Raw genomic sequence first — 72089 nt, forward strand, 5'->3', positions numbered from 1 at the left:
GGAGTTAACCGGCAATCTGCTGCTGGTGTTGAAAGTGCATATTTCAGTCAGCATGTCAGAATTTTTTAATGAAACAGAAAAGTAAGATAGTTGAGAACTCATTTAAAATGTATTCTAATGTTGCTTTCTACAGCACTAACCATAATTTCTATGGCAGAATGAACCCCCTCATGTTATTACTTTCTAAATTAAATTATTTAAGCTTCAGTTGTGCCTTTTGTCATAAGTAAGACTGTTAGCTCTCTAGTTGTTCTTTAGAACACTCTGGGAGGCTACAGAAGAACACAGGGGAATCAACTGACATGCTGCTTGTGATGGAAGTACATGTTTTGCTGAGAATGGCTGGCATTCTTCTCACATGGCTGAGAAAGCTAGTGTGAATTTACAAAAACTGTAGAGGAGGATTCTGCCAAAGTGATGTTTGAGTCATAGAACACCACACAGGAACGAGCCTATGGGGTAGGTATGACATATTGGGATTTGAGAATATTAGGGAGAACACAGAGAGCCTGTTTTGACAGGAGGTTGGTTATTCTGCTGTTCCTCACTGAGTGTGTGTCGAAAGAACTACTACTTGATAAATAAAAAAGATTTACACATGTATGTGTGTGGAGTGTCCTTACAGAAGTGTTGACAACTCCCAACACACACAAACCCATGTGTGCAGCCATTCATAGCAGAACACGAACAACGTTCGAACATTGCCTCAAGGGAATCGTGTGTCCTGCACATGCCAATGAATTAACAGTAGGAAGCGCAAGTACTGAGGCTATTTCTTACAATTCTTAAACTCGTTGAAAAATTTATTGCAAAATGTACTTACAAAACTGCAATGTTCCAACCTTCTTCATATAACGGCTTTACGCATTATCACTGGAATGCAACACTGAGCGTGGATATATACGCCATTCAGCTCTGAGCATGACACACGTCACGTCGCACATGAGGGATGCTGCATGCTGCCATATTTTGTCAATCTCAAAAGTAATTGCTACAGCCACTCCCCGGAAGCACTCGATGGTGGGTTAAAGTGTTTGCCGCTACCAGGACTAGTGTATGAATAATATTGGTGATTTAGCACTTTCAAATGCCACACGTTGATGTATGCGGGTGGATTGCGGGGGTGAATGATGAGTTCTGCATGTGTGCTTATTTGTTCTCTGCTCCATTGCATGTCTCTGACATTGACTGATGCTGATGACTGGTAGCTATAAAATTTCACTACTCTGCTAATAACAGATGCCTAAATGTATGCTTTTCATTCTGCTGGAACTTTCATCAGGCATATACTGTCAACTATAAGCGTTATATTTGACGAACAAACATTCGTTTCTTCACCAATAATTTTTATGACAATAGGTTCTCTACCCTAATGCAGGTTTCTCCCATTGACTGATGCTCATAGGGATCACTGACAAAACATCGACGGACCAAATATCGAGGTACCAAAATGTCGACACAAAAATATCGAAGTCAAGAATATCGACATCCTATCTACATCATGGTAAGTACAAAAATATCGAGAGAAAAAATATTGATGTCAAAAATATCATAAAAAATATAGTTTTTTTTAAATGTTAAAAAGAGAATGTAAAATAAAGTAAATGATACATATAATTAAAAGAAACATAGTTAAAAATATTAAAACATGTTTAAAAGTAACTAATACATATAGGTGCCGATCCTGTAAAACCTGGGTACGAACCGTTGTACGGAGCGTTTTCTCCATCCTACTCGTACCCGGGAAATCCACCTTACAAACCCACAAGTACGATTCATACAGAAATACCGTTTCCGTACGAATACTAAAATATACCCACAATTCCGATCCGGGACACCGCGTACGTGACGTCCGGACGGAGTCAGGCAGCATTTTACGAACCAGCAAGTACGATTCGTGCCTACGTCACTCCGCACGTAGCATTTTTTATGGGAGCCAAAAACTGCTGGGAAATTGAGGAGGACGTGAGGAAGGAGCACCTGTATGCGACGGACAGCCATGGACCCCATCCTACGTGTCATCCTGGCCCTCATAGCCTACGACCTGGTGCACAGGAACCAACTCAGACGCCACAGAAGGTCAGAACAACACCCAGGGGCAAAGGTGGGGGGCAGGGGCAGGAAACATAACCCCCACCCAAGGCAAAATGTATACATGCCCTGTACATACCGTACCTCCAGGGACTGGTCACTCCGGGGGGGGCGTGTCCACCAAGGCCTGCGTCCCACCACAACGGAAGTGGACGTGGACGCGTCCCGTCACCACAACAATTGTGGTACGCACCGTACCCATGCCTTAAGAGCTTGGGTACGGGTCGTACCACACCTACCCCTATGTCACCCCAACCTTGGGGGTACGGCCGGTACCCAGGACTTAAGAGCGTGGGTACGGGTCGTACCATGCCTACCCCTACGTGACCCCAACAATGGTGGTATGGCCCGTACCCACGTTCTGTAGGCCTGGATACGGGCCGTACCCCTACGGCACCCCAACAATGGTGGTATGGCCCGTACCCATGCTCTTCAGGCCTGGGTACGGGCCGTACCACCATTCTTGTGGTGACGCAGAGGTACGCGTGGTGCGACCGTACCCACACTCTGAAGGCCTAGGTACGGGCCGTACCCCTACGTCACCCCAACATTGTGCAGTTTTTTTTATAACAAACTTTATTGAACTGTTGGCATGAGAAAACAACCCAGCAGAGCAGAACATCCATCCCAGTCCATTGGGGCCAAGCATTTCATCCCAGAAGACAATAAGACAGAACAATTCTATTATATTCCATAATTACAAATTATAAATTATAAGGTCCCACACCCTTCCACCAATCCCGAATAGTCCCACAAGGCCCACCAAATCTTCTCATGTTTACGTAGACAGACCCCAGCTCTGTAGGTCAGGTCCTCCATCCTGATGCTCCTGTCTATCACACTACGTCACTCTGAGAGTGTGGGCGGTTGTTTATGTGACCAGTGGCGGGCAATGTCTGCAATGGCCCTTTTGGCCAGAACTGTAGCCAGGCGGTCTGGAGTGCTTTCCGCTTGCTTCATCCCAATATCATCAAGGGTCCCCAGAGCGGCCACCCTGGGGGTCAAGTCAAGAGGGCACTTGAGGACATCAGCAAGCTCATGTCCGATAAATCGCCAATATGGTGCAATTACAGTGCAGGACCACAATAAATGAAAGAAGTCGGCGCCTGGAGAAGCACAATGATGAGAGCTGGGAAATGGCAGGCTGCCTGCGTGCCAAAACCTGCAGGGAGTGCAAAATGTAGTGTGGAGGTAGTACAGTTGTATGATGTGCAGCTGTGAGGAAATGGCTAGGGTGCATGGGGCCATCCGGGCATCTCTCCAGTCTGCATCGGTTAGGGTGCCTACCCACCGCTCCCACTTGAGTTCAACGCAGGAGAACCCATGTGCCATATTAAGGGTCAAGAATTTGTAAATTTGGGAGATCCCATCTTTCTCCATTGGGCCCAGTAGGAGCTTGTCCTCTAAGAAGTCTGACAGATCCTGTATAAGGGGGAGAGGTGAATGGCCAGGGCATGCTGCAGTTGGAGGTATTTATTGAATTGTGTATTGGATAAGGAGAACATTTATTGCAGATACTGAAAGGGTTTAATCTCCGAACTCTGGCACGCATCCCGTCCCTGTCCCACTTGGCAAACCCCTTCAGTCGGGCAGCCTGACAGAGCCATGTACCTCTCCAGAGAGGCGTCAGCGAGATGGGTCTCCCATACCAATCTATCATCCAAGATGCCTTCTTTTCTGTCTGGAGGACCAATCTGGTTAGAGGGGGAGGTGCTTCGGGATCAGTCCAACATAAAGCACATAAAAGATGCGAGAGCTCGGCTTCGTATGCTGAGTCTCCCCGTTAAGCCAATTGTTGATCACCAATAGTTGGGTGCCCTAATAGTATAACTTAATATCAGCTCTGCCCAGCCCCCTATTGTCGGCTGAATGACAGCATTTATCAAAAGATATGTGGGGGCAATTATTCTTCCACAGAAAGGAAGGAAGGGCCATAGTCAAACTGTGGAACAAGGCAAGTGCAAGGAGAAGGGAAAAATGTTGTAAGGCATACAAGAAGTGGGGGAGGATCTTCACAACCATGTCTAAAGAAAGGTACGCGGCCGACATTAAAGTGAAAGTGAAGCATAGGCGCTTTTACCCCCCAAAAATCTGTTTGTGAACTAGACAAAGAGATACATTTTTTTTGTCAAAGCCCCCATGCCATGGATTCACTTTAATGTCTTACACGCCCCTTTCTTCAGAAGCCGCTTGTATAAAGAAAGGGGCGTGGCCTTCATGAATATGAATGTGCTGCTTGGGCGCTAGTAAAAAAACTAATATTTGCAATGCAATACGTTTCACATTTGCGAGAGTTTAAGCTATTGCATTGCCATCAGCTTAAACTCTCGTTAATGTGTGCCCTATTGCATTGCAAACGCTTGTTTTGTAAATGTTTTGCCGAGTCTGGGTAGCTTCAAAACCACAGCCTCCTGCAAGGTGGAACCGCTAATTGTTTTATTTTAGTTTATAGTCCTAGGAAATCCTCCCAGGTATTTTCTCTCTTACAAGTGGGGAGTCGTTAAAACCCAATGAGTTTGGGGAAGCCTGATCAACTCAGTAAGGTTTGGATCCACGTACTCTTATCATTTGTTTCTTTTCTTTTTATGCAGCACCATCAATTATGAAGAAGGACAGAAGGGAACAGACGTTCAGGACGGTCCTCAAAAACTGTGTTACATTTTTACACAGATATTTCACTGGATAGGGAAGAAGAGTTTTTGTTAAAAACTCAAAAATAAATCAATTTTAAGCATATGGGTATTGTAAGATGCTGCTATGTTTCCGCAGTTTATCTTTCCGAGATTGCTTTAACTTTTCTGCTGCTTTTAATGGATTATCCTGAGTTGTGTATGCACAGCTGTGTGTTGAGTGTGCTTACTGCAAGAGGGAGAGAAATTTAAAGGTTGGTGATTACTCTAAATGTAAACATATTCTTGCATGTTTCCCCCATTAAAACTGTGATTATTTTTCCTGTTTTTTATCATATTTTACCACCAGATTTATTGTTTATTTTATTAATAAATTCCCCATCCAAAAATATCCGACCTACAACTCAAAGTTGCCTGGGTTTGATACAGGGCCGACTTTAGCGCTGTTGGCGCCTGGTGCAACAATAATTTTTGGCGCCCCCACACCACAAGACCGCCTTCTCCAATTCTCTTACTTCCACAGGGCAAAAGTGCCCCTCATCTCGCGAACGATAAATTATTGCTAAACACAGCGCCCCCGCCTGAGGACATCACCTACGCCACAGGCCAGTGCCCAGTGCGGCCACACCGGTCGCAGGGCCCTTAAGCCGGCCCTCATTAGATATCCTTCCTTGTTTCCCCTCTTGAATGTGACATACACAGAATTTGAGACAACTAAAAGAAAGACATTAGCTCAAAAAAATAAAGGAGATAAAACAGAGCTAAACATAGAAGATGTCCTTTTCCAGAGAATGCTTCACAAAAAATATTCCACCTACTCCAGAAAGAGCCCAGTGAACATGACCAAACAACATGACTCAAAGCACACCTATTGCAGACAAGAAACATATTACTCCGTGCCTCAACCCTGGCTTCAGAAGCGACTGCCAAGACCTACTTCGGTTGGAGAGTGGGCTATCTCCCCACCTACATGAGTACGTAAGATTACGCCCTCTGTCAACCGTCTCACAGTTACTGACAATTAGAGCCTAAACTTTACAAGAATTTTTGTGTGGAGTGCACCTGCCAATTTGTTCCACATTCAGCCAAGAAGGATATCCCTCAGAGGCTGTAAGCAAATCTTGATTTATGTATACCAGCACTCACTTACTTCCCAACAAACTAGGATTCAGTTCCAAAAGCTAAAGTAGTGTTTTTTTTCCCCATAATGACATTTTCTTCTGAAAGGCCACAAGCAGGATGCTGCCCCGCCAGTCCACCAAGCAGACCACTACCAATGACTGCGTCGCCATCTATATCCACAGATTTCACACAGCACCACTACATTACACTCTTTACTTTGATGTAGACATATCAGTCCACACCTCGAAATGCAGCCAAGCAGAGCCGCCACAAAACACTTGTCAGGACATTGCAACATGGATATTTCTTCACTTGATTATTTCTCATCACGTACTTGTCTTTGTTTTACCAGGGAGTCAGTAGCACCTTTTTTTCACAATCAGCAACTGTTGTTGGAAGAATAGAACCTCATAATCTTCAGCTGTAATGGAGTATTTATTCCAACACCTAGTTGTCAGGTGGAATATCAAAGATATTGAAGTAAAAGCCTCACTCACATAATAGTGACATGCTTCATCATAGGCAAATACTCCACACCCAGAGTAGATGGTACTCTCTGGGCGGACTCAACCAAAGATATAATGGGAGTGCTTAGATAAATGAGTAACTGGTTAAGCAGGGAACCAGGTTGAAATTAAAAATACCTACGAGAATACCCCTGTTTAATCCTTTATTCTAGGGTACTCTTGGTATCGTTAAAAACTGTATGTTGGGGTTATTTTGAACCTAATTTTATTCAAATATACCCTCAATTGTATGCCAACATGTTTCGGCCCATATAGGTAGCCCAGTCGGGTCTGGGGGCCTTCGTCAGGGCGATATATTTCTGTTCTGTATCTTTTATGTCCCTGCCGTGTATCAGTGCATGTGCTACATGCAACCCAGAAGTGAGGCCTAATGCACTCACCTGTACGTATTAGTACTCCAACTCCAGTAGATTTTCTATTAGAGATATCAAAAAGAGACAGTAAAACATCTACACTTTATAAACATTTATAAGTTTCGGAATTGCTACTGTGCCTATATAGTGCTCTTATTTGCTACAATAAAGGTGGAGTGTAGGTGCACCACCTGACTACGTGCTCACTATTTAGGGCTTAGTGGACTAAATCGCTCAATCCATCAAGGGTGCCAATTCACTGAAATCCAATCACCGCACTATGTGCTCTCTAAAAAGATTATTGGACTCTAGATGTAGGTGCCAAAACCGTTTTGTTGTTAAAGACAACATACGTCGCGATCTGTATTGTCTCAAGAAATACGCTCAACATGATGTTATAGGTTCATTCATTAGGATTCGTTACGTGCTGTGCTATATAGTGCTTACTCGAACATCTCTAAACACGATCTATTCAATAATCTGTTTTTAGAAAAAAGGGAGAAATAATTCCGACCATGATGCTTTATAAAGCATAGTCAAATTGATTCTCACCTACTCGTAGATGCCTACTAGCACCATGCAGCTCTCATGTGTAGGGGTGATGTCCTGTAGTCAAACACTGAATTAAATAAACAGTATTAGTCACCTACTATCTGATTTGTTAGGAGACTCATGACGACTTTATTGGTTATATATCTAACATTCAAGTTGTCAACATGCATGGAGAATAATATCTCTATTTTTTATCGATGTGTGCCTGCCCCATTACTCATGATGGTACTCCCCAGCACACGTAACACTCCTTCGCTCCAACAACCTTCCCAAGTGTGCTTTGAATTTTGCCGTATGTTGAATTAGCTCTCAGTGCAGTTTCTATTTAAAAAAAAATATATATATATACCCTGGAGCCGCGAGTCTGCTAAGGAATTGTTCAGCTGCTCTTATCCGCCACCCGATCGTTACTGTGTTCCGATCGCGCGGACGACGGGCATCTTTTCCTCCCCCTGCATCTATCGAGGCATAAACATCTATGCTATCTTCCATGTGTCCAGTGCAGTTATATCACAGAACACCGTGATGGGCAAGACTCTCTCCCCACTTACTTCGTCAAAGAAATCACCCTCTGTTCCACCTCTCGGGACACATCGTCTGCCGTCGGAGAGGTTTGTAGGTACTGTTTCCCTTAAGTAGAGCGTTTTTCTATCGTTAATTAGTTGCTCTATCCAATCCCGGGTGTTCTCTATGGTTAGGTAGGGGGATGCTGGGGTGTTTAGTGACGTGTGTCTAGTGACTGCACAGGATTTCTGGGTAGTGTAGTTCTCTTGTGTCGCGTGTTAGGTGTTCCGTTGTGTCAGCGTATGGCTGATTCTTTTTTATTTTAATGTGTGCAACTTTATTGTGTCGCAAGATTTGTGAGTGCCCCGTGGTAATTACGGAACATCATGTCTTTATCTCCTGCATGTAAGCAAATTCGTGGTGAGTTTAATTGCAGCAAGAGCTAGTGGCGATTACTTCACTTCCCACAGGCTCTCCTGACACTCGGGTGTGTCATGTATTCATGCGCCCTGTTGATGGAGCTCTACAGTTTCAGCCCCTGATCATGTGTTCAGTGATGTCAGTGTTATTCGTGGACCAAATTCTTTTTTATATATATTAATTATGATATTGTTAATTGTTGGTTCCTTAAATATGGGCGAGCATGTGTTAGTACCCAGAGTTGTCTATTGCCCCACGTTTGTGTTTTTCTGCAGTCTCTTGTGATTATGATATTTCAACACACTACAACAATATTGTATGCTATCTACCCTTGTCTCATGGGCTCGACCTTTATTCTTGTTTGGAGGGGATCTATTTGTATAGATGCATCTTTATATGTTTCACCAACCTGTTCTCTTATCTTGGTGTTTGTGGAACTGTCAGTTGTTTATGCGTACTAGAGGGTCATTCTTTGTCGTGATATGGTAAATGTTTTTTCTAACCATGTTACATGGGATTCGTATAAGGCTAGTGTTTGGAGCTATGTTGTAATTGCTTATGTTAATTTTTATTTTCTGCATTTCCCCAAGTACAATAGCCTGAAGTACATAATGAATGTGTATTGGTGCATTCTGTTATGTATTACGTCAAAGAGGTCCACGGAATTTCCTCATTTAGGCCTAGCGTTGTACTTGACAAACGGTAGATCCATCTCTGTTCCAATTTTAGTAGTTGTCCTTCGTTGCAGCTATTGGGTAATTTTTCAATCACAGTCCAAGTGAAGTCATTCTCATTATGCTTCTGTGTTTGGAAGTGGCGCATCATTTTGGTAATTGTTTTTCCACATCTAAACGTGCTCCGATGTTCGTTTATTCTAGTCTTTACTTTTCGTGTGGTCATGCCAATGTATATCTTCTTACATATGCATGTTATCAAGTAGACTACATTTTGGCTATTGCAATTGCTGAAGGTACGTTGTTGCCAGGGAGTTCTTAGGCCCACGTCAATCTCCTTGCTGGCTGTTGTTAATCTACATACACTGCAGGACCCACATGGGAAGTGTCCAACCACTTCTGGTAGATTCCATAGAGTGTTTTGATGTCCTGTTTCGATTTGTGTCTTATTCGGACGAGTATGAACAACAGCCTCCTTGATTGATTTTCCTCTCTTGAAGGCGAATAATGGTTTTTCCAATCTCAGGCCCCCAGAGTTTAATGTTCTCCAATGTCGTAGGACAACTCCTTTTATTTTATTGGATTCAGTTCCAAAGGTGGTAACACAAACCATTCTTTTATTCTCAGTTTTGGTTTTTGGTTCCAACAGTCCCTCTCGATTGCTGTTCTTTGCCCTTTTGTATGCTTGTTTGATCAATCTTTTTGGGTAGGATTTTGTCTTTAGTTTTTGTACTAGTTTTTCAGCATGGATTTCATATTTCGCCTTGTCTGTACAATTCCTTCTTAATCTTAGAAATTGGCCTACTGGCAAGTTGTCTTTTAGGGCCATGGGGTGAAAGCTATCATATCTGAGTAGGTTGTTAACATCAGTGGGTTTGTAGAACACCTCTGTTTTCAGTGTCCCCTCTGTTGGCCAGATCTTCAGATCCAAGAAGGTAATTGAATCTCTTGCCAAGGTCATCGTGAACTTCCGGTACTCATCCCTAGAGTTCAACCAAGACAGAAAATCATGAGCTCTGTCTGCATCTCCTTTCCAGATGACGAAGATGTCATCTATAAAGCGCTTCCACACCCACAGGTTGGTTTGATATGGGTTTGTCTCAGTATAGATGAAGGTCATTTTGAAGTCGTGGACGTAGAGGCAAGCTACACTAGGTGCGCAGGTCATGCCCATAGATGTACCATGGGTTTGTAGAAAGTACTCTCCTTCGAATTCGAAATAATTTCTAGACAGAGCTAATCTTACACAGTCGACAACAAACTTTATCGGTGTTATTGATGTCCAGTTTTCCGATCTCAACAGTTTCTCTATTACCGTTAGGGAAGCTTCTTGTGGGATGCTGGTGTAAAGTGCTTCCACATCAAGAGTCATCAAATAATCGGTAGTTGGATCAAACCTCAGTGGTTGGAGTTTTAACAAGATGTCCTGTGTATCTTTTAGGTACAAGGGCATTTTTTATACCATAGGTCTTAGGAAGTGGTCAGCAAATTTTGAGAGTGGTTCAAGTGCCGAACCAATGCCTGATACGATTGGTCTTCCCGGTGGTGGATGTATGTTCTTATGTACTTTCGGGAGAATGTAGAAGTATGGTGTCTTTGGGTCCATTTCTTTTAAAAAATTCTCCTCTGCGGTAGTAATCTATCCCTCTTCTGTTGCTTTCGTTACCATCTCATGTATTTCTGATTTTAGATTTTCCGTTGGATCTCTCTGCAACCGTGAGTAATTTCGGGGGTCATTTAATAGTCAGTAGCACCTACCATGAAGGATAAGATTTTTCTCTTTTCCACAGGGGGCAGAGTTACAAGAACTTATACATCCCTGCATATTAGCAGAGATGCATCAGTTAACTTGCGTCATGCAAAAAAACTCTTGCGCCACCATGGATGCATCACATTTACAATGCGGCGCACCGTGGCGCAAGTATTGACAGATGCATGACGCATCTGTTGGCGTAAAGGCAAAGCATTGCTGGAGTCGTGTCGCCAGCATGACACAACTCCAGCAATGCTTTGGAATGCCTATTTCTATTATGCTGCATCACTCCTTATGCCTGCCTCAAGCAGGCATAAGGTTTTAATGCACTGGCGTTGTAGAAGTGACGCAGTGAAATCTTGTAGATTTCAATGCGTCCCTTTTATGAGGCTTTCTTACGTCGGAACGCCCACCCTGCATACATTATACCTGACACAGGTATAATGTAGCGCAGGGCTTTACAACATGACACATCTCTCTAGATGCATCATGTTGTAAATGTGTCGCAATGTGTCGCATTGTTTACGACGACGCTGCGTCACAAAAGTGATGCAACGGCGGCATAAAAGTGTCGCAAAGGGCTTGTAAATGTGCCCCAGAGTGTTTTGTATCTATTTCGTCAAGTGTTTCCTTCCAGACTCTCAGTGGTCTTTTGTTTCTGTCCCTGCCAAACCTTCCAAATGTCTCTGAATAATTCACACTGTGACTTTAATCGTGTTTGTTTTCTCTTTCAGGTCAGAGTAGGTAGCATTGATTGAGCTGAGAAGGATTCTCTCCCATTAAGTGATCGTTAGGTCGTCAATGGGTTCAGAAATCAGGCTCCTTGGATTACTCTTGGGTGTGGCACTGCATAGTGCAAAAAAATCGTTTTTTGCTTCCTCTCTAACCAGTATGGCTTTTCTTGAAGTTCAGTGTTGGGATGAGAACCTGAGAATCAGTGCAATTTCAATGAGTTTGTGGTCTCGCCTACAAAGTATTGGCAGGACCGTAACAAAGGCCCCTTCAGGGAGGGGGTACCCAGTCCTTCAAGGGCCCCCAACTCTCCAGGGGGGCTCCATTAAGCCTATAGTCAACGTATATAAGTGAGATGTGGGAGACTCAGGGGCCCCTCATCACATTTGCAGTGGGGGCCCCATCATTTTGTGGTACGCCACCAGCAGGAGCTGTTTATAGGGCCTGTAGGGGCTCCCCTGTAGTGCAATATCCCTCACAAAACACCACCATGGCACAAGTAACCCTGACTTTGCATGATTTCCGGTCCACCAGATAGGGACAATTTGCTATCTCCCCAGCTCGCCCGGCTTCTGGTCTCCTGCCTCCGGTGCTTCACATCTAGGGCAGAGGCTCCGGTTCCACAGTGGCTGTCCCTTGTAAAGTTCCTCTCGGCACTGTTCCTTTGGCCCACAAAATCCACCGATGCACCACGAGCCGCTCATCTCACTGGAGGAGCTCCTTGGTGGAGCTGCCGCCATCTGATCTAGAAACAGTTGCCTATTCACGCTTCTCAGAAGGTGAAAAACCTGGGAATCCACTTCGGAACTTGGCCAGTGCTTTAAAGGGGACGGTACTGTCCGGTACTGAGTACCAGCACTTTTTCATTTTGAGAGGGACAGTACCTGCACTTCTCAAGAGAAACATAATACTTTTAATTGGAGAGTACCGGCACTCAAAAACAAGCAGGTACTTCCGACACAGCTAGGTCTTTCCAAAACATAAGTCTCGTGTTCCAAAAGAGTGTAAATCACCAATCTCATAAAAGTTAAAATTCTTAATTTATATGATATATGTAGATATCTGCGGCATGATCCAAAATACGGTATGTGTCTTGTATACCTGAAACGAGTATGTTTCATAAGTCAAGAGATGGGGCGAGATAAGCCCCGAAACCTTCAGCGAGGAAGCTGATCCATGCTGCACTCCGGCGAGTCGTTCTGAACTAGATATTTTGGATCATGCCGCAAATATATACATACATCATTTGAATTAAGAATTTTAACTTTTATGAGATTGGTGATTTACACTCTTTTGGAACACGAGACTTATTTTGGAAAGACCTAGCCGGGTCGGAAGTATAACCGGATACTAGGCGTAGAACAGCACAACTTGGAAAGCCATCTAGCCTTGAAGAAGTCGAGGGTTTACACCCCAACGACGAAACACGTGTTGGCTGGACTTTGGGATGTTTATGGAATAAAAAGGGAACAAAAGAACAATTGCATTAGGACTAGACTTTTTTAGCTCTCTACCTTGGATCAGATTTCCATATCACACGAAAGCGTGTGCACAGGATTTGACTGCTTTAGTGTTCAATAAGCTGCCTACCACAAAACCAAACAGACTTAATTCTGAAGAAGAATTTTCATATTTTCTTATAAATCATAACATTTGATGGACCCTTAACAGGCAAGATGAATTGTAATCAGCGTAAAAAGTTTGTTTTAGTATTACTACTTAGCAGCATGAATATTACAGTGAAGAACTGATTCCTTTTGCTTCACTTGCCTTTTTTCCTTTCTCCCTTTTCTTTCCCTTTTCCTTTCTATCACTTTTCTTTCCTTCCTATAAATGTATTTGAGTCATGTATATTGTTGCACTGGGGCTGTTCCTCAATACAAAAAAATATACATTTGTTGCATGAATTCTTATTGTCATTATTATTATTATTTAGAACAATTACGATGACCAATGCTGCGCCAATAAGCAGGTATTCAGACCTTCTTTGTATTATATTCAAAATGAAGCAGGGACCATACGCAGCCACAAGGTGGCGCAAGATGATGAAGCTTGTTTCTGACCTTGCCTTCCAAGAGCTTCTGGTAGACGTGATGATGTACCTCAAGAACCACGATGTCACCGAAGTCTCCAGTTTAATGTCGTTTTGTTCCTGTTAAATAAAAAAAGTTAGAAAGCGTTCTCATTTGACATAAACACAGTATACATTTCCGCCTGTCTCTTGAAAGAAAACGATTCGACGTTTCAACTTGCTGCCTTTGTTTCAAACTTGAGAAGGGCGTCTCATGATTTAGAAAGACAAAATGAATTTAACAAACTACTTTCACGTTGTTCATTTCCAAGCCTGCGTGTTCAATAAGCTACGTCGACATGCTGTTAACACGTTTCAGGATGCAACATGTTATGTCAATATTAAGTTGGTTTAATCAAAGGCTGGAAGTATTTGGCTGCCCCACCATTATTCAAATATACGATTTTAAAAAAAATATAGATGTCGAAATTACATTTACAAAGTCATCTCCGATGTATTTTCTTTACTTTATATCTTGACTGTACTTTATTCTGTTTCACCTGTGATCTTATAATTACCTAGTCAAATATTTAAAGTAAAATGAATGCAGCGCATGGAATTGAATGAAGCAGCTGCAGATGGTGTTTTGCTTCTTAATTTCTTTGGCAGAGCGGCAGCCCTGATACGGCGGACGGGCGACACCAAGTGGTGCATTGGAAAATAACAGTAGTGTAAATAGAGCTTCAACTAATGCGTAATGCGAGATCTACGTTGCATTTGTTTATAATGCGTTGGAATCGTCGGAGACAAGCACAACGAATCTTACTGTTTTAAACTGGAGATACTACAATTATTTTAACTGAACCATAAAAGGAACCAACAACTTCTGGTTCATGTCAATTCATGATGACCACATTCATACATGCCAACATTTTAGAAGAGACAAGTGGGAGATCTTAGATAAAAATCGGAAGAACGAATTCCCCCTACTGACTTCTCTTGCAGCTTGCATCGGGTCTATTGGTATGTATGTGACTTGCAAGTGTGCTGCTGCAGGATCGCATATCAGAAATACAAATATGTGTTTTTTTCGTTACCTGTCAGGAGCAGGGAGAAAGCGCTATGGCAGGCAGAGAGAGTGTGGCAAAAATGCGGTGCCCTGGCCTGCAGGATCAGGTTACTGGTAGTGCATAATCAGAGTCACACAAGACCAGTAACCCTGTCAGCTGAAGCCCAGAGAGGAATCAGATTTTCACATGCAGAAATCAAGAGGTGGGAGACTAGCCTTGAAATTAGTAATCTTCCGCCTGAATCGTGAGGGTTGGCATGTGTGCACCATGGTGCAATGGTGCCTGCGTTGGTGCTAGGCAGCACACTGTGCACCAGAAACACGCCCTTTCCCTATCCTGCAGCACAATGGAGAAAAGTGGCTAGCTGGGCCCTAAGTGATTTTCCCAAAATCACATGAAGTTTAGCCGACGCCGAAACTCGAACCTGGTTCCCCAGCTACAAAGTTGACAGCTCTGGCTATAATGCCATAACCTCTCCCCTAAGTACAACAAAAATGTAAGTGCTCAACAGGATAAAAAAAAACATAAAGGCACTATAATAATTTAAAAGAGCTTTTTCGCTATTTGAGAACTCAGAAAATCTGTCCTCATTTTAATTTTTTAGAGCATTTACCAAATTTTCAATGGGAAAAATCCCTCTTGTTTTTATGATTTCTAAAGGGGAGGCTTTAGTTATTACAGTTTTGATTACATCAAGATGACTTCAGGCGTGTCACACTTTTGTGATTAATATTGAATGTGACCTATTTGTTCATTAGAATACTGTGGGGCAGCAGAGTTCAGGGCCATGGATTCAGACAATTGAGGGCAGGGAGGAAAGGGCAGAGGTAGCAAGGTGTCCATGCTGAGGAGGCAGGGGGGACAGGAGCCGCACAATAGACCATGGAGTGCAGGGGCAACAAACCACTCATGCAGGGCAGGCAAGGTGGGGCAATACAACAGACCATTTAGGGCAGAAGGGAGAGGCAGAACAACCATACATGTCAACAGACGAAATTCAAGCAGGAGACTCCTGGTGGTTTTAAGACCTCATGAGATTAATTTTAGCCATCTCCCAACTAAAATGTCCTTTTTTTCAATGTAAGTCAATAGGAAAATCAATTCCCCAGATTTTGTTTTTAAAAATATACCTCTTACCAAGTTCAAAATGCTGGCATGTATGATGGTGCAAGGTTACCTGCTTTGTAAGCAGGATTATTTTTGTGCAGGAAGGGACACCTTCATTCAAAAAGAAAAACCCCTCAGGCATTTTTCTTTTTCTATGTGTGCTGTAGAATGCAGAACACTTTGAAGGACGAGAAATTGAAGAGGAATAAAGATATTTCTCCTCATTACGCCTCACCAGGGAAGGCGTAGTATTTTAGCCCATTCCCAGTCTACCAGTAATGTTCAATCTGGAAATGTGACATGAGAAAACCCACACTCCACCCATGGAACCCCTCCCTGGTGCAGAGTAGCGCAATGCAGGAATTTGCACTGCGTTGCCTTACTCCAGATTTATCCAGCCACTCCGGGCCATGGAAAGTGACTGGAGGTGTGCGCTTGGCCTTCCCTGTTGTTGTGCTGCCTGTGTCTGGTGGGGTGCGTGCATGGGGATGTCTGGGTGTGCTTGGGACAGGCATGGGAGTGGGAAGTGTGGATGGTGCAGGGGTAGGGGGGACGGAGCGCTGCAGGAGACCCACTGCTGCCGTCAGTGACGAGTCCATGGACCTCAGCAACATCCGTTGGTCAGACATGCCCTCCATGTACGACACCATCTGTGTCAGCAGTCTGGTGTGGCCATGGAGGACATTAAGCAGTGATGTCTGACCAACCTGCAACTGCCGCAGGATGTCCACAGACTCGGCATTGACGGCAGCAGGGGAGACAGGGTCAGGGGGTGCGGTGCCTGGCACGAAGGAGACATGTGGTCGCCTAGCACGGGCAGAAGGGACCCGAGCAAGTGGGAGGGCGGTGATGGGAATGGAGGGGGCGGTGAGAGATGTATTGCTGCTTTCAGCTGTGGAAGCAGCCTCCGCCCCCTCTGGGAGCTCAGCCTCGGACCCATCAGCGTCATAGTTGGTGTTGGGACTGGACAGGTCCTCCGCCTGACTCCCCTCGCCCTCCGTGCCACTTGCTGCGCCAGACTCCCCAGCACTGGTGGCACCGGTGCTGGATCCCTCCTCCACGTCCGTGCCGGTGTCTCCCTCGGTGTCCCCCGATGATGCTGTGGGCAAGGTGAAGAGACAGGAAATAATCAGACACCTGTATACATATGACACATGAGTCCAAACTACATAGGTTACAGTGCATAGCATGAAAAGCATCATGAGTAACATCTACAATACTACGCACATATGTAGGCCCTGCACTACACAGTTGGTTGATCCACCATGCCACTTTGAAACAATGGAGAGCATGACACAACAGCAAAGAACTTGATATCGAATTATACAGAGAAGCTAGTGTCTGTGGACAGTCGAGCACAGCATCTGGACCACACACCGTTGCCAAAAATGGATGAGCAGGAACCATGTCTTTTAACTTTTGACACATGCTGCAAAGCACAAACATTAAACCCTGCACAACATGACTGGGTCAATACTTGTTGAGTGTCTGTTCCGACTATCATCACACACAGACCAGACCTGTCAAGGAGACATAAGCTTTGGACATGTAGGCCTTACCCGCATAATACCCCCCCCCCCACCTGAGACAATGTGATTGAGACAGAGGAAGGACTTACACCTCTTAATCAGGGATCACAAAAATAGGCTCCATTAAATCATAATTGCACTCTAACTACCCCTCGTGGGGCTGACCACACATATTATTGACAAACAACCATCATCAGATAGTTGTACACAGGCAATGGCCAGTGTGAAGATGCACAAGCCACATTGTGTCACCCTGTACAGTGTACACATGTAGCACACTTTACGTAAATACAAATGAGGCCAGGGTCCAATGCCACAGAGGCCAACCTATGCTGAAGACACTGAGAATGTCCACAGTGTTGGATGACACACATGATTCCTAGGAAAAGGTGTCTCAGGGGACTGTAGTGGCCATACTGCTCCATGGTCCTGGATAGATCTGACTGCAACAGGAGCAACCGTCTCCGCACTATGCATATCTCCCCCTCATGCACATCATGTCTAAGGCCACAACATCGGTCATGCATGCTGCAAAGCAGTTCATTTTAAGCCTCACACTCCTATGTTGAGACTCTGCATCAGTGCCAACAATCATGGACCCCCAAATGACTGAACTGGACAGGGCACAGGCAAGGTCCCAACACATGTCACAGACCACCCCCACACATGATGCTGCAAGCATTGGGCACTTGGATTAACTGCCAGCCTAGATTACCTTGTGCAAGAGTGACTACACACAGACCAGGGAACACATGTCAAGGAGGGGAAGGGAGGAAGAACAGGACCGGTTGACTTTGGGGAACAGGATATGCACTGCACCCTGGCAGTGTATCCAGGCGACTGAGCACTTCCAAAAGCTGGTGACACACAACAAACACACATGTACCTACCCCCTTCCTGCTGCTGCTTCTCCTGTAACCGCCTATCCATGTCAGGGAAGACCACGGCCAGGACACGCTTCATTTGGTGGGTCAGGCGCCCGCCGTGTTTGCGAGGAGGTGAGTCCTCCAGCAGGACCCGGGCGATCCTCCTGGTCCAGCACCGGATATCCTGCCGGTGTTTCCTCACCTGGGCCAGGTGCCGACTGCGACCCTCCACCGACCTCACGGCCCTGACGGCCCGCTTCCAAATCTCCCCCTTGGCGTAGGCGGCTACCTGTGAGGATGACAAAGTGAGACAACATCAATACACCTGCTCCATGTAACAGAGACACACATTAGAACTATTGGGCTTGTTTGAGCAGGGCATAATATGCAGCCAACTCATTGCACCTTTGTCATAGGGACATTATCCTCTGGGGAAGGCCAAATGCACTACGTGGCATTTAAAGTACACAGGTGGCATGAGGGGTGCGACAGAATCAATGATCATGGCTCACACTGTGCATCACAAGCAACACCAGGATTATGGACAGCACCTCAAAGCAGTCACATGCCCCAGGCCACTCACGCAACCTCAGCGGAGTACACAGACACACACAGGCACAGGACAATCACCTGTCATTGGCAACTGCGGGTACAATCATCACTCTGCACATGTGCCACTTGACTGGGGGGAGTCACAGGTGTGGGGCTAGCTCAGCACGTCAGACACACAGCACGGCTCCCTGCTCACATCAGACGGGTAGGGCATATGCATCCTCCATGCAGCTAGGGTGCAACACTCCACATAGACACTCACCCACATGACAGGGGACTTACACACACACCAATGTCCAGGGGCCGTACACATCATTTGGACACTATCACCACAGGTACACTCAACTCACACACATCTGTGGGTACAGTCACCTGTCACACTGGGGGGACCACAGAATCACATCAGGTCTACAGAAACAACATTCCCAAGAGGATTAGCCAGGCTGAATGTGGCATGCACCATGCAGTGATTGTCACAGTCAGCACAATGCAAGTGAGGAGTGCAGATATGAACCACATCAGGCTCTGCATGGGAGACATAAGGCATTCCCCCCCCTGGGACCCACTATGAACAACATTGAATGTCTGTCACACCTGGACACAATGCCAGAAGTGACAGACACAAAAAAAGGGCACAGTCACAGCAAGTGGAGTCAACACTCACCTGCTCCCCTGGTCTCCCATACAGGCAGGGGTATTGTGGGAGGATGACATCCAGCAACGCCTCATTCTCCTCTTGGGTGAAAGGCTGGGCCCTCTCCACAGACCTGGACATGGTGCCAGAGGAATCACAAGCAGCAGCAGTGGTGTGGAATGAAAGATTGTGCAGGCAAGTGCTCTCTCATGGGTCCTGGCTGCCTTATATCTCCCTTGCTGGGCTGTTTCATTTACAGGAGTACAGAGTGATTGATCAATCTCATTTGCATACTACGTTTCCTCCAATCCCTTTAAACCTACCCCAGTGAGGGCCTTTGCATGGTTCAAAATTTGAGCATGATGTCAAGTCAACAACCACTTTGCAACATAGTATATTGTCTCCAACCGACTTTTGCTGGCCACCTGATGAAAAATGTTGAACTGGAAACTCGGTCTCCATGACAACCAGCATGCATTCAGGCCCTTATACTTGTCCCTCATGTGTCCCCTATGTAATTTCACTATCAACACACAGGTACGGTGCGTTCCACATGTAACCCTAGGGCACCACTACTCCAGTGATACGATCCGTACCCGCGTGTGTAGGGCCCGTATCACTTTGGTAGTGTTGCCGTAGGCGTACGCCATTGTGATATGGGCCATACACGTGTGTGTAGGGCCCGTAGCACTATGGCGTACGCCTACGCCAACACTACCATAGTGCTACGGGCCCTACACACGTGGGTACGGCCCGTAGCACTAGGGTAGTGTTGGCGTAGGCGTACGCCATAGTGCTACGGGCCGTACATATGTGGGTACGGCCCATATCTCTATGGCATACGCCTACGCCAACACTACCCTAGTGCTACGGGCCGTACCCGCGTGTGTAGGGCCCGTAGCACTATGGTAGTGTTGCCATAGGCATACGCCATTGTGCTACGGGCCGTACATATGCGGGTACGGCCCGTATCTCTATGGCGTACGCCTACGCCAACACTACCCTAGTGCTACGGGCTGTACCCGCGTGTGTAGGGCCCGTAGCACTATGGTAGTTTTGCCCTAGGCATACGCCATAGTGCTACGGGCCGTACATACGCGGGTATGGCCCGTATCTCTATGACATACACCTACGCCAACACTACCCTAGTGCTACGGGCCATACCCGCATTTGTAGGGCCCTTAGCACTATGGTACTGTTGCCCTAGGCGTACGCCATAGTGCTACGGGCCGTACATATGCAGGTACAGCCCGTATCTCTATGGCATACGCCTACGCCAACACTACCCTAGTGCTATGGGCCATACCCGCTTGTGTAGGGCCCGTAGCACTATGGTAGTGTTGCCGTAGGCGTACGCCATAGAGATACGGGCCGTACATACGCGGGTACAAGCCGTATCTCTATAGCGTACGCCTACGCCAACACTACCATGGGGATAGGACCAGTGTGTACACGTACGTGTGTACGGTCCTTGCACACACGCGTACTCCTACCCAAACCCCATATTGTGATACGACCGTACACACGCCCTCAGAGTGTGTGTACGGTGCGTTTCACAGCTTACACTGGTGATAGTAGGCGCACAGGAAAGGAATGGAGGTGTATGACTCGCACAAGGATGGACATCAAGTCATTGTCACTGCAGTGCATCATGTGTAGGGCCTAGGTGTGTCAGGCAGTGAGCTGGCACATGTCTCCTCTTGTATTAACCCAATAGTTGTGTGAGGACCTGTGCACACATGTCATGTGTGATGGGGCACCATGTGGCGCACTTCCCCTTCACACCTTTTACATGTGTGCATGTATTTCAAACTTGTCAAGCACTGCATCACTGGCATGGCACAGTCCCCAACACCCGCAACTGTCCCCTGATGCCAGGTACAGGGATGATGACACCTGACATCTCACTACCAGCGTGCCATGATGTGACTATGTCATGTGTGTGTCATGTGTTCCCATGATCTTGCTGTTGGTGTTCCGTCAACGGCATCTGCTGTAGCTGCATCCAACATGTGTCTGTGTGTAGATGCCCATGTCACACTATTATGCACACCAGGACACATGTGGAATAACACGTGACGTGTGTCTGTATGCATCTAACAGGGACTTGCGAGCTTAGGACATATCTGCGTAGTCTCAATGTCTGTGTGATCATATTTGACATGTACCCCTTCATGGCAAGGTGTGTGGTCTGTCCTTTTTCCATGACATGTGACCTGTCCGTCTAGCTTGCCGGCAGCTGTCTGTATGAGATGACATCCTTCAAATGCACATATGTGGATATATGTCACTCCTGTAATGTGTCTGGCTGTTCACTCACACTGGCCCACAGCTACTTTCATGGCATGTCATGTAGACCTTGACAATCCATGTTTGTAGCTGGCTCTTGGTAGGAGTATCACCTGGCTGGCAAACATGTGCAGGATGTATTGCACAGACCAGACTCTGTATGTGGCATATGTGTATTAGCTGTTGAACATGTGCTCAGTTCATTGACATTGGTGTAGTAATGAACTCAATCTTCGTTATTCCTTCCAATTTTCTGCAGGGCACCGCCTCTCCCCCGACCAATGCCAGACTTGGCTGCCATGGGGGAACGTGACTGCATACGCCGCTACAGATTCCCCCAACGGTTAATTGTGGACCTGACAAACAGGCTGGCACCACACCTCCAACCGCGACACAGTTATCCGACTGCACTGACCCCCAAGATGAAGGTGATGTCAGCCCTACATTTCTTTGCCACCGGTACGTTTCAATTGACCATAGCTGATGTGGGTGGCATGTCTCAGACCATGTTCAGCCGTGTCCTGCATGATGTTTTAGAAGCCATGTTGGAGCACCTGGATGAATTCATCCATTTTCCAACTCGTGAGCAGTTGACAGGTATCAAGGGTGAGTTCTATGCCCTGGAAGGGATGCCCCATGTAATTTGGTCCATTGATGGGACACATGTGGCTTTGGTACCACCACTGGCACAGGAGGTAGCCTTCCGTAACCGTAAACACTACCACTCCATTAATGCCCTTGTGATGTGTCTTGCTAACATGGTGATTTCCCATGTCTGTGCACGTTTTCCAGGGTCAGCACAGGATGCCTACATCATGAGGCGTAGCAGGGTGCCAGAAATGATGCTGCAGCTGCACAACAAACGAGAATGTCTTGTTGGTGAGTAGACTCTGTTTGTCCAGTATTCAGCGGTATCTTAGTGTTTGACGGCATCTCCTGACCCACTTCTTTACATGATGTTTCCATGTAGGGGACTCTGGCTATCCCAACATGCCATGGCTGGTGACGCCTCTCCGCAACCCGAGAACAGCTGCAGATCATGTTACAACAACGCCCATGGGCAGACCAGGCGAGTGATTGAGAGGACGTTTGGCCTCCTGAAGAGCCGCTTCCGGTGCCTCCACAAGACCGGCGGGTCCCTCCCATATGCACCGGTGAAGGTTCTCAAAATCTTCCTCGTGTGCTGCATGCTGCATGCTGCACAATATGGCAGTGGAGAAAGCTGTGGCACTCATCCTGGATCCCGATGAGCAGGAACATCCACCCGTGGAGTATGACGGCCTTGTGAGGAGGAGGATGAGGAGGAGGACATCCGGAGTCAGCTCATCCGCAACTTCTTCTCATAATGGTGAGTCCCTGGGTCTGAGTGTACACGCTTTGAGCCTTGTGTGGCATGTTTTGCAATGTGTGTGTCCAGCTGACTGTATGCTAAGTGACTTTGAGATGTGTGCTGATGTGTCACTCGAGTCATTCCACACATTTTAGCTGACACACTCAATTGACAACTGGCATGGTGTCAACCTTATTCATGTAGAGTACATGACCATGCATGCGGATGACTATGTTTTTCCTGACTTCTTGTGTGTCTCTCATCCCCAGGTAGTTGCGCATGCTGTCTGCTCATGGCATCGTTGTGCTCCTGCTATTCCTCATGAGTAATGCAACGTGTGCTGAATCAGCGTTACATGCACGGACATGGTGAAAATTCTCCTTTGGGTAAGGATTGCAGCAAGGCTTTTTGGGTGTGGTAGTTGTTTGTAATGTGTGGGCACTGCTCCTGTGCAGGTTATGTTACTATGCATACATGTCGACTCACCATGGGGCACATGACATGTGGCATGACTCACATGAATTGATAGTCACACTTTGTGACAGTCATCTGTTATGGGATTGTGGTTTGTGATGAAGGCATCAATGTGTGTACAACTTCCCTCGGAAACATACGGGAGGCTACGGGTGGACATATTGCGGGACATCCCCATATGATGCTCAATGGGGAATTGCAGCCTCTCCGTGTGCAGCAGGGGATGTTTGGCTCAACCCCTTCACTTGTGTGCCAGTACAATGGATTTACAGCATCTGTGGTGCAAAGGGGGTGTCCGGTGTAGGTCCCACATGTTAATCCAATAGACCTGTGAGTCTGTTAATGTTGATGCTTTTGCATAGGTGTGAGCCTGAGTAATAAAGGTGTTCCTCAGCCTCCAAGGTGCCTCATCTCTGTCAATGCAGGTCTCTTGCCACTGTGCATGCGGCATCTCTGGCATGGTTGTCAAGGATTGTGCATATGAGTCTATGTGTAGATTAGCAACCTGCATGCTGTTCTTCATTTTTTTTAAAACAGACTTTTATTGAACTTTACAGAGTAATACAAGCATATCTCTCGTCCCACAAGGCATCTGTGCCATAATGCAGATCGTCCATAAGAGTGGTCCATTAGCACAATGCAGTACAAGCAAAAGGCCCCCCACCCCGATCCCCAGTAAACCTCCCCAACAACGCCCCCCACCCCAGCCACCCCCCCAAGCATGTCACCAGTAGCTAATGGAGCCAAGTGAACCCTGAAGCCTCCCGCACCGCCTGATAGATTCCCCTCCCACAGGGCACAGTAAGTAAACCAAGAGATCAGGGGGAAGCGTCCTATCCCTGGTCCAAAGTCCTCCCCCCACCCTACACTCCCATTCTCATGGAGAGATGCTCACGGGTCCCCTATCCCATCCTCCTCCCCAGGCTCCCCCTCGCCATCCTCATCCGACTGCTTGAATAGTTCCAGGAGTGCCACCCATGCCCGGGCCATTTCTTGTGATTTCTCACTTCCATTCCTCCGAGCCACGCCCAGCCTATAGTTCCCCTCACTCCCCGCCCACTTCACCATCTCCCTATTCCAACGCAAGAGATTAGGCCCTTGCCTCGCTTTCCAATGAGAAGTGAGCTCCCGCTTAGCCAGGACCAGCCCCAGGTCAATGAACCGGCTGGTTACCTTAGTCCTAGCAGTGTGCGGGAACTAATGTAGCAAGCAAACCCCTGATAACGTCTCCAGTTCCCTCTCAGTCACGGCCCGCAGTGCAGTCATCACTTCCCGCCAAAAGTCTCCCACCCGAGGGCAGTCCCAGAACATGTGGAGGAAATTCGCCCTGTCCTGGTCACACCGGGGGCAAGCATCCGACCCCCCAAAATATTCAGCTATTTTACTAGGCGTGAGGTATGCCCTATGAAATACATAGAACTGAATAAGTTGGAACTGCGCATTTCAGGAGCATTTTCATGGACGCTGCACGACTTCGCCCCAGGCTTTGTCCCCAATGGGTGCTCCCAGGTCCGCCTCCCATTTGAGTCGCATTGCAGTCAGGGGTTGACGCATATCACCGGTAATCCGCCGATAAAGGCAGGTCACCGCCTTAAAAGTCCCCGCCACCATCACTACGTACTGACAAGCAAGGGATGTGGTCGGCTCCACCAGTCCCCATCTCCAGTGTTTCCTGACAGCCGCAGTCAGAGCTGCATGCAAAAGAAAGTCTCCCCGCGGGAGATCATGCCGCTCCCTGAGGTCTGCATGCTGTTCTTCATGTATTTGATTCTCTATTGTGCATGATGTCCATGGCTGTGTATGTGTTGTGGCATGTTAGTCCCCCCCACGGGCCGTCAACACCTTCTGGGGTGTGTTTCCTGTGCGCAGCTCGGCCTTAAGTTTCATGATCCGGTGTCAGTCATCTTTGGTGATTGTGCATCCTTTGTCTCTGGGTGTGCCATTGCAAACCGGTAACTCCTTCCTTGACATACACCTGTTGCAGTAGTCCTTTCTGACATCCTAGTCTTTGTGTAGATATTGTGGCATAATTCCCAGGACATGCCGCCTGCTGTTGCAGCCACTGCAGCAAGGGCACACGTAGTTTCCAGATTTGGCAACACACACACATCAAAGGTGCTCCTCCCTTCCTCCCTCAACACATTCATTTGGCTGTCTTCGGCTTGTCTGTGCCACAGTTCCGGCCACGCGGTACCAAAGGCTGAACCGTCTGCACATGCAACGTGCACATTGCACGACCCTCAGGTCCTTGCATGACCCACATCACACTACAGTGTGATGTTGCAGCCACCCTCCAAGCAAGGTCCATCCACACATCTCCCGCCTGCTCTCAGGCATGCACTGAGCGCACACACAACACCTTTGCATGATGAGTGTGCAACTCCAACTGCCTACACAGCGCTGCCACACCTTCCAGGACCTGTCACACCTACCAGGTCATCTCCCTCCTACTCCCCACCGGATCTGTACCCCTGCAAGGCCATGGGAGTGGGACTCAAGGCTTCGGCATGTAGTATGCTTTCATCATGAGGCACATGGCACAGGTATCATCTTTCAGCGTGTCAATCTACAATGTGTCCAGGACCCCCCTATCCACCATCACATGCGCACACGACCTCATCATCAACTCGTATGCCATTGACAGCCAGGCGCTCCTCACCCTCACCAAGGACGCAGACATTTCCAGTTCCAATATTCAAGATTGCATGGGATCCATAGATGAATTGCAGAACAGCAGCCACCTGAGGCTGGACTTGTACAGGACTGAGGTCAACATCTGAGGATAGTCCCCTTACAGCTGGCTCAACTGCTTGTGTCCCACCCACAGAAGCCCCGCACAGGCACCCAGTGTCCACACACACAAGATGTTGTGCATCATGGATTGCTTGCTCTAATTTGCCATGGTAATCACCAGCATCTGTACCTCACACTGCAACACCCTCAGCATTATGCACATGATCCCCAGATAGATCCACTCCAAGGTAAGATGGACCATCCCCCAGGTCCACGACAACATCTGTGTCAAATACTGCCCTGCCCTCTATGGAGCAGCCACATCCAAAATCCAGGGACACTTGTCCACATCCAGGCTGCATCTGCACACGTCAGCGTCAACATCCCGCGCCCCAGCCACATCACCGTCCAGCAGAGAAAGCTGCAATGGATCACTGTGTGCTGCAGGATGACCTTCAGACTCCTCACCCACACTCAGGAGGCAGGCCACAACCCTGACCCAAAACCAACCTTGTACCACTGTCATCCGAGACCCCGTAGTGCCATCTCCGTGCATCCAACCTTGACCTGGCCACCATTCTTCTGATCCACCGTACTCCTGCATGCAGGACATAGTTCTCCCACCTGGGAACACATACCTGGGACTCCCTCCCCGGGAACCTCCAAATGAGGCATGACCTCTACGCCTTAATGTTACTCTTCCAAATAGGTGTGTCCTCACAGTTTCCCTAGCACCCCCTCAGCAGCTTGAGGCCATCACAGGTGAGTATTGTGCTCCATGTCTGCATTGAATGATACATTGTGACCCATGTGTGTCCTGTACCAGACTCCGATCCCAGGGTATGGATGTGTGGAGTTAGTTCAACACTCAGGCATAGTTTGACATTTACACACACATATGTTGGTGAATAATGCCAAATGACAGCAACATCTCATGACAAAATAAAGTATTTATTTTTGGTAGGGTGAGTCTTTTGGTGGATGAAGTAAGGTGCTCTACCGGGTGCATTGAATCCAAAGTTCACAGGGGGAGATGGCATCCTTGTCAGTTGAAGTCATCAGAGTCCAGGTCACAGTGTTGGTCATCATTGGTCAGACTGTGACCAGCAAGTCCATGTGGTAGAGAATGTCATTGGGTGAGGTGGTGCTGTTGCGCCAGAGGGCCAGGTGCCAGGCCAGGTGACCTGGGAGATGTGGATGGTCCGCTGACTCTCACGCTCTTTTCCATGGACGACCCACCTTCCTCCGGGGACCCTCAGATGCAGGCCTTGACGATGCTTGTGATGCTCTGTCAGACGAATCCTCCTCCTCCTCCCTCCCTGTGGCTGGTGGTGGTCTTCGCCTGGTGGCACAGGGAGGGTTGCCCATGTTGTCGGTGATCCGACGGAGTGAATGGCTCATGTCCGTTTGCACCACCAGGAGCTCAGCCAGTCTTGCCTCCATCCGTCCTTGGTGTTGTTGTTGACTGGCATGTTGCTCGGCCTGCAGGTTCTTCATCTCGTCGAGGGTCCCCTTGATGTCTGTGAGGCTCAACACAACCTGGCTGATGCCCCTGGTGTCACGCCGGTATGTGTCCAGGATGTGGCGCATGTGTGCCATACCGGGTCCCTCAGCTGGCTGGTCAGGTTCTCGCCTCGGCCGGCCTCCACTCCCACCACCCCTGCCCACACGAGCCTGGCCTGCTGTTGTAGGTACATCAGGTCTACAGGACCCCTGAGGGATGGCATTAGCGTGATCGTCTGCCTCCTCCTGGGTGCCCAGAATACCTTGTCCCTCCTGGTCAGATTGGCTGTGTTGTTCAGTGCGAGCAGGGCTCCTGGGTGTCTCCTGGGATGTGGCAGGAATGGGGGTGGGGGTTGGCACAGATGTACCTGACGAAGGTGCTGCAGGGGCTTGGGCACCAGAGGGGCCAGGTTGGTCGGGGTCATCCACGGAGTGGTGAGAGTCGTCGCTGCCGGTGGGATCATCTTCACGCTGAGCCTGGGACTGTGATTGTTCCCCCCCATTGTTGGGGGGAGGTCGATGACGTTGCCCTGTGTATGAGAGAGAGACAATGTTAATGCTGTTTCATGCCACCTCCATGTTTCATACATATTCAAGTAGTCACAGTTCCTCCAGGTGGTTGGATGTGCCTAGCATTCCTCGCAATGTACACTTGGGGATGGGTATTTATTTTTTTTATTTAGGGAATCTTGTATAGCGCACAGATACCCCAACGGGGTGTCCCAGCGCTTATGTGAGAGCTGAAGCTGTGTCTGACTCAGTTGGTATCAACAGAAGAGAAAGGTTTTTAGAGCTCTCCCGAAGGGGAGTTCCTCCTGGATGGTCCGAATGGACAAGGGTAAGTTCCAGTGAAAGGAAGCACAGACTTGGAATGTTTTTCCCTCAGAACAAACTTTTTTAACTCTGGGGGTAGATAGGAGATGTTTAGAGCTCGAGCGGAGAAGTCTGGTATTGCTATATGGACGAAGGCAGGAGGACAAGTATGCGGAACCCTTTCCCTTGATAGCGCGATGAGCTAGGGTAAGTGCCTTGAATTCCGCCCTTTTATGAACCGGGAGCCAGTGCAGCCTATGTCGATGGGGAGTGATACGTTCACGAAGGGGGAGCCCACAGTATGTTGCGGGGGACAGATTGGTATGTGCTCCTGAGTGTTTGCCAGTAGATTTGTGGCTGGGATGCTTATTTGGCTATGGATTGGTCTTGTTGTGTCACATGTCCATTGTGAGAGTGGGTAAATATGTTGCCTGCCCCGGGGGTGTGTGCTTGTGTGAGGGGGTGTGTGTGACCAGGCCTGCTGTTGTGTGTGGTGTGATTTGTCATTGGGTCTCCCAGGTGATGTGTCTGTCCCCTCATGGTGCATGCTGGCATGACAGTGTGTGTGAGTTCCTGTGCTGGGTATGTGAGCTAGTGGAGTTGTTGTTTGAGTGTACAGTGGTCACAGGAGGGCCTTGTGCTGCCTACAGCAGGGCCAAGTATCAGCTACCTTGTCATTACTTTGCCAGTCCCTTTGCATTGGGCATGGTGCATGGGTATGTACCTAGGCCATATGGGTGTGGGCATTGGTGTCTGGTTCTGAGTTGCACAATGTGTTGTGTGAGCCCCACCCTCCCAGCATCACGGACATCCAGTCTTGGGTTTGTGGTTGGTGTGGCCTGGGACATGGCATTGCCTTTATTTGTGAATGGGGCATGGAGACGTTAGTGGAATGAACGTGGTTTTTGGGTGTGGTTGTGTGCGGTGAGGGCTTGGGGGTAGTTGCTTGCATTTGGTGTATTTGTGATGTGGATGCCATTCCCCCCATGTTACGTGAGTTGTTTGTGTACTCACCAGGCTCTGCGACTCCTTCGACTCTGTGTACTCCCACCGGTGGAAGCGTGGCCATCTCCTTCTCCTCTCAGGGATGGTAATGTACGGGTCTGCGGGGCAGCCCATCTCCAGTGATGTTACTCTGGGCGTATTCCTCGTTCATTTTTCTCTTGACTGCCCTGCGCAGATCGTACCACCTGGCTTGGCATTCATGCCTGGTCCTTCGGATGGGCGCAACAGCATTCACCTTATCGACGATCCTCTGCCACAGGCTGGTTTTTTGGGCTATGCTGGTCTGTCTGACCAATGTTCCAAACAGCTGTGGCTCGACTCTGATGACTTAGTTGACAAGGAGCTCCAGCTCCGCCGTTGTGAACTTTGGATTCTTTTCAGTGGGCATGGTGTGGGGTGTGGGTGTGGATGGTTGTGGGTGTGTGGGTGTGAATGTGACGGTGTGTGTGTGAAGGTGAAGAGGGGGTGTTTGTGAAGGAGGTTGTGTGAAGGTGTGTAAGTTAAGGTGTAGTTAAGGTGTGTGTAAGGTGCAGTTGTTTGTCTGTGGTGTCTGTGAGCAGTGGGTCAGCTGCAATGGTTCATGGGTTGTGTGTGTGGGCCCTTTTTATTGGCCCATTTGTGGGTGTGGCTGTGTTTGAATTTGTGGTGGGTGTGTTATAAGAGGTGGTTGTGATTTGGTCCTCTGTTTGCCTATTTGGATGTGCCAGGTCAGTCATAGAGATCTATTTTGTCATGTTGACGTGTTTTGTGGTGTTGTGCGAGTCGAATTGACCCTCCTTGTGCTGTTTTACAGTGTCCTGGTTCTCTACGAGTCTTTTTCGCGTAGGTACGGTCCGTACATATGCGATGCTGGGTGAGGTTGCTGGGGTACGGTGTTGGGGTATGGTGCGTACAGGTGCGGGGCTGTGCTACGGTGTTGGGGTGCGACGCGTACAGGTGCGGGCTGTGCTACAGTGTTGGGGTGCGGTGTGTACAGGTGCGGGCTGTGCTACGGTGTTGGGGTACGGTGCGTACAGGTGCGGGGCTGTGCTACGGTGTTGGGGTGCGGCACGTACAGGTGCGGGCTGTGCTACGGTGTTGGGTGCGGCGCGTACAGGTGCGGGCTGTGCTACGATGTTGGGGTTTGGTGCGTACAGGTACGGGGCTGGGCTACGGTGTTGGGGTATGGTGCGTACAGGTACGGGGCTGGGCTACGATGTTGGGGTACGGTGCGTACAGGTATGGGGCTGGCCTATGATGTTGGGGTATGGTGCATATGGGTACGGGGCTGGGCTACGGTGTTGGGGTACGGTGCGTACGGGGCTGGGAGACGGGCCTGGGGTGCGGCACGTACAGGTGGGGGGCTGGGGTACGGTCCTGGGGTATGGGGCGTACAGGTGCGGGGCTGGGAGACGGGCCTGGGGTGCGGCCCGTACAGGTGCAGGGCTGTGCTGTGGTGATGGGGTACGGTGCGGAGGGGGGGTAAGGTGCTGACATACGGGGGTATGGTGCTGACATGTGCGGGGTGAGGGGGGCTGTACGACTCGTATCCGGGCACAAGTTTACCCATGTACATGTAGGCTACAGCGTTCGCTCCGTACGGGGCCTTTTACATGCAGTTGTGTATTCGAACGGGCGGTATGGATCGTACTTGCGCGCTCGGACTTCTGTTTTACGATTTGCACGTAAAAATGACCGGCTGCCTGTCGGACACTTTTCTCGACGCTATTCGGACGTGAAAATGTATGGCTCCCTCTCGGACCATTTTCCCTACGCAATTCGTATGTATTTTTCACGTACGAATCGTACTTCGCAGTTTGTACGGTACTTGTACGATTCGTACGTAAAAAGATATGGATACGAGTCGGACGGTAAATCTTTTTAACGGATCGGCACCATAATGTTAAAATAAATTAAACATATATAAATAAAAAATAATATATATACTTACTCCCCCGAGTGCAACAGTAGGGAAAGTGTTGGATAACATAGAGGTAAAAATTACTATTCCCACTCCAGAGAGTGCAACAGTAGGGAAAGTGTTGGATAGCGTAGGGGTTATAATTGCTTTTCGAGCTCCAGAAAGTGCAACAGTAGGGAAAGAGTTGGATGGAGTAGGGGTAAACATTACTATTCCAACTCCAGAGAGTGCAACAGAAGGGAAAGTGTTGGATAGCGTAGGGGTAAAAATGACTATTCCCACTCCGGTGAGTGCAACAGCAGGGAAAGTGTTGGCTAGCGTAGAGGTAAAAAATACTATTCCCCTTCCAGAGAGTGTAACAGTAGGGAAGTTGTTGGATAGTGTAGGGGTAATAATTAATATTCCCACTCTAGTGAGTGCAACAGCAGGGAAAGTGTTGGATAGCGTAGGGGTTAAAATTACTATTCCCACTCCAGAGAGTGCAACAATAGGTAAAATCGTGGCTAAAATTACTATTCCCACTCACGAGAGTGCAACAGTAGGGAAAGTGTTAGATAGCGTAGGGGTTAAAATTACTATTCCCACTCCAGAGAGTGCAACAATAGAGAAAGTTTTGGATAGCGTAGGGGTGAAAATTACTATTCCCACTCCAGAGAGTGCAAAAGTAGGGAAAGAGTTGGATAGCATAGGGGTAAAAATGACTATTCCCACTCCAGTGAGTGCAACAGTAGGGAAACTGTTGGATAGCATAGGGGTAAAAATTACTATTCCCACTCCAGTGAGTGCAACAGTAGAGAAAGTGTTGGATAGCGTAGGGGTAAAAATTACTATTCCCACTCCAAAGAGTGCAACAGTAGAAAAATCGTTGGATAGCGTAGGGGTTAAACATAACATACTTATAAATTAAATACATTTTGTAATTAAATAATGATTTGTTAATAAATTAACAATAAATTAATTAAAAATACCAATAAATTAAAATTAATAATTACTTCAATAACATTAAATTACTTCCCACCCTATTCCACAAAAAACACACAACCCACTCGACATACAATTTCAGACAATTAATATAATTAATCAATTAATACACATTAATTACCAATTAATAATTAATTAACAATAAATTAATTATTAATACCCACAAATAAAAATGAATAATCAATTACAATTAAATTACTTCCCACCCAATTCTCCTATAAACCCACTACCCACTCCAATGATAAATTAATACAAATATTATCAATTAATCAATTAATAAAAATAATTTCCAACTAATGATTAATTAACAATAAATTAATTATCAATACCAATAAATAAAAATTAATCATTACTTAATTACAATTAAATTACTTCCCACCCTATTCGCCTATAAACCTACAACCCGCTATGGTACTAAAATGAATAATTTACTTAAAAAATAATAATAACTTCTAAAAATTTGATACATATATCTTAAAAAACAGTACAATACTTAAACAAAAAATATAGAACACATACATATAAAATACATACTAAAATACATAACATTAATATAAACATCGAAATTATTAACATCAATATTTTTGCTATCGATATTACTAACTTCCAAAAACGATATTTCTTACATTCAGGCCGATATTCTGGTCGTCGATATTCTTGATGTCGATATTCTGTCCCTACGATATTTAAAAGTCGATATTAATGTAGGTCGATATTAACAACTCAATATTATGTCTGTGCACCGCTCATAGAAAACAAGGTACAGAGGAACACATAAATGATATTGTGTCAGCTTTAAAGAATGCGGCCATTACATGTCATTTTGGAGTATTACATGATAAACTCATCAGGGGCCAAATTGAGATTATTGCAGTAAATTCAGGCATACAAGACAACTTCTGGCATTGTCAAGATAGAGAAACTGACAAGATGCTGTACTAAGGTGGTGCTATCTGAAGGAAGCCAGAAAGGCGATTTGGCAGTTGCCAAAGTAAGCAAATTAAAAATACAATCTCACAGTTCCATTGAGAAAAACAATAAGGATAACATGGAATATGCACAGAAACTCGTGAGACCATTCAAAATCAAAAGATGTTTTAGGTGTGGGTGCGATAAACATCTGGCGTATGATAAGAGGTGTCCTGCACGTAAGCAGAAATGTTCTAAATGTGGGTTTGTGGGGCATTTTTGCATAGTTTATCAGAAAACTGGTGGTATGGTGAAGGTGAATGAACAAGAAAATGAAGATTTTACAAGTTTGTCGAAAGATGCACAGTTGAATATGTGTGTGCTGAATGTATATAATATTGACTGCCAAATTTTGAAGAGGGGGGAATTGTAGAAAAAAGAAACCAACATCTAAAATGTCCATTGGTGGGGTGAGCATATAAATTGTGGCAGATTCAGGTTCGCCTTACACCATAGTGAATAAGGAGGTGTGGAATACTAAATTTGCACCAGTCCTAGTGGAAGAGTTGAAAATACCAGACATCTCATCTAAGTAAAAGCATTGACGGGAAACAGATCCACCTGGTGGGGTATAGGAAATTGTTGTTCAAGTTCAAGGACAGGGAGACATTTGGCAAATTGTACATTTCTGTGAAAGAGACTTTGGTGCTGGGTTAGATGGACCGGGGCAAACTTGGTATAACACTGAATCCTAATAGCCCAGAACCTTTAATGCTAGTCCAGCTTGTTGAGGAATTTAGTCACTTTATTTTGAAGAAGTTCCCAGGTGTCTTCTCAGGAGTTATACGGAGGCTCTAGGGTTTCCAACATAAAATAATATTAAAACAAGAGCCATGTGTACAAAAGGTCAGAAAGATACCTTTTTCATTGAAGAATGATGTTGGTAAGAAATTCCAGAAGCTACAAGGAGCAGGAATTATTGAGCAAGTGGATCATCAGAGTGGATAGCACCCTTGGTGGTAGCCAAAAAGGCAAATAGTAAGTTGAGACTATGCATGCATAGATCTCCGTAATCTCAATAAGAACATCCGGATAGATCAATTTCCATTATCAAGGATAAATGAGATGTTGGCCCTCACCAAGTATGTACAATGGTTCACAATGATTAACCTAACTACTGCTTATCACCAGGTTACATTACACCCTGACAGTAGAAGTCTCACCATCTTCGTGACTCCATTTGGGTGCTATAGATTCAAGAGGGTACAGTTTAACCTGACTTCTGCTGCAGCCATGTTCCAAAGGCTCAAGCATGTGATTTTTAAAGAAGTATTTAACCTATTGATTTCCAAAATGACATACTGGTGATGTGTAAGACCAGGGAAGGGCATGACCAGAAGTTAGAACTGGTCCAGACCATACTTGAGAGCAAGGGATAACCAGCAGAGTATAGTGAATGCAAATTTGCGAGGAGGCAGGTCACATACATTGACCATGAAGTCACAAGAGATGGCCTCAAATTGAAGGAAGAATTGTTAGAAGCAATTTGGGAGGCACTCTTGCCCAAAAGTAAAGATGAAGTGAAGGCATTCCTAGGTCTTATGGAATGTTATCCCAAGTTTGTGAAAGATTTTTCATCTAAAACATACGAAATCAGGCAGTTACTAAAGGTAACAAACACATTTGTATGGTCTAGTCATTGCCAGGATCCATTTATCGGCTTCAAAAATGATATTTGTAAGGTTCTGCCTTTGCAAGGATTTTATTCCTCATTGCCTATTATAATTACTAAGGATGCTAGCGATAGGGGAATTGATGCCATGCTCACACAAAATAATGCATCACGGATGGAAGACACAATTGCTTTTGCTTCCAGTTCTTTGACTACCTCAAAGGAGAAATACTCTGGGCCCGATTCACAGAACTAACTTAAGACAAAATCCTAAACTTATTACCATTTACTCATTTTGGTATTCACAGAAGGCACTTACTCATTTTGATATTCACAGAAGGCACTTACTCATTGATGAGTAAGTGCCTTCTGTAAATACCAAAATGAGTAAGTGCACTTACTAATTTTGGTATTCACAGAAGGCACTTACTCATCAATGAGTAAGTGCCTTCTGTGAATACCAAAATGAGGAAGTGCCTTCTGTGAATACCAAAATGGTAGTAAGTTTAGGATTTTGTCTGAAGTTAGTTCTGTGAATCGGGCCCTCTGTAATAGAGGAAGAGGCATTGACCTGCAGGTGGGTGTTGGAGCATTTCTAGCAATATCAATCCATCAATCAGTCAATCAATCAGGGGTTTATATGGCATGCTACTCACCCGTGAAGGTCTCAAGGTGCTGGGGGGGAGCGGCTCCGGATCAGTCGAAGAGCCGGGTCTTGAGGTCCTTCCTGAGCAAGTGCAGGGTCGGGGAGCGTCTGATGTTCACGGGCAGTGCGTTCCAGGTCCTGGCTGACATGTAGGAGAAGGCTCTTCCACCAGTTCTGTTTCTGCGGATGCGGGGTAGCTCTGCCAGGGTGAGGTCGGCAGAGCGGAGGTTTCTCTTGGCTACGTGGAAAGAAACACTCTTGTTGAGGTATTTGTGTCTGATGTTGTTGAGGCCTTTGTAGGTGTGGGTGAGGAGATTGAAAGTGACCCTCTTCTTGATGAGGAGCCAGTGGAGGCCTCGTAGGTGATGGGTAATGTGTTTGTGGTGCTGTGTCCCGAGGATGAGTCTGGCTGCAGCGTTCTGGATGGTTTGGAGTTTGTGTAGAAGAGTTCTGTTGATTCCGGCATAGAGGGCGTTGCCGTAGTCCAGCCTGCTGGTTATGAGCACGTGGGTGATGGTCCTTCTGCAGTCGTGGGGGATCCGTTTGAAGGTCTTTCGGAGGATGCGCAGGCAGTTGAAACTAGTAGAGGTGACAGCGTTGATCTGGCGGTTCATGGAGAGAGAGGAGTCAAGGATGAGACCGAGGTTTCGTGTGTGACTGTCGGGGTGGGTGGATTTCCAAGGGCGCAGGGCAACCAGATGTTGTCCCAGGCAGAGGTGCAGGGTCCGAGGATGAGGACCTCAGTCTTCTCCGAGTTGAGCTTCAAGCAGTTGTCTTTCATCCAGGCTGCCACGTTCTTAATTCCTCATTCCCTGAGTGAGAGGATGAGATGGGTGTCGTCAGCGTAGGATACGATGCTGAGCACATACTGTCTGACAATGGCGGCGAGGGGGACCATGTAGATGTTGAAGAGCGTGGGGCTGAGTGATGATCCTTGGGGTACTCCGCAGTTGATATTGGTGGGTTCAGAGAGCAAGGGAGGGAGTCTGAACCTCTGGGTTCTGCCGGAGAGGATGGATTGGATCCAGTCGAGGGCGGTTTCTTGTATTCCCGCGTCGTGAAGTCTGGCTGTGAGAATGCGATGCAAAACGGTGTCGAAGGCTGTGGAGAGATCCAGAAGGATGAGGGCCACAGAGTGTCCCTGGTCGAGTAGCCTGAGGATGGAGTTCTCTTCGAGGAAGGCGGTCAGCTTGGCATTTACGAGTCTCTCGGTGACTTTGGCTGCGAAGGGGAGGAGAGAGATGGGCCGGTAGTTTTTCAGGTCCGTTGGATCGGTAGTAGGTTTCTTGAGGAGGGGTTTGATCTCAGTCAGCTTTCAGTCATCTGGGCAGATGCCGGAAATGAAGGAGGAGTTGATGGTTCGACCTAGGACGGGTACAATGGTGGCGGCAGCCCTGTGGAATATGTGTGGTGGGCAGGGGTCCATTGGGGCATCTGAGGGGGTTTTCTTCATGGTCGCAGTGATGTGTTCGACGGTGGCGGGATCCCAGGTCATGGTGGTTGGCTTATCGGCGGCGGTGGGGGTAGTGGTGTCCGGTGTCGGTTCGCTGAAATTATCATAGAGGGTCTTGATCTTCAGATGGAAGTAGGAGCTGAGCTTGTCGATGAGTTCCTGGGAAGGTGTGACGTCCGTGGCTTCGCTGGTAGGTATTGTGAACTGCTGAATGACGTTGAACAGTTCCTTGGCATTGGTCTGGACGTTGTCTCTTATGAAGGACCGTTTGGTGTCTCTTATACGCTGGTGGTATTCCTTCAGGCCGCTCCTGTAGTTGTTCCATGCTTTCACAGTTTTCTGGTTTTGGCAGGTTATCTCTAGGCGCCTGCAGGAGCATCTGGCTTCTTGTAGTTCTATGGTGAACCAGGCGGCCTCTATGGGGCATTGTTTGGCGGGGTTCCGGAGGGGTGCGAGCTTGTCGGTGCAGCAGGAGATCTAGCGGTGAAATTCTATGGCTGCGGCGTTGGTGTCGGTTGTGGCGCTGGGGCGGTTTTGGAGGAGGGTGGTGTTGAGGTTCTCCTCTGTGACCTTGCTCCAGTTCCATCCCGGGTTGGCTTGGGTGCAGTGGTGGTGTTGAAGGTGAAATGGACGCAGCAGTGGTCCGTCCAGAGGGGCTAGGTGGTGTGGCTGAAGCGGATGTTTGTTCCTCCAGCGAAGATGGGGGCGAGGGTGTGTCCAGCTCTGTGAGTGAGCAAAAGACACACAATTGATGGACGGAATGCAAAACAACTCAAAACATTCACCCCCAGTTAAGAGATCTGGGTTAAATCCATCATTCTTTTGCTCACCATGCCACCCCAGTTTAGACCTGGCCATATGCACATCAGTCTTGACCCTGTACCTTATGGGAACAGTCCAGCCCAAACTGCTAAGCCAGGTCCTCCCTGGACCGGAAACGAGCATCCTAGGACCAGTTACAGGGTTTCACCCCTCTTCAGCCAGGAAAGCTTGAATCCAGTGGCACAGTGAGCCCGGGACCCATGTCTGGGAATACCTGGCGCACTTAGAGCGAGGAAGCATAAGACACACAATTGATGGACGGAATGCAGAACAAATCAAAACATTCACCCCCAATCAAGAGATCTGGGTTAAATCCATCATTCTTTTGCTCACCGTGCCACCCCAGTTAAGACCTGGCCATATGCAAATCAGTCCTGACCATGTGCCTCATGGGGACAGTCCAGCCCAAACTGCTAAGCCAGGCCCTCACTGGACCAGAAACAAGCATCCTAGGACCGGTTTCGGGGTTTCACCCCTCTTCAGCCAGAATAGCTTGAATCCAGTGGCACAGTGAGCCCGGGATCCACGTCTGGGCATACCCGGTGCACTTATGGCGAGAACCCCAGTCAAGAGATCTGAGTTAAATCCATCATTCTTTTGCTCACCATGCCACCCCAGTTTAGACCTGGCCATATGCAAATCAGTCTTGACCCTGTGCCTCATGGGAACAGTCCTGCCCAAACTGCTAAGGCTGAGGAAGGTACCTTATACCAAATAGGGACCCTTGCTTCTAGCCAGAGTAAGAAAGATACAAGCTTGTCGATAACCTCTGCTCACTCCCTTTCTAACTTTGCGCGAGCACACAGGCTTATCTTCAAAGGCTATGCGTAAAGTATTTGTACCAACACTCACAGTAATTAAGCGATAGCACCACAAACGGACTCCACACCGATTTAGAAAAATAAAATCACTTTACTGAACTTTAAACAAGACCAAAATGGCAAAAAGAGTTCACATAAATAAGGTTACTTGGTTGAAAGGTTCTTCTTAGAAAGTTTGTTGCAAATCAAGATTATGTAGAAGAAACAGGAAGTTCCCACAGGGCTACCTCGTCAACAACACCCACAAAGTCCACAGTTCACCACTGCCTGCAGTACTCACAGCGGCAGATGCAGAGTCACACGGAACCTCGGAAACAGTACCGTGGACAGAGATGGTGATGACGATGCCCAGCATCAGGGGAGAGCAATGTCGTCTCTGGCAACTTACGACGTCAGCGGTTCCTTTGGGAAGGGAAAGCAGATTCCGCTCCTTTTGTGCTTGCACAGCTCTTCGATGACAGAAAGGCCTTACTCTCAGCTTCAAGCCCTCCTCACGACTGGAACTCCCAAAAAGGAAGTTCAGGGGTGCTGGCGGTGAAGTCCTTTTGGGCCTGGGCCTTCGAAACAGGAGACCAGCTTTACTCTGGTCCTTGGAGACGCTTCTTTTTCAGCCAGACACTGCACTTCAGCAAAGTCTGTCTTCAAGTAGGGGGACACAACTCACAGCTGCATCCCTTCGTCCGCACTGCAGTGGCAACAACAAACTGCAGGCCAACCCTAAACACACAGCAAGGGCAGTCTTCTCCTGAGTCTCTTCAACTGTTCCTCATCGGCAGGGTTTCCTCTCGATCACAAAGGTAGTCAATTTTCTGGGGTTTCGGTTGGTGTACTTATACCCCATACAGGCTTTGATCTCTTTGAGTGAGGGGTCCAGGACCCAATTTGAACCAGTTCGGGGTGCCCTCGGCCAGGACACGGCTTCGTTTCTTTGTGTAAGTGTGCCAGGGTCCTCAGACGCATCACAGGCGGTGGAGCCAGCTTGGTGGAAGGCAGGCACAGCCCTATTCAGGCCAGCACGCTACTTCTCCCACCACTCTAGGTTTCGATCGGCCTATTCAGCCCATCACCGGCTCATCCGGCACTCCCGGGGATCACGCACATCACACCAGACCCTGTCACTCACAAACCCAGACGGTCAATACGCACAATCAGGCCGAGGCACATGGAATGGTCGAACACGAGAACAGCCACTTTCTAAAAGCACTATCCTCCAACACAGAATTCAAAAACCATCCAGCCTAAAAGATGCGTTATCAAATCCTGAGTTTAGGGGTACCAGACTCCGACTCCGTATCTTGCTGCTATGGGAAGATAGGTGGGTAACCTTGATACGCAGCCTTCCCCATTCTATTCTATCGGGCAAGATAGCCCCTCCATAGTGAAAGATCATTTGGCGGTCTTTCATTACCAGAACATGTCACCCACACTCGGACATGTCCTGCCTTGGTTATGCACTGCACCCTGCCCAGGGGGGTACTTCAGGCCAACTATAGGGGCGACTAATGTGCACGAGAAGGGAAGGCCAGGCCTGGCAGGTGTGGACACCGGCCAGGTCATCGGTGCAGTCGACAGACTGAGCACGGGCACAGCGGTGGCCGGCCCAAGACATCGTTTCTGCGCTTCTCTTGTGGGTGGCACAACCAGTGCTGCAAGCCCACAAGTAGCATTTGACTTATCATCCCTGGCACCTGTAGTGCTCTCTGCTAGGGACCTACGGATAACACAGATCTGCCAATAGTGGATAATCAATCACATACAATTTCTCCAGGGAGCACTCGCACTTTGGCACTGATCAGCAGTGACAAAGTGCCCGAAGCGTCTAAACCATCAAAACCTAATCCGGCACAGTGTCAAAAATACAGGAAGTAGGGGCAAAAAGTTAGGGGTAACCACGCCAAAAGATGCCTAGTCTAACATGTGTCCCCTCCAGCTGAAACGTGGGGTGAACTACGCATCACCTTGGGAGTTCTCCTCACTGAGGTGGAAAAACCTCGACAGACCATCAGCGTTGGCGTGTTCTGCACCAGGACGGTGTTCAACCGTAAAGTCCATCCCCTGTAGGGAAATGTGTCACCTCAATAGCTTCAGGTTTTCCCCCTCATTTGCATCAACCATCTGAGGGGTCTGTGCTCCGTCTGAACCCGGAAGTGAGTCCCAAACAGGTAGGGCCTCAACTTCTTCAGTGCCCAGACCACAGCAAAAGCCTCCCTTTCAATCGCACTCCACCTCTGTTCTCTGGGAAGTAGTCTCCTGCTAAGAAAGACTATGGGTTGGTCCAAGCCCTCCTCGTTTATCTGTGAGAGTACTGCTCCCACTGCATACTCTGAAGCATTTGTCTGCACCATGAATTCCTTGGAGAGGTCAGGCGCCTTGAGCACGGGTGCCATGCACATGGCAGTCTTCAGCGCGTCAAACGCCATCTGGCAGGTTTCGGTCCAAATCACCTTCCAGGGTTGCTTCTGCGAAGTCAGCCCTGTGAAGGGGGCAACGATGGTGCTCTATCCCTAGATGAATCTGCGATAGTACCCGGTGAGTCCTATAAAGGCTCTCACCTCTGTCTGGGTCTTGGGGGGCTCCCAAGCCAGAATGGTATCTATCTTGGCCTGTATGAGCGCCACCTGGCCGCTCCCCACCTGATATACACCACAGAACCCTGCCCTATCTGGCACTTACCGGCCTTGATAGTGAGGTCGGCCCTTTGCAGAGCCTCCAACACTGCGCAGAGGTGTTGCAGGTGTTCCTCCCAGCTGGAGCTGAACACTGCAATGTCATCCAGGTATGCAGCGCTGAACTCCTCCAGCCCGGACAGTACCTGGTTGACCAGTCTCTGGAATGTGTCAGGGGCGTTCTTCAAACCAAAGGGCATCACACAGAACTGGAAGTGCCCCTCTGGCGTTGAAAATTCTGACCTCTCTTTGGCTCCATCGGTTAAGGCAATGTGCCAGTACCCAGAAGTTAAATCGAACGTGCTGAGGTACCTGGCAGCTCCTAATCGTTCCATGAGCTCATCAGCTCTGGGGATGGGGTGAGCATCGGTCTTCGTGACCACATTGAGCACGCGGTTGTCCACGCAGAACAGGAGTTCTGTAGTGGCACCAGGCACAGCAGCCTTTGGCACAAGGACCACAGGACTAGCCCACGGGCTGTTAGAGGGCTCAATCATCTCTAACTCCAGCATTTTGGAAACCTCCTCCTTAATGCTGGACCTGACTTTGTCCGCTACCCTGTAAAATTTCTGTTTTACTGGTAGGCTGTCCCCGGTGTCCACATCATAGACGCACCAGTTGGTGATGCCGGGCGTCAGAGAGGACAGGGAGGCAAACTGACCCTACACCTGGCAACAGTCCCTCTGTTGCTCGGGGGTCAGGGCAGCTGAGAGGTTCACCCCATCCACTGACCCGTCTTGCTCCTTGGTTGCCAGGAGGTCCGGAAGAGGGTTACTCTCCTCCTCCGTTCCAGCATCTGTAGCCAGGAGCATCATCACTTCAGACCTCTTGAAGTGTGGCTTGAGGCGGTTCACGTGCAGGACCTGCAATGGGTTCCTTGGAGACTGCAAGTTAACCAAGTATGTGACATCGCTCTTGCGCTCCACCACCTTGTATGGCCCAATCCACTTGTCTTGGAGTGCACAAGGCTCCACTGGCTCCATCACCCACACCTTCTGCCCAGGTTGAAATTTGACCAGAGTGGCATTCTGGTTGTACCTTCTTTTAATTTCTTCCTGGCTAGCCTCCAGGTTCACCTGAAAGAGTTTCCTAAAGCACTCTGTCTGGTTGCGGAAGGCCAGCATGTAGCTGAATACATCCTGGGGAGTTTTCCCTGGGGATTTCTCCCAACTCTCCATCACCAGACTCAGGGTGTCCGTATAGGAGTTCAAAGGGGCTGAACCCTAAGGACTTCTGCGGGACCACCCGGTAGGCAAACAACAGGCATAGCAGAAATACATCCCACTTACGTCTCATGGGCTCCGCAAGGCCCATAATCATGCCCTACAGGGTTCGGTTAAATCTCTCAACCAACCCGTTTCCTTGAGGGTAGTACGGAGTTGTGAAATTGTACGTTACGCCACACTCGTCCTACATAGACCTCATATACTTCGAAATAAAGTTTGTACCGTGGTCGGAGACCACCTCTCTGGGGAATCCCACTCGGGAAAAGATCCCCATCAATGCACGGCCCACCACTGGGGCTGTGATTGTCTGGAGAGTTGCTGCTTCCGGGTACCGGGTGCCATGGTCCACCAAGACCAAGATAAACTTGTTGCCTAAGGCTGTCTTGGGTTGCAGTGGTCCCACAATATCGATGCCCACCCGCTCGAAAGGGGTGCTCACCACAGGAAAGGGTTGGAGGGGAGCCTTACACTTCCCTCCATGTTTGCCACTTGCCTGGCTATCGGACAAACTCTATAATGAGTACTGACATGCTTCCTCATTTGGGGCCAGAAAAAGTGGGTGACAAGCCTCTGAAAGGTCTTGTCGCACCCCAAATGTCCTGCGAGAGGCATGTCATGAGCCAGACCCAGTAGGAAGGTCCTGAAGCGCTCGGGTACTACCAGCACACGGGCTGCACCAGGCTCAGTGGCCTTAGGCTCACTGTATAACAATCCATCGTCCGAATAGATGAGATGCGATTTGGACTCTCCACCTGCTGCCTGATCTGCAGCCTGCTACTGTAGACCAATGAGAGAAGGGCACTCTCTCTGCTCCTTGCAGAAGTCTTCTCTGGTGAGACCCCCATCCTGCCGCCAATGGGTCAGCTTGGGAAGGTCTCCCAGTTCGGCTACCTGCTCCCCTGTCGGCTCCAGGGCATCCCCCTTGGGTTCTTCCTCCTCCTGGACCGGGGGAACAGCGGGGGTGGGTTTCCCGTGCCCCCTGCTCCTTCTCTTCCTAGCAGGCACCTGGGCCACTGTTTCAGGCTCCAGGTCCATTTGATTGCTCCTGTTGGCTGCCATGGACCGAGTAGTCACCCAAACCAACTCAGGCAGACCCAACAACTTCAAATGAGCCTGGCGTGCCACCTCCTTCCACGGGGAACTCTCCAGGTAATTTCCCAACAGACAGTCTACAGGCATGGACGGACTCACTATGACCTTCAGAGGACCTGAGACCCTCCCCCCACTCAAAGGGTACCTGCGCTACTTTACAGAGGCGCACCGAGTTGTCTGCTGCAACTACCGGGTAAAGTGCGTTGGGAACGACCTGCTCTTCTGACACCCACTGACACTGAACAGATGTCACGCTGGCACCTGTGTTACGAAGAGTGTCCACCCTCCTCCCATTGATGGTCACCCACTGCTGGTACTTCTTAGTGTTCTCCGGCAGATAGGCTCCCTGGACCATATCTCGGTCTTCTAGTTCACCGCTTGCTCCTCACCCCCAGAAACTAATTCCTCACCCAATGCTACACTCACTATCCCTGGTTTCAGAGCACTCGTGGGTGCTTGGGTTTTCTTAGGGCATCTTGGGGCAGTGTGACCAACCTCATTACAATGGTAACACCTCGGGTGACCCGTATGGGGACGTCCGCCCTTAGGGGACTGTGACGCCTTCCGTTGTGGGGCCTGGGACTCCTTTCCCTCTGAACCAGTTTGGGGTCCTTTGGAGAACTCCCTCTGATTACCCTTGTCCCCCACTCTTCTGCTGGGGACCTTGCCCACCTTTGGCTGTGGTACCCACAATCCCCTTGTGGACCCTGGTACTCGTCCAGCGGTCTGCCTCCTTCGCAAGCTCACTGGGATCAGTGAACTTGCTATCCAACAAATGCTGGTGCAGCTCCGGAACACACAGACTACTCAAGTGCTCCCAACTGATTACATGGCACAGCCCCTCATAATCAGTAACTTTACTGCCCTGCATCCAAACTTCAAGTGCTCGGGTGTACTTTCTCACACATTCAACCCACGTGTCTGACTCATTCTGCTTGGAATTCCTGAACCGTACTCTGTACTGCTCTGGTGTGAGTCCGTATTTGAGGCATAAAGCCTCCTTCATCTTGGCAAACATAAGGGCTCCCTCCTTAGCTAAAGATGGTAAAACGGCTGTCCCAGATGCCTCAAAGTGCTTCCACAGGCCCACCCTCCAGTTCTTGTTCAGGCATCAGGTTCATCCGCAAAGCAATCTCGTATGACTCAAACCACACATGGATATCCTGTCCCTTCTTTCAATTCTGGACTAAGTCCTTAGGGATATATACCTTACCCCCTGGCACTGGCTGTGCGCTGCCACAATTCGAGCCGGACTCCAATTGTTTGGCCTTTATATCCAGCTCTCTCATGCTCAATTCGTGAGCCAAGATCAATTTCCGCTCCTCCTTTTCCTTGAGCCCCAGGACCTCCAGCTCATGTTCTCTGATTTTCTCGTTCTCCTCCCTTTCTTCTCATGAGAGACTCCCGGCAGAATGGATAATGGCAGCCCTGCCGGCTACCCATGGTCCAGGCAAATTCTGCGACCGGAACCCATTATCCTGTTTGTCGCCTTCCTCCGTTGTTGTCTCCCCGTTGGCAGTGCCCTGGGCCTCCCACCACGCCTTCAGGCTCTTTTGAAGCCCGTCCTTTTTCGCGCCCCCTCTCATGGGGCACCCTAGAACCATGCAGACTTGCTTGAGTTCATCGTCCTTGTACGAGTGCAACTCCTCGATGCTGAACTCCAATTTGGCAGCTTCACTTGCTGCTTTTCCGGCATCCAACATGTTGAGGATGTTTCACGGATCAAAAATAGATGTGGTATCGTAGTGGTCTGCACTAATTCCAGTGATGTACACTAATCACTGTGGGTCAAGTACAAATACAAGTTCGGATCCCACCGCTGCCACCAATTTTAGAAATGGGGGTCTCTAGTTGGGTGAGGTAGGTACCTTAGACCAAATAGGGACCCTTACTACTAGTCAGAGTAAGAAAGATACACGCTTAGACATCTGCGGTTCCTTTGGGAATGGAAAGCAGATTCCGCTCCTCTCATGCTTGCACAGCTCCTCGATGACAGAAAGGCCTTACTCTCAGCTTCAGGCCCTCCTCACGACTGGAACTCCTAGCAAGGAAGTTCAGGGGTGCTGGTGGTGAAGTCCTTTTGGGCCAGGGACTTCGTAACAGGAGACCAGTTCTACTCTGGTCCTTGGAGACGCTTCTCCTTCAGCCGGACAACGCACTTCAGCAAAGTTCGTCTTCAAGTAAGGGGAAACAACTCACAGCTGCGTCCCTTCGTCCGCTCTTCAGTGGCAACAACAAACTGCAGGCCAACCCCAGACACACAGCAAGGGCAGTCTTCTCCTGAGTCTCCTCAGCTGTCCTGCTTTGGCAGGGATTCCTCTCGATCACGAAGGTAGTCAATTCAGACTTGTCTAATTCTCTGGGGCTTCGATTGGTGTACTTATACCCCATACAGTCTTTGATCTCTTTGTGCGAAGGGTCCAGGACCCAGTTCGAACCAGTTTGGGGTGCCCTTGGCCAGGACATGTCTTTGTCTCTTTCTGTAGGTGTGCCAGGGTCCTCAGACGCACCACAGGAGGTGAAGCCAGCTCAGTGGAAGGCAGGCACAGCCCTATTCAGGCCTGGGTGCTACTCCTCCCACCACTCTAGGTTTCGATCGGCCTATTCATCCCACCACTGGCTCATCCAGCCCTCCCAGGAATCACGCACATCACACCAGACCCTGTCACTCGATCAATACACACAATCAGGCCGAGGCACATGGAACGGTCGAACACGAGAACAGCCACTTTCTAAAAGCACTATCCTCCAAACAGAATTCAAAAACCATCCAGCCTAAAATATGCGTTATCGAATCCTGGGTTCAGGGGTACCAGACTCTGACTCCTAAGGGAAGATAGGCAGGCAACTATGATACGGAGCCTTCCCCAATCTATTCTATTGGGCAAGGTAGCCCCTCAATAGTGAAAGATCATTTGGCAGTCTTTCACTACCAGAACATGTCACCCACACTCGGACATGTACTGCCTTTGTTATGCACTGCACCCTGCCAAGGGGGTACATTGGGCCTACTATAGGGGTGACTAAAGTGCACCAGAAGGGAAGGCCAGGCCTGGCAGGTGTGGACACCGGCCAGGTTGTCGGTGCAGAGGACAGACTGCGCACAGGCACAGTGGTGGCTGGCCCAAGACATCGTTTCCACGCTACTCGTGTAGTTGGCACAACAAGTGCTGCAAGCCCACTAGTAGCATTTGAGTTATCAGCCCTGGCACATGTAGTGATCTCTACTAGGGACCTACGGATAACACAAATCTGCCAATCGTTGACAATCAATAACATACAATTTCTCCAGGAAGAACTCACACTTTGGCACTGATCAGCAGTGGCAAAGTGCAAAGCATCTAAACCAGCAAAACATAAACTGGCACAGTGTCAAAAAGTACAGGAGGTAGGGGCAAAAAGTTAGGGGTAACCGTGCCAAAAGATGCCAAGTCTAACAACACACAATTGATGGATGGAATACAGACCAAATCAAAACATTCACCCCCAGTCAAGTGATCTTGGTTAAATCCATCATTCTTTTGCTCAACATGCCACTCCAGTTTAGACCTGGCCATATGCAAATCAGTCTTGACCCTCTGCCTCATGGGAACAGTCCAGCCCAAACTGCTAAGCCAGGTCCTCCCTGCTCCAGAAAAAAGCATCCTAGGACCGGTTTCGAGGTTTCACCCCTCTTCAGCCAGGATAGCTTTAATCCACTGGCACAGTGAGCCCAAGACCCACGTCTGGGCGTACCCGGCACACTAAGGGCGAGAAAACAAAAGACACACTTGATGGACGGAATGCAGAACAAATCAAAACATTCACATCAGTAAAGAGATCTGGGTTAAATCCAATATTCTTTTACTCACCATGCCACCCCAGTTTAGACCTGGCCATATGCAAATCAGTCTTGACCCTGTGCCTCATGGGAACAGTCCAGCCCGAACCACTAAGCCAGGTCCTCCCTGGACCAGAAACAAGCATCCTAGGACCGGTTTCGGGGTTTAACCCCTCTTCAGCCAGGATAGCTTGAATCCAGTGGCACAGTGAGCCCGGGACCCACGTCTGGAAATACCCTGCGCACTAAGAGCGAGGAAGCAAAAGACACACAATTGATGGATGGAATGCAGAACAAATCAAAATATTCACCCGTAGTCAAGATATCTGGGTTAAATGCATCATTCTTTTGCTCACCATGCCACCCCAGTTTAGACCAGCCCATATGCAAATCAGTCTTGACCCTGTGCCTCATGGGAACAGTCCAGCCCGAACTGCTAAGCAAGGTCCTCCATGGACCAGAAAGGAGCATCCTAGGATAGGTTTTGGGGTTTTACCCCTCTTCCACCAGGAGAGCTTGAATCCAGTGGCACAATGAGTTCAGGATCCACCCATGGGCATACCGGGCGCACCTAGGGTGAGGAAGCAAAAGACACACAATTGATGGACAGAATGCAGTAAAAATCAAAACATTCACCTGCAGTCAAGAGATCTGGGTTAAATCCATCATTCTTTTGCTCACCATGCCACTCCAGTTTAGACCTGGCCATATGCAAATCAGTCTTGACCCTGTGCCTCATGGGAACAGTCCAGACCAAACTGCTAAGCAAGGTCCTCCCTGGACCAGAAATGAGAATCCTAAGAACGGTTTTGGGGTTTTACCCCTCTTCAGCCAGAATAGCTTAAATCCAGTGGCACAGTGAGCCCAGGACCCACTCATGAGCATATCCGGCGCACTTAGGGTAAGGAAGCAAAAGACACACAATTGATGGACGGAATGCAGAACACTTCAAAACATTAACCTGCAGTCAAGAGATCTGGGTTAAATCCATTATTCTTTTGCTCACCATGCCACCCCAGTTTAGACCTGGCCACATGCAAATCAGTCTTGGCCCTGTGCCTCATGGGAACAGTCCAGCCCAAACTGCTAAGGAAGGTCCTCCCTGGACCGGAAACAAGCATCCTAAGACCGGTTTTGGGGTTTTACCCCTCTTCAGCCATGATAGCTTGAATCCAGTGGAACAGTGAGCCCGAGACCCACGTCTGGGCATACCCGGCGCACTTAGGGCACGGAAGCAAAAGACACATAATTGATGGACGGAATGCAGAACAAATCAAAACATTCACCCAAGTCAAATGATCTGGGTAAAATCCATCATTCTTTTGCTCACCATGCCACTCCAGTTTAGACCTGGCCATATGCAAATCAGTCTTGACCCTCTGCCTCATGGGAACAGTTCAGCCCGAACTGCTAAGCCAGGTCCTCCCTGGACCAGAAACAAGCATCCTAGGACTGGTTCTGGGGTTTCACCCCTCTTCAGCCAGGATAGCTTGAATCCAGTGGCACACTGAGCCCGAAAACACATATGGGCATACCTGGTGAACTTAGGACGAGGTAGCAAAAGACACACAGTTGATGGACGGAATGCAGAACAAATAAAACATTCACCCTCAGTCAAGAGATCTGGGTTAAATCCATCATTCTTTTGCTCACCATGTCACCCAAGTTTAGACCTGGCCATATGCAAATCAGTCTTGACCCTGTGCCTCATGGGAACAGTCCAGCCCAAACTGCTAAGCAAGGTCCTCCCTGGACCAGAAATGAGAATCCTAAGACCGGTTTTGGAGTTTTACCATTCTTCAGCCAGAATAGCTTAAATCCAGTGGCACTGTGAGCCCAGGACCCACCCATGAGCATATCAGGCCCAGTTAGGGTGAGGAAGCAAAAGACACACAATTGATGGACGGAATGCAGAACACTGCAAAACATTCACCTGCAGTCAAGAGATCTGGGTTAAATCCATTATTCTTTTGCTCACCATGCCACCCCAGTTTAGACCTGGCCACATGCAAATCAGTCTTGACCCTGTGCCTCATGGGAACAGTCCAGCCCGAACTGCTAAGCAAGGTCCTCCCTGGACCGAAAACAAGCATCCGAAGACCGGTTTGGGGGTTTTACCCCTCTTCAGCCATGATAGCTTGAATCCAGTGGAACAGTGAGCCCAGGACCCACGTCTGGCCATACCCGGCGCACTTAGGGCATGGAAGCAAAAGACACATAATTGATGGACGGAATGCAGAACAAATCAAAACATTCACCCCAAGTCAATTGATCTGGGTTAAATCCATCATTCTTTTGCTCACCATGCCACTCCAGTTTAGACCTGGCCATATGCAAATCAGTCTTGACCCTCTGCCTCATGGGAACAGTCCAGCCCGAACTGCTAAGCCAGGTCCTCCCTGGACCAGAAACAAGCATCCTAAGACTGGTTTTGGGGTTACACCCCTTTTCAGCCAGGATAGCTTGCATCCAGTGGCACAGTGAGCCAGGGACCCACGTCTGGTCATACCTGACGCACTTAGGGTGAGGAATCAAAAGACACACAATTGATGGATGGAATGCAGAACATATCAAAAAATTCACCCCTAGTCGAGAGATCTGGGTTAAATCCATTATATTTTTGCTCACCATGCCAACCCAGTTCAGACCTGGCCATATGCAAATCAGTCTTGACCCTGTGCCTCATGGGAGCAGCCCAGCTCGAACTGCTATGCCAGGTTCTCCCTGGACTGGAAACAAGCATACCAGGACCGGTTTTAGGGTTTCACCCCTCTTCAGCAAGGATAGCTTGAATCCAGTGGCACAGTGAGCCAGGGACCCACGTCTGGGCATTCCCGGAGCTCTTAGGGTGAGGAAGCAAAAGACACACAATTGATGGACGGAATTCAGAACAATTCAAAACATTCACCCCCAGTCAAGAGATCTGGGTTAAATCGAACATTCTTTTGCTCACCAAGCCACCCCAGTTTAGACCATGCCATATGCAAATCAGTCTTGACCCTGTGCCTCATGGGAACAGTCCAGACAGAATTGCTAAGCAAGGTCCTCCCTGGACCGGAAACAAGCATCCTAGGACCGGTTTTAAGGTTTCACCCCTCTTCATCCATGATAGCTTGAATCCAGTGGAACAGTGAGCCCGGGACCCATGTCTGGACATATCCGGTGCACTTAGGGCAAGGAAGCAAAAGACACACAATTGATGGACGGAATGCAGAACAAATCAAAACGTTCACCTGCAGTCAAGAGATCTGGGTTAAATCCATTATTCTTTTGCTCACCATGCCACTACAGTTTAGACCTGGCCATATGCAAATCAGTCTTGACACTCTGCCTCATGGGAACAGTCCAGCCCGAACTGCTAAGCTAGGTCCTCCCTGGACCGGAAACAAGTATCTTAGGACCGGTTTGGGGTTTAACCCCTCTTCAGCCAGGATAGCTTGAATCCAGCGGCACAGTGAGCCCGGAACCCACGTCTGGTCATACCTGACGCACTTAGGGTGAGGAATCAAAAGACACACAATTGATGGATGGAATGCAGAACAAATCAAAAAATTCACCCCTAGTCGAGAGATCTGGGTTAAATCCATCATATTTTTGCTCACCATGCCAACCCAGTTCAGACCTGGCCATATGCAAATCAGTCTTGACCCTGTGCCTCATGGGAGCAGCCCAGCTCGAACTGCTAAGCCAGGTTCTCCCTGGACCGGAAACAAGCATACCAGGACCGGTTTTAGGGTTTCACCCCTCTTCAGCAAGGATAGCTTGAATCCAGTGGCACAGTGAGCCAGGGACCCACGTCTGGGCATTCCCGGAGCACTTAGGTTGAGGAAGCAAAAGACACACAATTGATGGACGGAATGCAGAACAAATCAAAACATTCACCCCCTGTCAAGAGATCTGGGTTAAATCCAACATTCTTTTGCTCACCATGCCTCCCCAGTTTAGACCAGGCCATATGCAAATCAGTCTTGACCCTGTGCCTCATGGGAACAGTCCAGACAGAATTGCTAAGCAAGGTCCTCCCTGGACCGGAAACAAGCATCCTAGGACCAGTTTTAAGGTTTCACCCCTCTTCATCCATGATAGCTTGAATCCAGTGGAACAGTGAGCCCGGAACCCATGTCTGGACATATCCGGTGCACTTAGGGTGAGGAAGCAAAAGACACACAATTGATGGACGGAATGCAGAACAAATCAAAACGTTCACCTGCAGTCAAGAGATCTGGGTTAAATCCATTATTCTTTTGCTCACCATGCCACTACAGTTTAGACCTGGCCATATGCAAATCAGTCTTGACCCTCTGCCTCATGGGAACAGTCCAGACAGAATTGCTAAGAAAGGTCCTCCCTGGACCGGAAACAAGCATCCTAGGACCGGTATCAAGGTTTCACCCCTCTTCATCCATGATAGCTTGAATCCAGTGGAACAGTGAGCCCGGGACCCACGTCTGGGCATACCCGGCGCACTTAGGGTGAGGAAGCAAAAGTCACATAATTGATGGACGGAATGCAGAACAAATCAAAATCTTCACCCCCAGTCAAGAGATCTGGGTTAAATCCAACATTCTTCTGCTCACCATGCCACTCCAGTTTAGACCTGGCCATATGCAAATCATTCTTGACCCTCTGCCTCATGGGAACAGTCCAGCCCGAACTGATAAGCCAGGTCCTCCCTGGACCAGAAACAAGCATCCTAAGACCGGTTTTGGGGTTTCACCCCTCTTCATCCATGATAGCTTGAATCCAGTGGAACAGTGAGCCCGGGACCCACGTCTGGCCATACCCGGCGCACTTAGGGTGAGGAAGCAAAAGTCACATAATTGATGGACGGAATGCAGAACAAATCAAAATCTTCACTCTCAGTCAAGAGATCTGGGTTAAATCCAACATTCTTCTGCTCACCATGCCACTCCAGTTTAGACCTGGCCATATGCAAATCATTCTTGACCCTCTGCCTCATGGGAACAGTCCAGCCCGAACTGATAAGTAAGGTCCTCCCTGGACCAGAAACAAGCATCCTAGGACCGGGTTTGGGGTTTCACCCCTCTTTATCCAGGATAGCTTGAATCCAGTGGCCCACTTAGCCCTTGACCCACGTGTGGGCATACGCGGCTCACCTAGGGCGAGGAAGCAAAAGACACACAATTGATGGACGGAATGCAGAACAAATAAAACATTCACCCTCAGTCAAGAGATCTGGGTTAAATCCATCATTCTTTTGCTGACCATGCCACCCCAGTTTAGACCTGGCCATATGCACATCAGTCTTGACCCTGTGCCTCATGGGAACAGTTCAGCCCGAATTGCTAACACAGATTCTCCCAGGACCGGAAACAAGCATCCAAGGACTTGGGTTTTCTTAGGGCATCTTGGGGCAGTGTGACCAACCTCATTACAATGGTAACACCTCGGGGGACCCGTATGGGGACGTCCGCCCTTAGGGGTCTGTGACGCCTTCCGTTGTGGGGGCTGGGACTCCTTTCCCTCTGAACCAGTTTGGGGTCCTTTGGAGAACTCCCTCTGATTACCCTTGTCCCCCCACTCTTCTGCTGGGGACCTTGCCCACCTTTGGCTGTGGTACCCACAATCCCCTTGTGGACCCTGGTACTCGTCCAGCGGTCTGCCTCCTTCGCAAGCTCACTGGGATCAGTGAACTTGCTATCCAACAAATGCTGGTGCAGCTCCGGAACACACAGACTACTCAAGTGCTCCCAACTGATTACATGGCACAGCCCCTCATAATCAGTAACTTTACTGCCCTGCATCCAAACTTCAAGTGCTCGGGTGTACTTTCTCACACATTCAACCCACGTGTCTGACTCATTCTGCTTGGAATTCCTGAACCGTACTCTGTACTGCTCTGGTGTGAGTCCGTATTTGAGGCATAAAGCCTCCTTCATCTTGGCAAACATAAGGGCTCCCTCCTTAGCTAAAGATGGTAAAACTGCTGTCCCAGATGCCTCAAAGTGCTTCCACAGGCCCACCCTCCAGTTCTTGTTCAGGCATCAGGTTCATCCGCAAAGCAATCTCGTATGACTCAAACCACACGTGGATATCCTGTCCCTTCTTACAATTCTGGACTAAGTCCTTAGGGATATATACCTTACCCCCTGGCACTGGCTGTGCGCTGCCACAATTCGAGCCGGACTCCAATTGTTTGGCCTTTATATCCAGCTCTCTCATGCTCAATTCGTGAGCCAAGATCAATTTCCGCTCCTCCTTTTCCTTGAGCCCCAGGACCTCCAGCTCATGTTCTCTGATTTTCTCGTTCTCCTCCCTTTCTTCTCATGAGAGACTCCCGGCAGAATGGATAATGGCAGCCCTGCCGGCTACCCATGGTCCAGGCAAATTCTGCGACCGGAACCCATTATCCTGTTTGTCGCCTTCCTCCGTTGTTGTCTCCCCGTTGGCAGTGCCCTGGGCCTCCCACCACGCCTTCAGGCTCTTTTGAAGCCCGTCCTTTTTCGCGCCCCCTCTCATGGGGCACCCTAGAACCATGCAGACTTGCTTGAGTTCATCGTCCTTGTACGAGTGCAACTCCTCGATGCTGAACTCCAATTTGGCAGCTTCACTTGCTGCTTTTCCGGCATCCAACATGTTGAGGATGTTTCACGGATCAAAAATAGATGTGGTATCGTAGTGGTCTGCACTAATTCCAGTGATGTACACTAATCACTGTGGGTCAAGTACAAATACAAGTTCGGATCCCACCGCTGCCACCAATTTTAGAAATGGGGGTCTCTAGTTGGGTGAGGTAGGTACCTTAGACCAAATAGGGACCCTTACTACTAGTCAGAGTAAGAAAGATACACGCTTAGACATCTGCGGTTCCTTTGGGAATGGAAAGCAGATTCCGCTCCTCTCATGCTTGCACAGCTCCTCGATGACAGAAAGGCCTTACTCTCAGCTTCAGGCCCTCCTCACGACTGGAACTCCTAGCAAGGAAGTTCAGGGGTGCTGGTGGTGAAGTCCTTTTGGGCCAGGGTCTTCGTAACAGGAGACCAGTTCTACTCTGGTCCTTGGAGACGCTTCTCCTTCAGCCGGACAACGCACTTCAGCAAAGTTCGTCTTCAAGTAAGGGGAAACAACTCACAGCTGCGTCCCTTCGTCCGCTCTTCAGTGGCAACAACAAACTGCAGGCCAACCCCAGACACACAGCAAGGGCAGTCTTCTCCTGAGTCTCCTCAGCTGTCCTGCTTTGTCAGGGATTCCTCTCGATCACGAAGGTAGTCAATTCAGACTTGTCTAATTCTCTGGGGCTTCGATTGGTGTACTTATACCCCATACAGTCTTTGATCTCTTTGTGCGAAGGATCCAGGACCCAGTTCGAACCAGTTTGGGGTGCCCTTGGCCAGGACATGTCTTTGTCTCTTTCTGTAGGTGTGCCAGGGTCCTCAGACGCACCACAGGTGGTGAAGCCAGCTCAGTGGAAGGCAGGCACAGCCCTATTCAGGCCTGGGTGCTACTCCTCCCACCACTCTAGGTTTCGATCGGCCTATTCATCCCACCACTGGCTCATCCAGCCCTCCCAGGAATCACGCACATCACACCAGACCCTGTCACTCGATCAATACACACAATCAGGCCGAGGCACATGGAACGGTCGAACACGAGAACAGCCACTTTCTAAAAGCACTATCCTCCAAACAGAATTCAAAAACCATCCAGCCTAAAATATGCGTTATCGAATCCTGGGTTCAGGGGTACCAGACTCTGACTCCTAAGGGAAGATAGGCAGGCAACTATGATACGGAGCCTTCCCCAATCTATTCTATCGGGCAAGGTAGCCCCTCAATAGTGAAAGATCATTTGGCAGTCTTTAACTACCAGAACATGTCACCCACACTCGGACATGTACTGCCTTTGTTATGCACTGCACCCTGCCAAGGGGGTACATTGGGCCTACTATAGGGGTGACTAAAGTGTACCAGAAGGGAAGGCCAGGCCTGGCAGGTGTGGACACCGGCCAGGTTGTCGGTGCAGTCGACAGACTGCGCACAGGCACAGTGGTGGCTGGCCCAAGACATCGTTTCCACGCTACTCGTGTAGTTGGCACAACAAGTGCTGCAAGCCCACTAGTAGCATTTGAGTTATCAGCCCTGGCACATGTAGTGATCTCTACTAGGGACCTACGGATAACACAAATCTGCCAATCGTTGACAATCAATAACATACAATTTCTCCAGGAAGAACTCACACTTTGGCACTGATCAGCAGTGGCAAAGTGCAAAGCATCTAAACCAGCAAAACATAAACTGGCACAGTGTAAAAAAGTACAGGAGGTAGGGGCAAAAAGTTAGGGGTAACCGTGCGAAAAGATGCCAAGTCTAACAACACACAATTGATGGATGGAATACAGACCAAATCAAAACATTCACCCCCAGTCAAGTGATCTTGGTTAAATCCATCATTCTTTTGCTCACCATGCCACTCCAGTTTAGACCTGGCCATATGCAAATCAGTCTTGACCCTCTGCCTCATGGGAACAGTCCAGCCCAAACTGCTAAGCCAGGTCCTCCCTGCTCCAGAAAAAAGCATCCTAGGACCGGTTTCGAGGTTTCACCCCTCTTCAGCCAGGATAGCTTTAATCCACTGGCACAGTGAGCCCAAGACCCACATCTGGGCATACCCGGCACACTAAGGGCGAGAAAACAAAAGACACACTTGATGGACGGAATGCAGAACAAATCAAAACATTCACATCAGTCAAGAGATCTGGGTTAAATCCAATATTCTTTTACTCACCATGCCACCCCAGTTTAGACCTGGCCATATGCAAATCAGTCTTGACCCTGTGCCTCATGGGAACAGTCCAGCCCGAACCGCTAAGCCAGGTCCTCCCTGGACCAGAAACAAGCATCCTAGGACCGGTTTCGGGGTTTAACCCCTCTTCAGCCAGGATAGCTTGAATCCAGTGGCACAGTGAGCCCGGGACCCACATCTGGAAATACCCTGCGCACTAAGAGCGAGGAAGCAAAAGACACACAATTGATGGATGGAATGCAGAACAAATCAAAATATTCACCCGTAGTCAAGATATCTGGGTTAAATGCATCATTCTTTTGCTCACCATGCCACCCCAGTTTAGACCAGCCCATATGCAAATCAGTCTTGACCCTGTGCCTCATGGGAACAGTCCAGCCCGAACTGCTAAGCAAGGTCCTCCATGGACCAGAAAGGAGCATCCTAGGACAGGTTTTGGGGTTTTACCCCTCTTCCACCAGGAGAGCTTGAATCCAGTGGCACAATGAGTTCAGGATCCACCCATGGGCATACCGGGCGCACCTAGGGTGAGGAAGCAAAAGACACACAATTGATGGACAGAATGCAGTAAAAATCAAAACATTCACCTGCAGTCAAGAGATCTGGGTTAAATCCATCATTCTTTTGCTCACCATGCCACTCCAGTTTAGACCTGGCCATATGCAAATCAGTCTTGACCCTGTGCCTCATGGGAACAGTCCAGACCAAACTGCTAAGCAAGGTCCTCCCTGGACCAGAAATGAGAATCCTAAGAACGGTTTTGGGGTTTTACCCCTCTTCAGCCAGAATAGCTTAAATCCAGTGGCACAGTGAGCCCAGGACCCACTCATGAGCATATCCGGCGCACTTAGGGTAAGGAAGCAAAAGACACACAATTGATGGACGGAATGCAGAACACTTCAAAACATTAACCTGCAGTCAAGAGATCTGGGTTAAATCCATTATTCTTTTGCTCACCATGCCACCCCAGTTTAGACCTGGCCACATGCAAATCAGTCTTGGCCCTGTGCCTCATGGGAACAGTCCAGCCCGAACTGCTAAGGAAGGTCCTCCCTGGACCGGAAACAAGCATCCTAAGACCAGTTTTGGGGTTTTACCCCTCTTCAGCCATGATAGCTTGAATCCAGTGGAACAGTGAGCCCGAGACCCACGTCTGGGCATACCCGGCGCACTTAGGGCACGGAAGCAAAAGACACATAATTGATGGACGGAATGCAGAACAAATCAAAACATTCACCCAAGTCAAATGATCTGGGTAAAATCCATCATTCTTTTGCTCACCATGCCACTCCAGTTTAGACCTGGCCATATGCAAATCAGTCTTGACCCTCTGCCTCATGGGAACAGTTCAGCCCGAACTGCTAAGCCAGGTCCTCCCTGGACCAGAAACAAGCATCCTAGGACTGGTTCTGGGGTTTCACCCCTCTTCAGCCAGGATAGCTTGAATCCAGCGGCACACTGAGCCCGAAAACACATATGGGCATACCCGGTGAACTTAGGACGAGGTAGCAAAAGACACACAGTTGATGGACGGAATGCAGAACAAATAAAACATTCACCCTCAGTCAAGAGATCTGGGTTAAATCCATCATTCTTTTGCTCACCATGTCACCCAAGTTTAGACCTGGCCATATGCAAATCAGTCTTGACCCTGTGCCTCATGGGAACAGTCCAGCCCAAACTGCTAAGCAAGGTCCTCCCTGGACCAGAAATGAGAATCCTAAGACCGGTTTTGGAGTTTTACCACTCTTCAGCCAGAATAGCTTAAATCCAGTGGCACTGTGAGCCCAGGACCCACCCATGAGCATATCAGGCCCACTTAGGGTGAGGAATCAAAAGACACACAATTGATGGACGGAATGCAGAACACTGCAAAACATTCACCTGCAGTCAAGAGATCTGGGTTAAATCCATTATTCTTTTGCTCACCATGCCACCCCAGTTTAGACCTGGCCACATGAAAATCAGTCTTGACCCTGTGCCTCATGGGAACAGTCCAGCCCGAACTGCTAAGCAAGGTCCTCCCTGGACCGAAAACAAGCATCCGAAGACCGGTTTGGGGGTTTTACCCCTCTTCAGCCATGATAGCTTGAATCCAGTGGAACAGTGAGCCCAGGACCCACGTCTGGCCATACCCGGCGCACTTAGGGCATGGAAGCAAAAGACACATAATTGATGAACGGAATGCAGAACAAATCAAAACATTCACCCCAAGTCAATTGATCTGGGTTAAATCCATCATTCTTTTGCTCACCATGCCACTCCAGTTTAGACCTGGCCATATGCAAATCAGTCTTGACCCTCTGCCTCATGGGAACAGTCCAGCCCGAACTGCTAAGCCAGGTCCTCCCTGGACCAGAAACAAGCATCCTAAGACTGGTTTTGGGGTTACACCCCTTTTCAGCCAGGATAGCTTGCATCCAGTGGCACAGTGAGCCAGGGACCCACGTCTGGTCATACCTGACGCACTTAGGGTGAGGAATCAAAAGACACACAATTGATGGATGGAATGCAGAACAAATCAAAAAATTCACCCCTAGTCGAGATCTGGGTTAAATCCATTATATTTTTGCTCACCATACCAACCCAGTTCAGACCTGGCCATATGCAAATCAGTCTTGACCCTGTGCCTCATGGGAGCAGCCCAGCTCGAACTGCTATGCCAGGTTCTCCCTGGACTGGAAACAAGCATACCAGGACCGGTTTTAGGGTTTCACCCCTCTTCAGCAAGAATAGCTTGAATCCAGTGGCACAGTGAGCCAGGGACCCACGTCTGGGCATTCCCGGAGCTCTTAGGGTGAGGAAGCAAAAGACACACAATTGATGGACGGAATGCAGAACAATTCAAAACATTCACCCCAGTCAAGAGATCTGGGTTAAATCGAACATTCTTTTGCTCACCAAGCCACCCCAGTTTAGACCATGCCATATGTAAATCAGTCTTGACCCTGTGCCTCATGGGAACAGTCCAGACAGAATTGCTAAGCAAGGTCCTCCCTGGACCGGAAACAAGCATCCTAGGACCGGTTTTAAGGTTTCACCCCTCTTCATCCATGATAGCTTGAATCCAGTGGAACAGTGAGCCCGGGACCCATGTCTGGACATATCCGGTGCACTTAGGGCAAGGAAGCAAAAGACACACAATTGATGGACGGAATGCAGAACAAATCAAAACGTTCACCTGCAGTCAAGAGATCTGGGTTAAATCCATTATTCTTTTGCTCACCATGCCACTACAGTTTAGACCTGGCCATATGCAAATCAGTCTTGACCCTCTGACTCATGGGAACAGTCCAGCCCGAACTGCTAAGCTAGGTCCTCCCTGGACCGGAAACAAGTATCTTAGGACCGGTTTGGGGTTTAACCCCTCTTCAGCCAGGATAGCTTGAATCCAGCCGCACAGTGAGCCCGGAACCCACGTCTGGTCATACCTGACGCACTTAGGGTGAGGAATCAAAAGACACACAATTGATGGATGGAATGCAGAACAAATCAAAAAATTCACCCCTAGTCGAGAGATCTGGGTTAAATCCATCATATTTTTGCTCACCATGCCAACCCAGTTCAGACCTGGCCATATGCAAATCAGTCTTGACCCTGTGCCTCATGGGAGCAGCCCAGCTCGAACTGCTAAGCCAGGTCCTCCCTGGACCGGAAACAAGTATCTTAGGACCGGTTTTGGGTTTAACCCCTCTTCAGCCAGGATAGCTTGAATCCAGCGGCACAGTGAGCCCGGGACCCATGTCTGGACATATCCGGTGCACTTAGGGCGAGGAAGCAAAAGACACACAATTGATGGACGGAATGCAGAACAAATCAAAACATTCACCTGCAGTCGAGAGATCTGGGTTAAATCCATAATTTTTTTGCTCACCATGCCAACCCAGTTCAGACATGGCCATCTGCAAATCAGTCTTGACCCTGTGCCTCATGGGAACAGTCCAGACAGAATTGCTAAGAATGGTCCTCCCTGGACCAGAAACAAGCATCCTAGGACCGGTATCAAGGTTTCACCCCTCTTCATCCATGATAGCTTGAATCCAGTGGAACAGTGAGCCCGGGACCCACGTCTGGGCATACCCGGCGCACTTAGGGTGAGGAAGCAAAAGTCACATAATTGATGGACGGAATGCAGAACAAATCAAAATCTTCACCCCCAGTCAAGAGATATGGGTTAAATCCAACATTCTTCTGCTCACCATGCCACTCCAGTTTAGACCTGGCCATATGCAAATCATTCTTGACCCTCTGCCTCATGGGAACAGTCCAGCCCGAACTGATAAGCCAGGTCCTCCCTGGACCAGAAACAAGCATCCTAGGACCGGTTTTGGGGTTTCACCCCTCTTCATCCATGATAGCTTGAATCCAGTGGAACAGTGAGCCCGGGACCCACGTCTGGCCATACCCGGCGCACTTAGGGTGAGGAAGCAAATGTCACATAATTGATGGACGGAATGCAGAACAAATCAAAATCTTCACTCTCAGTCAAGAGATCTGGGTTAAATCCAACATTCTTCTGCTCACCATGCCACTCCAGTTTAGACCTGGCCATATGCAAATCATTCTTGACCCTCTGCCTCATGGGAACAGTCCAGCCCGAACTGATAAGTAAGGTCCTCCCTGGACCAGAAACAAGCATCCTAGGACCGGTTTTGGGGTTTCACCCCTCTTTATCCAGGATAGCTTGAATCCAGTGGCCCACTTAGCCCTTGACCCACGTGTGGGCATACGCGGCTCACCTAGGGCGAGGAAGCAAAAGACACACACTTGATGGACGGAATGCAGAACAAATAAAACATTCACCCTCAGTCAAGAGATCTGGGTTAAATCCATCATTCTTTTGCTGACCATGCCACCCCAGTTTAGACCTGGCCATATGCACATCAGTCTTGACCCTGTGCCTCATGGGAACAGTTCAGCCCGAATTGCTAACACAGATTCTCCCAGGACCGGAAACAAGCATCCAAGGACCGGTATCGGGGTTTCACCCCTCTTCAGCCATGATAGCTTGCATCCAGTGGCAGCGTGAGCCAGGGACCCACGTCTGGTCATACCTGACGCACTTAGGGCGAGGAAGCAAAAGACACACAATTGATGGACGGAATGCAGAACAAATAAAACATTCACCCTCAGTCAAGAGATCTGGGTTAAATCCATCAATCTTTTGCTGACCATGCCACCCCAGTTTAGACCTGGCCATATGCATATCAGTCTAGACCCTGTGCCTCATGGGAACAGTCCAGCCCGAATTGCTAAGCCAGGTCCTCCCTGGACCAGAAACAAGCATCCTAGGAATGGTTTCGGGGTTTCACCCCTCTTCAGCCAGGAGTTCTTGAATCCAGTGGAACAGTGAGCAAGAGACCCACGTCTGGGCATTCCTGGAGCACTTAGGGCGAGGAATCAAAAGACACACAATTGATGGACGGAATGCAGAAGAAATCAAAACATTCACCCCCGGTCAAGAGATCTGGGTTTAATCCATCATTCTTTTGCTCACCAAGCCACCCCAGTTTAGACCAGGCCATATGCAAATCAGTCTTGACCCTGTGCCTTATGGGAACAGTCCAGCCCGAACAGCTAAGCAAGGTCCTCCCTGGAACGGAAATGAGCATCCTAAGACAGGTTTTGGGGTTTCACCCCTTTTAAGCCAGGATAGCTTGAATTCAGTGGCATAGTGAGCCTGGGACCCACCCATGGCATACCCAGCGCACTTAGGGTGAGGAAGCAAAAGACACACAATTGATGGACGGAATGCAGAGCAAATCAAAACATTTACCTCAAGTCAAGAGATCTGGTTTAAATCCAACATTCTTCTGCTCACCATGCCACTCCAGTTTAGACCTGGCCATATGCAAATCAGTTTTGACCCTCTGCCTCATGGGAACAGTCCAGTCCGAACTGATAAGCCAGGTCCTCCCTGGACCAGAAACAAGCATCCTAGGACCGGTTTTGGGGTTTCACTCCTCTTCATCCAGGATAGTTTGAATCCAGTGGCATACTGAGCCCTTGACCCACGTGTGGGCATACCCGGTGCGCTTAGGGCGAGGAAGCAAAAGACACACAATTGATGGACGGAATGCAGAACAAATAAAACATTCACCCTCAGTTAAGAGATCTGGGTTAAATCCATCATTCTTTTGCTGACCATGCCACCCCAGTTTAGACCTGGCCATATGCACATCAGTCTTGACCCTGTGCCTCATGGGAACAGTCCAGCCCGAATTGCTAAGCCAGATTCTCCCAGGACCAGAAACAAGCATCCAAGGACCGGTATCGGGGTTTCACCCCTCTTCAGCCATGATAGCTTGCATCCAGTGGCAGCGTGAGCCAGGGACCCACGTCTGGTCATACCTGACGCACTTAGGATGAGGAATCAAAAGACACTCAATTGATGGACGGAATGCAGAACAAATCAAAAAATTCACCCGTAGTCGAGAGATCTGGGTTAAATCCATCATTTTTTTGCTCACCATGCCAACCCAGTTCAGACCTGGCCATCTGCAAATCAGTCTTGACCCTGTGCCTCATGGGAGCAGTCCAGCTCGAATTGCTAAGCCAGGTTCTCCCTGGACCGGAAACAAGCATACCAGAACCGGTTTTGGGGTTTCACCCCTCTTCAGCAAGGATAGCTTGAATCCAGTGGCACAGTGAGCCAGGGACCCACGTCTGGGCATTCCTGGAGCACTTAGGATGAGGAAGCAAAAGACACACAATTGATGGACGGAATGCAGAATAATTCAAAACATTCACCCCCAGTCAAGATATCTAGGTTAAATCCAACATTCTTTTGCTCACCATGCCCCCCCAGTTTAGACCAGGCCATATGCAAATCAGTCTTGACCCTGTGCCTCATGGGAACAGCCCAGACAGAATTGCTAAGAAAGGTCCTCCCTGGACCGGAAACAAGCATCCTAGGACCGGTATCAAGGTTTCACCCCTCTTCATCCATGATAGCTTGAATCCAGTGGAACAGTGAGCCCGGGACCCACGTCTGGGCATACGTGGCGCACTTAGGGTGAGGAAGCAAAAGTCACATAATTGATGGACGGAATGCAGAACAAATCAAAATCTTCACCCCCAGTCAAGAGATCTGGGTTAAATCCAACATTCTTCTGCTCACCATGCCACTCCAGTTTAGACCTGGCCATATGCAAATCATTCTTGACCCTCTGCCTCATGGGAACAGTCCAGCCCGAACTGATAAGCCAGGTCCTCCCTGGACCAGAAACAAGCATCCTAGGACCGGTTTTGGGGTTTCACTCCTCTTCATCCAGGATAGTTTGAATCCAGTGGCACACTGAGCCCTTGACCCACGTGTGGGCATACCCGGTGCGCTTAGGGCGAGGAAGCAAAAGACACACAATTGATGGACGGAATGCAGAACAAATAAAACATTCACCCTCAGTTAAGAGATCTGGGTTATATCCATCATTCTTTTGCTGACCATGCCACCCCAGTTTAGACCTGGCCATATGCACATCACTCTTGACCCTGTGCCTCATGGGAACAGTCCAGCCCGAATTGCTAAGCCAGATTCTCCCAGGACCAGAAACAAGCATCCAAGGACCGGTATCGGGGTTTCACCCCTCTTCAGCCATGATAGCTTGCATCCTGTGGCAGCGTGAGCCAGGGACCCACGTCTGGTCATACCCGACGCACTTAGGGTGAGGAATCAAAAGACACACAATTGATGGACGGAATGCAGAACAAATCAAAAAATTCACCCGTAGTCGAGAGATCTGGGTTAAATCCATCATGTTTTTGCTCACCATGCCAACCCAGTTCAGACCTGGCCATCTGCAAATCAGTCTTGACCCTGTGCCTCATGGGAGCAGTCCAGCTCGAATTGCTAAGCCAGGTTCTCCCTGGACCGGAAACAAGCATACCAGGACCGGTTTTGGGGTTTCACCCCTCTTCAGCAAGGATAGCTTGAATCCAGTGGCACAGTGAGCCAGGGACCCACGTCTGGGCATTCCCGGAGCACTTAGGATGAGGAAGCAAAAGACACACAATTGATGGACGGAATGCAGAATAATTCAAAACATTCACCCCCAGTGAAGAGATCTAGGTTAAATCCAACATTCTTTTGCTCACCATGCTACCCCAGTTTAGACCAGGCCATATGCAAATCAGTCTTGACCCTGTGCCTCATGGAAACAGCCCAGACAGAATTGCTAAGAAAGGTCCTCCCTGGACCGGAAACAAGCATCCTAGGACCGGTATCAAGGTTTCACCCCTCTTCATCCATGATAGCTTGAATCCAGTGGAACAGTGAGCCCGGGACCCACGTCTGGGCATACCCGGCGCACTTAGGGTGAGGAAGCAAAAGTCACATAATTGATGGACGGAATGCAGAACAAATCAAAATCTTCACCCCCAGTCAAGAGATCTGGGTTAAATCCAACATTCTTCTGCTCACCATGCCACTCCAGTTTAGACCTGGCCATATGCAAATCATTCTTGACCCTCTGCCTCATGGGAACAGTCCAGCCCGAACTGATAAGCCAGGTCCTCCCTGGACCAGAAACAAGCATCCTAGGACCGGTTTTGGGGTTTCACCCCTCTTTATCCAGGATAGCTTGAATCCAGTGGCCCACTTAGCCCTTGACCCACGTGTGGGCATACCCGGCGCACTTAGGGCGAGGAAGCAAAAGACACACAATTGATGGACGGAATGCAGAACAAATAAAACATTCACCCTCAGTCAAGAGATCTGGGTTAAATCCATCATTCTTTTGCTGACCATGCCACCCCAGTTTAGACCTGGCCATATGCACATCAGTCTTGACCCTGTGCCTCTTGGGAACAGTCCAGCCCGAATTGCTAAGCCAGATTCTCCCAGGACCGGAAACAAGCATCCAAGGACCGGTATCGGGGTTTCACCCCTCTTCAGCCATGATAGCTTGCATCCAGTGGCAGCGTGAGCCAGGGACCCATGTCTGGTCATACCTGACGCACTTAGGGCGAGGAAGCAAAAGACACACAATTGATGGACGGAATGCAGAACAAATAAAACATTCACCCTCAGTCAAGAGATCTGGGTTAAATCCATCATTCTTTTGCTGACCATGCCACCCCAGTTTAGACCTGGCCATATGCATAACAGTCTAGACCCTGTGCCTCATGGGAACAGTCCAGCCCGAATTGCTAAGCCAGGTCCTCCCTGGACCAGAAACAAGCATCCTAGGAATGGTTTCGGGGTTTCACCCCTCTTCAGCCAGGAGTTCTTGAATCCAGTGGAACAGTGAGCAAGAGACCCACGTCTGGGAATTCCTGTAGCACTTAGGGCGAGGAATCAAAAGACACACAATTGATGGACGGAATGCAGAAGAAATCAAAACATTCACCCCCAGTCAAGAGATCTGGGTTAAATCCATCATTCTTTTGCTCACCATGCCACCCTAGTTTAGACCTGGCCATATGCAAATCAGTCTCGACCCTGTGCCTTATAGGAACAGTCCAGCCCGAATTCGTAAGCCAGGTCCTCCCTGGACTGGAAACAGGCATGCTAGGACCGGTTTCGGGGTTTCACCCCTTTTCAGCCAGGATAGCTTGAATCCAGTGGCACAGTGAGCCAGGGACCCACGGCTGGGCATACCCGGCACACTTAGGGCGAGGAATCAAAAGACACACAATTGATGGACGGAATGCAGAACAAATCAAAAAATTCACCCCTAGTCAAGAGATCTGTGTTAAATCCAACATTCTTTTGCTCACCATGCCAACCCAGTTTAGACATGGCCATATGCAAATCAGTCTTGACCCTGTGCCTCATGGGAAGAAAACCAGCCCGAACTGCTAAGCCAGGTTCTCCCTGGACCGGAAACAAGCATCCTAGGAACGGTTTCAGTGTTTCAACCCTCTTAAGCAAGGATAGCTTGAATCCAGTGGCACAGTGAGCCCGGGACCTGCGTCTGGGCAAACCCTGCACACTAAGCGCGAGGAAGCAAAAGACACACAATTAATGGACGGAATGCAGAACAAATCAAAACATTCATCCCCAGTCAAGAGATCTGGGTTAAATCCAACAGGCTTTTGCTCACCATGCCACCCCAGTTGAGACCTGGCCATATGCAAATCAGTCTCGACCCTATGCCTCATAGGAACAGTCCAGCCCAAACTCATAAGCCAAGTCCTCCCTGGACTGGAAACAGGCATTATAGGACCGTTTTCAGGGTTACACCCCTCTTCAGCCAGTATAGCTTGTATCCAGTGGCACAGTGAGCCAGGGAGCCTCGTCTGGGCATACCCGGCGCATATAGGGCGAGGAATCAAAAGACACACAATTGATAAACGGAATGCAGAACAAATCAAAAAATGTACCCCTAGTCAAGAGATCTGGGTTAAATCCATCATTCTTTTGCTCACCATGCCAACCCAGTTTAGACCTGGCAATATGCATATCAGTCTTGACCCTGTTCCTCATGGGAACAGTCCAGTCCAAACTGCTAAGCCAGGTTCTACCTGGACTGGAAATAAGCATCCTGGGACCGGTTTCAGGGTTTCAACCCTCTTAAGTCAGGATAGCTTGAATCCAGTGGAACAGTGAGCCCGGGACCCGAGTCTGGGCATACCCGGCACACTGAGGGCGAGGAAGCAAAAGACACACAATTGATGGATGGAATGCAGAACAAATCAAAACATTAACGCCAGTCAAGAGATCTGGGTTAAATCCATCATTATTTTGCTCACCATGCCACTCCAATTTAGACCTGGCCATATGCAAATCAGTCTTGACCCTCTGCCTCATGGGAACAGTTCAGCCCGAACTGCTAAGCCAGGTCCTCCCTGGACCATAAACAAGCATCTTAGGACTGATTTTGGGTTTAACCCCTCTTCAGCCAGGATCACTAGAATCCAGTGGCACAGTGAGCCCGCGAGCCACGTCTGGACATACCCGGCACACCTAGGGCGAGGAATCAAAAGACACACAATTGATGGACGGAATGCAGAACAAATCAAAAAATTCACCCCTAGTCAAGAGATCTGTGTTAAATCCATCATTCTTTTGCTCACCATGCCAACCCAGTTTAGACCTGGCCATATGCAAATCAGTCTTGACCCTGTGCCTCATGGGAAGAAAACCAGCCCGAACTGCTAAGCCAGGTTCTCCCTGGACCGGAAACAAGCATCCTAGGAACGGTTTCAGTGTTTCAACCCTCTTAAGCAAGGATAGCTTGAATCCAGTGGCACAGTGAGCCCGGGACCTGCGTCTGGGCATACCCTGCACACTGAGCGCGAGGAAGCAAAAGACACACAATTAATGGACGGAATGCAGAACAAATCAAAACATTCATCCCCAGTCAAGAGATCTTGGTTAAATCCATCATGCTTTTGCTCACCATGCCACCCCAGTTGAGACCTGGCCATATGCAAATCAGTCTCGACCCTATGCCTCATAGTAACAGTCCAGCCCGAACTCCTAAGCCAAGTCCTCCCTAGTTTGGAAACAAGCATCCTATGATGGATTTTCGGGGTTTCACCCCTCTTCAGTCAGGATAGCTTGAATCCAGTGGCACAGTGAGCTGGGGACCCACGTCTTGGCATACCCGGCACAATTAGGGTGAGGAATCAAAAGAAACACAATTGATGGACGGAATACAAAACAAATCAAAACATTCACACCCAGTCAAGAGATCTGGGATAAATCCATCATTCTTTTGCTCACCATGCCTACCCAGTTTAGACTTGGCCATATGCAAATCAGTCTTGACCCCATGCCTCATGTGAACAGTCCAGCCCGAACTGTTAAGCCAGGTTCTCCCTGGACCTTAAAAAAGCATCCTAGGACCGGTTTCGGGATTTCAACCCTCTTAACCCAGGATAGCTTGAATCCAGTTGCACAGTGAGCCCGGGACCCACGTCTGGGCATACTCGGCACACTGAGGGTGAGAAAGCAAAAGACAATCAATTGATGAACAGAATGCAGAACAAATCAAAATATTCACCCCCAGTCAAGAGATCTGGGATAAATCCATCATTCTTTTGCTCACCAAAACACAACAGTTTAGACCTGGCCATATGCAAATCAGTCTTGACCCTGTGCCTCATGGGAAAAGTCCAGCCTGAACTGCTAAGCCAGGTCCTCCCTAGACCAGAAACAAGCATCCTAGGACCTGTTTCGGGTTTTCACCCCTCTTCTGCCACAATAGCTTGAATCAAGTGACACACTGAGCCAGGGACACACTTTTCGGCATACCCAGTGCACTTAGGGCGAGGAAGCAAAAGACACACAATTGATGGACGGAATGCAGAACAAATAACACATTCACCCTCAGTCAAGAGATCTGGGTTAAATCCTTCATTATTTTGCTCACCATGCCACCCCAGTTTAGAACTGGCCATATGCAAATCAGTCTTGACCCTGTGCCTCATGGGAACAGTCCAGCCCGAATTGCTAAGCCAGGTTCTCCCAGGACCGGAAACAAGCATCCAAGGACCGGTATCGGGGTTTCAACCCTCTTCAGCCACGATAGCTTGAATCCAGTGGCACAGTGAGCCGGGTCCCACCTCTGGGCATACCCAGTGCACTTAGGGTGAAGAAGCAAAAGACACATAATTGATGGACGGAATGCAGAACAAATCAAAACATTCACCCCCAGTCAAGAGATCTGGGTTAAATCCATCATTCTTTTGCTCACCATGCCACTCCAGTTTAGACCTGGCCATATGCATATCAATCTCTTCCCTGTGCCTCATAGGAACAGTCCAGCCTGAACTCATAAGCCAGGTCCTCCCTGGACTGGAAACAGGCACCATAGGACCAGTTTCGGGGTTTCACCCCTCTCCAGCCAGGATAGTTTGAATCCAGAGGCACAGTGAGCTGGGGACCCACGTCTGGGCATACCCGGCGCACGTAGGGTGAGGAAGCAAAAGACACACAATTGATGGACGGAATGCAGAACAAATTAAAACATTTACCCCAAGTCAAGAGATCTGGTTTAAATCCATCATTCTTCTGCTCGCCATGCCACTCCAGTATAGACCTGGCCAGATGCAAAGCAGTCTTGACCGTCTGCCTCATGGGAATAGTCCAGCCCGAACTGCTAAGCCTGGTCCTCCCAGGACCAGAAACAAGCATCCTAGGACTGGTTTTGGGGTTTCAACCCTCTTCAGCCTGGATAGCTTGAATCCAGTGGCACACTGAGCCTGGCACCCATGTGAGGGCATACCCGGCGCAGTTAGAGCGAGGAAGCAAAAGACACACAATTGATAGACGGGATGCAGAACAAATAAAACATTCACCCTCAGTCAAGAGATCTGGGTTAAATCCATCATTCTTTTGCTCACCATGCCACCCCAGTTTAGACCTGGCCATATGCAAATCTGTCTTGACCCTGTACCTCATGGGAACATTCCAGCCCGAATTGCTAAGCCAGGTTCTCCCTGGACTGGAAACAAGCATACAAGGACCGGTATCGGGGTTTCACCCCTCTTCAGCCTCGATAGCTTGAAACCAGTGACAGAGTGAGCCCGGGACCCACGGCTGGGCATACCCGGTGCACTTAGGGTGAAGAAGCAAAAGACACATAATTTATGGACGGAATGCAGAACAAATCAAAACATTCAACCCCAGTCAAGAGATCTGGGTTAAATCCATCATTCTTTTGCTCACCATGCCACCCCAGTTTAGACCTGGCCATGTGCAAATCAGTCTCGACCCTGTGCCTCATAGAAACAGTCCAGCCCGAACTCATAAGCCAAGTCCTCCCTGGACTGGAAACAGGCATTATAGGACCGTTTTCGGGGTTACACCCCTCTTCAGCCAGGATAGCTTGTATCCAGTGGCACAGTGAGCCAGGGAGCCACGTCTGGGCATACCCGGCGCATATAGGGTGAGGAATCAAAAGACACACAATTGATAAACGGAATGCAGAACAAATCAAAAAATTCACCCCTAGTCAAGAGATCTGGGTTAAATCCATCATTCTTTTGCTCACCATGCCAACCCAGTTTAGACCTGGCAATATGCATATCAGTCTTGACCCTGTTCCTCATGGGAACAGTCCAGTCCAAACTGCTAAGCCAGGTTCTACCTGGACTGGAAATAAGCATCCTGGGACCGGTTTCAGGGTTTCAACCCTCTTAAGTCAGGATAGCTTGAATCCAGTGGAACAGTGAGCCCGGGACCCGAGTCTGGGCATACCCGGCACACTGAGGGCGAGGAAGCAAAAGACACACAATTGATGGATGGAATGCAGAATAAATCAAAACATTAACGCCAGTCAAGAGATCTGGGTTAAATCCATCATTATTTTGCTCACCATGCCACTCCAATTTAGACCTGGCCATATGCAAATCAGTCTTGACCCTCTGCCTCATGGGAACAGTTCAGCCCGAACTGCTAAGCCAGGTCCTCCCTGGACCGGAAACAAGCATCTTAGGACTGATTTTGGGTTTAACCCCTCTTCAGCCAGGATCACTTGAATCCAGTGGCACTGTGAGCCCGCGAGCCACGTCTGGACATACCCGGCGCACTTAGGGCGAGGAAGCAAAAGACACACAATTGATGGACGGAATGCAGAACACATCAAAACATTCGCCTGCAGTCAAGAGATCTGGTTTTAAACCATTATTCTTTTGCTCAACATGCCACCCCAGTTTAGATCTGGCCATATGCAAATTAGTCTTGACCCTGTGCCTCATGGGAACAGTCCAGCCCAAACTGCTAAGCAAGGTCCTCCCTGGACCAGAACGAACATCCTAAGACCGGTTTTGGGGTTTTAGGCATTCTCAGCCAGGATAGCTTGAATCCAGTGGCACAGTGAGCTCAGGACCCACCCATGGGCATGCCCGGTGCACTTAGGTTGAGGAAGCAAAAGATACACAATTGATGGACGGAAAGCAGAACCATTCAAAACATTTACCCCAAGTTAAGAGATCTGATTTAAATCCATCATTATTCTGCTCACCTTACCACTCCAGTTTAGACCGGGCCACATGCAAATCAGTCTTGACCCTCTGCATCATGGGAACAGTCCAGCCCGAACTGCTAAGCCAGGTCCTCCCTGGACCGGAAACGAGCATCCTAAGACAGGTTTTGGGGTTTCACCCATCTTCAGCCAGGATAGCTTAAATCCAGTTGCACACTGAGCCCGGGACCCTTGTGTGGGCATACCCAGCGCACTTAGAGCGAGGAAGTAAAAGACACACAATTCATGGATGGAATGCAGAACAAATAAAACATTCACCTTCAGTCAGGAGATCTGGGTTAAATTCATCATTCTTTTGCTCACCATGCCACCCCAGTTCAGACCAAGCCATATGCAAATCAGTCTTGACCCTGTGCCTCATGGGAATAGTCCAGCCCGTATTGCTAAGCCAGGTTTTCCCTGGACCGAAAACAAGCATCCAAGGAACAGTATTGGGGTTTCGCCCCTCTTCAGCCACGATAGTTTGAATCCAGTGGCACAGTGAGCCCGCGACCCACGTCTGGGCATACCCGGTGCACTTAGGGCGACGAAGCAAAAGACACATAATTAATGGACGGAATGCAGAACAAACCAAAATCTTCACCCCCAGTCAAGAGATCTGGGTTAAATCCATCATTCTTTTGCTCACCATGCCACCCCAGTTTAGACCAGGCCATATGCAAATCAGTCTTGACCCTGTGCCTCATGGGAACAGTCCAGACAGAATTGCGAAGAAAGGTCCTCCCTGGACCGGAAACAAGCATCCTAGGACCGGTATCAAGGTTTCACCCCTCTTCATCCATGATAGCTTGAATCCAGTGGAACAGTGAGCCCGGGACCCACGTCTGGGCATACCCGGCGCACTTAGGGTGAGGAAGCAAAAGTCACATAATTGATGGACGGAATGCAGAACAAATCAAAATCTTCACCCCCAGTCAAGAGATCTGGGTTAAATCCAACATTCTTCTGCTCACCATGCCACTCCAGTTTAGACCTGGCCATATGCAAATCATTCTTGACCCTCTGCCTCATGGGAACAGTCCAGCCCGAACTGATAAGCCAGGTCCTCCCTGGACCAGAAACAAGCATCCTAGGACCGGTTTTGGGGTTTCACCCCTCTTTATCCAGGATA

This window comes from Triturus cristatus, chromosome 2_2 (genome assembly GCF_964204655.1).
Source record: "Triturus cristatus chromosome 2_2, aTriCri1.1, whole genome shotgun sequence".
Classification (NCBI taxonomy): domain Eukaryota; kingdom Metazoa; phylum Chordata; class Amphibia; order Caudata; family Salamandridae; genus Triturus; species Triturus cristatus.